Source organism: Mytilus trossulus, chromosome 8, assembly GCF_036588685.1.
Source record: "Mytilus trossulus isolate FHL-02 chromosome 8, PNRI_Mtr1.1.1.hap1, whole genome shotgun sequence".
In the NCBI taxonomy this organism is placed as follows: Eukaryota; Metazoa; Mollusca; class Bivalvia; order Mytilida; family Mytilidae; genus Mytilus; species Mytilus trossulus.
Window position 1 is genome coordinate 58,706,404 of NC_086380.1, and position 72,089 is coordinate 58,778,492.

General features: G+C 32.5%; 3 protein-coding genes and 3 long non-coding RNA genes across 6 annotated transcripts; 2 read left to right on the plus strand and 4 right to left on the minus strand.

Annotated features, from left to right (window-relative positions):
- Positions 1–15,707: 15,707 nt before the first annotated feature.
- LOC134727812 (uncharacterized) lies at positions 15,708–17,008 on the minus strand. Its single transcript, XM_063592203.1, has one exon. It carries the CDS (start codon positions 16,920–16,922, stop codon positions 15,708–15,710), a length of 1,215 nt encoding a protein of 404 aa, XP_063448273.1. The 5' UTR covers positions 16,923–17,008.
- Positions 17,009–21,019: 4,011 nt separating this feature from the next.
- Positions 21,020–30,327, plus strand: LOC134727813 (uncharacterized). The gene is made up of 6 exons (XM_063592204.1): positions 21,020–21,085; positions 24,243–24,518; positions 25,073–25,191; positions 26,772–26,887; positions 28,437–28,560; positions 30,169–30,327. The coding sequence occupies exons 1-5, from the start codon at positions 21,020–21,022 to the stop codon at positions 28,556–28,558; spliced, it is 699 nt and encodes a 232-aa protein (XP_063448274.1). The 3' UTR covers positions 28,559–28,560; positions 30,169–30,327.
- Positions 30,328–36,768: 6,441 nt separating this feature from the next.
- Positions 36,769–41,604, plus strand: LOC134682005 (uncharacterized). Its single transcript, XR_010100755.1, has 3 exons — positions 36,769–36,939; positions 38,034–38,142; positions 41,404–41,604. It is a non-coding gene; the product is annotated as an uncharacterized LOC134682005 (long non-coding RNA).
- On the minus strand, positions 40,405–41,564 carry LOC134682004 (uncharacterized). Its single transcript, XM_063541612.1, has 3 exons — positions 41,460–41,564; positions 41,041–41,267; positions 40,405–40,596 (listed from the first exon to the last, which is right to left on the minus strand). Exons 1-3 carry the CDS (start codon positions 41,546–41,548, stop codon positions 40,574–40,576), a joined length of 339 nt encoding a protein of 112 aa, XP_063397682.1. The 5' UTR covers positions 41,549–41,564; the 3' UTR covers positions 40,405–40,573.
- A 2,434-nt stretch (positions 41,605–44,038) lies between the features above and the next one.
- Positions 44,039–47,527, minus strand: LOC134681200 (uncharacterized). Its single transcript, XR_010100575.1, has 3 exons — positions 47,323–47,527; positions 46,618–46,695; positions 44,039–45,738 (listed from the first exon to the last, which is right to left on the minus strand). It is a non-coding gene; the product is annotated as an uncharacterized LOC134681200 (long non-coding RNA).
- Positions 47,528–68,469: 20,942 nt separating this feature from the next.
- On the minus strand, positions 68,470–71,714 carry LOC134682006 (uncharacterized). The gene is made up of 3 exons (XR_010100756.1): positions 71,595–71,714; positions 69,065–69,173; positions 68,470–68,572 (listed from the first exon to the last, which is right to left on the minus strand). It is a non-coding gene; the product is annotated as an uncharacterized LOC134682006 (long non-coding RNA).
- Between the last annotated feature and the right edge of the window lie 375 nt (positions 71,715–72,089).

Consider the following 72,089-nt stretch of genomic DNA (forward strand, 5'->3'; position numbering starts at 1 on the left):
AACTGAGAGGATAATGAAGATTATTATCCCATGAAAATATTGTCAACCGAGTCGGAGCCGAGGCAAAATACGTTCCTTAAAAGTTACATTATCGGAGTCATCTCTCCTTAAATGACAAAGTTGAAACAAATTTAATCAAACATGATATATTCTGTATATATAAAGAAACAGTCAATAAAAATGGTAAAACACATACTGTCCTCATTTAGATAAAAGAAATACAAATTAAATCATATTTTTTCTCTTCAGATTTGAATATTACATTATTAGATTTGGACCTATTGTTTTCTGCTATTTTACAATCCAATATGGCAAAAACACCGATCTTCTTAAAAGTTTATAGCTACTTCAGCAAATTATTTAAGTGTATTTACGGGGATGAAGTTCTCTTTGGTTGGGCTCTATTTTCATCCTAGTTGCTCCATATGCAGACGATATGGTATCCGTAATGACAAACTTCTGTCTGAGTCAACCAATAATCTTAGTTCATCTTTCAAGGCGACTTCTATAAATTGCTTTACTTGCCGTGTGGTGTATCCTTTTGATAACCTTCCTTGTATATAAAGGAAAGTATTAAACAATTCATTAAATTCAGTGTTCGTCCATTCAATATATATATAACCTTGATAATGTGTAATTCATTGTCATGAGAAAGAGTTTGATGTATTAATGACATGTGATAAGATAAAACTGAAAATATAAAACTATATCGATCTTTTCACATGCATGTAAGTTTAAATAGTTTCCTTAGATAACGTGGTGTTCGGTCTATTCGGCACGATTATAAATATACGTAAGTTCTTAATCGAATTTTGACATCAAATCTTGCAGAAAAATAAAGGGACGAATTCTTTTATTGCTTATTTCATCTAACAGAAACTTATTTGAATATACAATAATAAAATATATATAGGGTGTAAATATGACAAACCCACTAAACAATAACCAGAAGCAAGCTTCTGACAGATTCTTGTAACCGATGAAGTCAACAACCTAACAAAAAAAATAAGTTGGCTAGTCATAAATCAGCAATTTCAACATTGTATAAAATGAAAATTCTAGAGACCAATACGAAAATAAACTCATCATAGATACCAGGACTAAATTTTGTATTTACGCAGACGCGCGTCTCGTCTACAAAAGACTCATCAGTGGCGCTCGAATCCAAAAAAGTAAAAAAGGCCAAATAAAGTACGAAGTTGAAGGGCATTGAGAACCAAAATTCCTAAAAGTTTTGCCAAATACAGCTAAGGTAATCTATGCCTGAGGTAGAAAAACCTTAGTTTTTCAAAAAATTTCAAAATTTGTAAACAGTAAATTTATAAATATAACCATATCAATAACAATTCATGTCAGCACAATATATAGCTATTCTTAATGTGTAACATAATACTAATCATATACTGCAAGATCAAATGAAGGAGAGAACATTCTAGATGAACACTGTATCACAAAATATATTTTCTTTACAATGATCTATTCACATTTTGTATGTATCTTTCCCAAGTCAAAAGACCATACTTCAGTTGTTGTTTGTTGCTGTATATCATGTTTGTTTCACGTTCATCATTTTGTACAAATCTTTCTCGTTCTAATTGTTTATATTCGTCATACCAGAAGTTTAACTGACTATGCGGTTATGTTTTCTCATTGTTGAAGGCCGTACGGTGACTTATAAATGTAAATTTCTCTATCATTTGGTCTCTTGTGTAGAATTATCTCATTGACAATCCCACCACGTCTTCTTTGGTTTTATATAAATACTAGTATATAATTTAAAGGTTAAAGTACAACATTGAAGATTTTATTTTTTTAGATTATATGTTTATTGTTGTCTTTTTATATAGATAACATTATTTTATTATCGCCCAACTTTTGATGTCGTTATTTTTCAAAAGTCTGCATATAATTAAACAGCAAACTTGTAATACGTTGAACTTTTGAACTCGTGGTTTCTTTGTTTCTACGAAATCCACGGACACAATTGTATACACAACCAAAAGTCTTTTTTTCTATGTAGGTAGTGTTTTGTTGACTTATTTTTTCGTGTTTTACTTTCGCCATGGCGATCTCAGTTTCTCTTCAATGTATGAGTTTTGATTATTATTGTTCAAGGTCAGTTTGACAAAAGTCAAATAATAAAAATAAATCAAATCCGTGAAAACGATCCCATCGTTTGTTTATGTTTAATTTTGATTAATAAAAAATAGGAAATTCATGGGATTTTTTTTTGCATAATTTAAATCACAACTGAACGTTATGTTAGAAAGGCGTTACCATTTATTTAAAAGAAAACGAATAAAAAAGTAGACAACAATTGTAAAAAAAAAAACGGTACGGAAGGGAATTTTTCAGTCCATGTTGAAAACTCCAAATATTGGCAAAATACTTCCAGATTAAATCAGCGTCAGAAATTATATGGTCTTTAAATATTCATAGGAAATGATAATATTATTATAATGTGTCGGTAATTTAAGCGAATCAGAACCAAATTGAATGTTTGTAACATAAGACACCGTGTATTATCTATAATGGAAGGATATTATATAGCGAGATTTATTTCCGGATCTATTGATGGAATAATTGTGTTAAATGTTTGGAAGAAGTATTGCGTTTCCTACCAGTGTCCTTAAATAGTATTTGATAATTTCACAGTTATGTTTAATGTAGCTCGTTGTGTCAGTTCCTACAAACTAACTTGGATACTTAAAATAATCTTTTCTATTTTGTAAATAACACATAACTCAGAAGGCGATAGAGAAAAGTGTAACCCCGAGAACATATTGTCAACTGAGACGAAGTCAAGGTTGACAATTAATGTGTTTTAGAGTGATACCAATCAGCTATGTTATTTAATTAGGTATACTGTATGGCCTATATTTATTGTCTTTAATTGTCGCATTTTATTTTAAATATTGACTATAAAAAAGTGTTATGAGCCAGAACTTGAGCATTGTCTTTAATTATTTGATGTAAAGTATCGATATTTCATCGTTAATATCTCCCATTAAATGGCAAAAAAAGATAATATAATTATTCTGTCTTGAGTAAAACGGTTTAAATGAATTACATTAAATAAATATTGTCTTCATTTGAATAAAAAGTTTAAAAAAAAAAAGATTTACAATCTTTTATAAACTTGAATATTGCATTATAGATTAGGGTCAATTGTTGAGTGCTATTTTACAATCTTATATGGCGGAAGCATCCGATCTACTAAATAGCTACATCGGCAACTTATTGTAGTTTATTTCCGAAGAAGGGGTTTGATCTAGTTGGACTCTATTTTCATACCACGTGTGTCGCATCCACTCTGTATAGTATACGTTATGACAATCTTCTGTCGGAGTCAACCAATAATCTCATCTTCTCATTCAAGGTGACATACCAAACGCTATGTTATAAATTGCTTGACTTACCATGTGGTATCTACTTTTGATAACCTTCCTTGTATATAAAGGAAAGTATTAAACAATTCAATAAATTCAGTGTTCGTCCATTCAATATATATCACCTTGATAATGTGTAGTTTATTGTCGTGAGAAAGAGTTTTATGTATTAATGGCATGTAATAAGGAAAAGCTTTTTATAGAATTAAAACTATATATGATATTTTCAATTGTAAAAGTAAAATTTTGTTTCCTTCAATAACGTGATCTTTAATTTTTCTAGTCGGAACGATTGTAAATATACGTACGATATAAATCGAAAAAATCAATTCATGACATAAAATCTTACACTAAAATGAAAGAAAGAATTCTTTTAGAATGGAATAAAACTATTTCCCAACTTATTTGAATATATAAAAGACATACATATGTAAGGTGTTTTAATAAAATCAACGGTACCAATTTTGTTGCACCAGATGCGCATTTCGACAATACATGTCTCTTCAGTGATGCTCGTGGCCAGAATATTTGAAATCCAAAGCATATATAAAAGATGAGGAGCTATAATCCAAAAAGGTCCAAAAAGTATAGCCAAATTCGTGAAAGGAATCAGAGCTTTGCATGAGGGAGATACATTCCTTAATTTATAATAATTTCTAATATTTTGTAACAGCAAATTTTAATAACACAAAAATCCGTATTTTCATGCCAGTACCGAAGTACTGGCTACTAGGCTGGTGATATGCTCGGGGACTAATAGTCCACCAGCAGAGGCATCGACCCAGTGGTAGTAATAAAATCAACGGTACCAATTTTGTTGCACCAGATGCGCATTTCGACAATACATGTCTCTTCAGTGATGCTCGTGGCCAAAATATTTGAAATCCAAAGCATATATAAAAGATGAGGAGCTATAATCCAAAAAGGTCCAAAAAGTATAGCCAAATTCGTGAAAGGAATCAGAGCTTTGCATGAGGGAGATACATTCCTTAATTTATAATAATTTCTAATATTTTGTAACAGCAAATTTTAATAACACAAAAAATCCGTATTTTCATGCCAGTACCGAAGTACTGGCTACTGGGCTGGTGATACCCTCGGGGACTAATAGTCCACCAGCAGAGGCATCGACCCAGTGGTAGTAATAAAATCAACGGTACCAATTTTGTTGCACCAGATGCGCATTTCGACAATACATGTCTCTTCAGTGATGCTCGTGGCCAAAATATTTGAAATCCAAAGCATATATAAAAGATGAGGAGCTATAATCCAAAAAGGTCCAAAAAGTATAGCCAAATTCGTGAAAGGAATCAGAGCTTTGCATGAGGGAGATACATTCCTTAATTTATAATAATTTCTAATATTTTGTAACAGCAAATTTTAATAACACAAAAAATCCGTATTTTCATGCCAGTACCGAAGTACTGGCTACTGGGCTGGTGATACCCTCGGGGACTAATAGTCCACCAGCAGAGGCATCGACCCAGTGGTAGTAATAAAATCAACGGTACCAATTTTGTTGCACCAGATGCGCATTTCGACAATACATGTCTCTTCAGTGATGCTCGTGGCCAAAATATTTGAAATCCAAAGCATATATAAAAGATGAGGAGCTATAATCCAAAAAGGTCCAAAAAGTATAGCCAAATTCGTGAAAGGAATCAGAGCTTTGCATGAGGGAGATACATTCCTTAATTTATAATAATTTCTAATATTTTGTAACAGCAAATTTTAATAACACAAAAAATCCGTATTTTCATGCCAGTACCGAAGTACTGGCTACTGGGCTGGTGATACCCTCGGGGACTAATAGTCCACCAGCAGAGGCATCGACCCAGTGGTAGTAATAAAATCAACGGTACCAATTTTGTTGCACCAGATGCGCATTTCGACAATACATGTCTCTTCAGTGATGCTCGTGGCCAAAATATTTGAAATCCAAAGCATATATAAAAGATGAGGAGCTATAATCCAAAAAGGTCCAAAAAGTATAGCCAAATTCGTGAAAGGAATCAGAGCTTTGCATGAGGGAGATACATTCCTTAATTTATAATAATTTCTAATATTTTGTAACAGCAAATTTTAATAACACAAAAAATCCGTATTTTCATGCCAGTATCGAAGTACTGGCTACTGGGCTGGTGATACCCTCGGGGACTAATAGTCCACCAGCAGAGGCATCGACCCAGTGGTAGTAATAAAATCAACGGTACCAATTTTGTTGCACCAGATATTTATTCGAACCAGGCAGAATTAAAACAAAATGATTCATCCAATATACCCAGGATAGAAGGGCAGCATCTTAGCAAAATGACATAAAAAGTCGTAAAAGAGGGACGAAAGATACCAGAGGGAGAGTCAAATTCATAGATAGAAAATAAACTGACAACGCCATGGCTTAACATAAAAAAGATCAACAGACAAACAATAGTACAAAAGACACAACATAGAAAACTAAAGACTAAGCAACACGAACCCCACCAAAAACTGGGGGTGATCTCAGGTGCTCCGGAAGGGTAGGCAGATCGTAAGGTTGTAAGTCATTGACGTAGATGGAATAAGCTCGTAAACTTGAACTGCTGCAAATCAAATATTGCTCATGGCAATTTTTTTTGTTATAAATCATTGTTCATATGTCATTTGATAAGGTACATCTTATTTTTCATGTTATATTTGTTATTCTCGTGGTGTTTTGTCTGATGCTTGGTCCGTTTCTGTGTGTGTTATGTTTCGGTGTTATGTCTTTGTTCTCCTCTTATATTTAATGCGTTTCCCTCGGTTTTAGTTTGTTACCCCGATTTTGTTTTTTGTCCATGGATTTATGAGTTTTGAACAGCGGTATACTACTGTTGCCTTTATTTATATACTCTATGTTTATTTTGTGTTTAAAAAAAAAACTTATGCCTAGCTAATCAATGATATTTGGTATGTAGTTGATTTTGATGAAGGGCAAACATATTCAGTAATGGATCATTGACTTTCAACGTTTTCATTTGCGACAACAGAAAGTAAGAATGTCTTATTGTATTTTTTAAGAAATGGGCTTTGTTCTGGTTGGGCTATCTTTCCTTCTAGTTGTGTTATACCTTATAATATGACAAAATTCTATCAGAATCAACCAATAATCAGTAACTCATCATTCAAGGTTACATACCAAACATGCTATTATAAATTGCTTGACTTAGGGACAACATAAAAATCGAAGAAGGATAAATAAACTTAGTTCAAATAGTTTAGGTTGGGGGTCAAATTGCTGCAATTGTTGCAGCAATTGATGTCGATTATATATATATATATATAGCCTAATTGGTCATAGAGTTTTTCCCAAATTAATTAAATAAAGGGGGTAGGGGGTCAATGAAAACAACTACTAGTATATGAATTAAGTTTTGTTTATCCTACATTGAACTTTTGATGTCTTCCCTTACAATTTAGACATTAAAATAATTTGCCAATCTGTAGTTACTGTTTGAATGTGATAGCATGTTGTGCGCATGTTCAAACTTTTAAAAGAAAGTGATCAGGAAAATTATCTTGCCAATATAAATGCTTGCAGAAAAAAACATCTTAAATTTTGTTTTACAATCTCGATATGAAGTAGTGAAAATCAAGTTTTTAATTGGAAATTATTTAAGTTATCTAAGTAAATTACCAGTTTTCATTTGCCTTTAATTGTATGTACTCCGCAGTCAATGTTTCATGCCTACACATACATCATGCTAATTTTCCATTCGACTGTTTTTTTAATTCAAATTATTCGGTTCTCATACATCAAAGGGATTTCAAATATTCTGCTTTGAGTGTTCCTGATGAAGTCTAATTCAGAAAAACGCTACGAATGCATGAAATTTATAACGTGTTGTTTTCATTATTCACGAATTTGAAATATTTTCAAGTTGCGAGTATGGTGCAAGACATATTTTACATATATTGTTTTAAGATTTGTATGTTATCATGCATTGGTAATACACGTATACTTGTGGTTAAACTTATTTGTTCGATCAGTGAAACAAGAGCGACAACTCTATAGTTCAAATACAATGATAAAAAAAAAGTACTCAATTAATTTTTAGAAGATTAATCTTTCTCACTGTATTATCGACGACTTACCCTAATCTATAATGTCCGGATAAAAAGGGTTTTTTCCTTTGTTTGCAAAACTTGCGGTAAAAATAGTAACCACAAGATATTTCTGTTGATCCAGAGAAATGTTGATTTAAGTCATTACAAAAAAATGTAATATCACAAAAATACCGAAGTCTGATCAAAAATCAAAACGAAAAGTCCCAAATCAAACGGAAAAAATCAAAAGCCCCAAAACACATCAAGGAAATGCATAACAACAGTCTATTCCTGACTTGGTACATGCATTTTTATATGTAGAAAATGGTGGATGAAATCTGGTTTAATAGCTATGTAAAAAGTTCACATTTGAATTTCTACTCGCAGAGCTCTAAACGGTCAGATTACAAACACGAAAATTTAGAGCAATGTACCAAAAAGCTATAAACCAGAGATGGAAGAAAAAAGTATATTAAAACTCATAAGTCATAATCTGGTGGTTTCGAAGTCACAATTACAACAATATGAACATATCCGTTGTAATCTGCATGTGAAACAGATATTTTTCAAAATGATTTCGACCGTCGACCTATTTGAATCCTTGACTAAATATCTGTCTTGTAAGCAACTCTATCAAGATAATTAAGATAGAAAACAAAAGCTTCTGAATGTCGCGACTAACATATGCATGCGTTGTTGGAATGTTGCTACATAGAAATGAAAAATATTTTAAATAAAAACTGAAATCTTCTCTTTTGTCGTAATGTTTTGTAGACATACATTTAGTTAATTTTAGAATGTTAGTCAAAATATGAAGCAGACTTCCATGCATCTGTGATATATTTTATGCCTAGTTGGGTGTGTGAGCTATAGATGAGTTCAACAGACTAAGCAGTCACCAAACATTGAATCATTAAGTGTTTTATATAGCGGAACAGTTTTAGTACAACAGCAAACATCTTTGTTATTTGGTCTCTTTTAAAAATAATAGTTTTCTCATTTGCATTTAAAAAAAGGAGAGGTGATGTGATCGTTTAGATATTTCTACTGGCCATCGTGATACTTTATTTTACACTAAGCATCTAATTGTTTAGATATTTCTACTTGCCAAACACACCATCAACCAATATATCATTATTAGAAGACTTAATATCACCTGACTCAGGTGACTTACCAATCTTTTATTGCTTACAGAAATGAGACAATCCAACACAATGGATAATAATACTCTGGCGCACTAGTGATGTCCCGTTTTATGTATCAGAAACGTGTGAAAGAATTCGTGTTTACGGTTTGCTTCCTTGTGTGGTCAAGAAGTAGATAACTTCTGTAGTGGAAGTTTCATCATGTGGCCGGCTATCTCAAATGTCCGTAAAACGGAATAGGTGCTTATAATTTTACGGATCAGAGGTACAGAGACAAAATTCTCCAACCTCGCCTTATGTATGTTATAGACCGACATAAAGAGTTATTCCAGCAAGAATATGCTCGGCCTCACACAGCACGATTAGCAATGGTTTACCTTGAGCAGAATAACATCAATGTTCTACCTTGGCCTACCAAATCACTGGACTTCAATCCTAAGGAGCATCCATGGGTTTCAACTGGATAAACTGTTCCAGCTCCGACAAATGCCACAGAAATAAAAACAACAAAAAACAACAAAAAAACAACAACAACAAAAAAATAATAGTCTTCAATTTTAAATCATGCCATAAGATAATGAGAGAGTACATTTGCAATTCAGACAGGATAAACTATGATCATTTTGTAATTTGAATTTGTTTTGAATTAGTTTTCCTTTTCTAGAAAGTTATAAATCGACCACAGGTTTAAATTCGGAATTAATACGTTTTATCTATAAAATCTAAAAACAATGTAAATATGATAGACCACCTAATTTTCGTTCTCAACTTAAAAGTCTTACACACGAATAACATGCAGTAAACATGCACTTGAAAGATTAATTTGCCATAAGTAAACATTTTTTATCACAAATATGCATGTTGTTATGTTTCTTATCTTCTAAATAATCTTATGTTTCTAATTTTTTTTATTGCAGAAAAAGATGTTCAGTAAAATTATTTTCTTGTTACTTCCATTGGCTTTTGAAACTACTCGTGTACCTCAAAGACCTTTGGGATTTATATATGGAGAACGAAGTTCTTATATTGCACTAGTCGAGTTCGATGTCTACATGGGACCTCTTTGTCCAGACAGCAAAGCTGCTTTTCTAACCATGGTAAAACTTGCAGACCATTACGGACCAGATAAGTTGAGATTTCGCATGCATCTGTTTCCTTTATTGTATCATAGAAATGCTTTCCTAGTCGCTATGGTAAGTTTTGATTCTTTAGGTAAATTAAGAACGTCCGCGTCGTAATTTCATAAGTTGTTTCTTAGGAGAAAACGTTCAATGCTACGACTTTTACTTACAGTTTTGAAAATATATCGTTCCAAAAAGAAAGGTTGACAGTTACGAGAAAGACACTTGTGAAGAAAAAATTTCCGGATTTACTTCATGAAATAAACTAAAATCAAAATATTTAAAGGCAAATGAAAGGTACTTTTTTTTTATCGAACTCTAATGAAAATTTAAAGAGGAAAGTTCCTTATCGAGTGGCAAAATAAAATGCCAAAACATATCACACGAAAGAAAAACAACAGTCATGTTCCTGACTTGGTACATTGGGTAGAAAATGTACAGAACACGTGAAACAATTACCAAAAGGGATGTTATATTCAAAGGATATCATCTTTACCTGAAAAAATTTTTTTTTTCTTTTCAATCATAATACGCCTTTAAACAAACAGTTAATGCTCATTTCGTGAAATCGTTTATCCACTCTTATATAAAAGTAATAGATATGCTTAAAAGTACATATAATGGCCTCCTCTATGCGTTCAAGTTTGTTCGTCTTTTCGGCACACCGGTACGGTTGTTGCCAATCATTCGGGGTCCAATCCAAGGCGCTCACTAAAACGCCCAATCGGTAGTGGTGACGGGCGGTGTGTACAAAAGACAGGGGCTAATCAAAACAACATAGTATACGCTCATATTTAAAATTATAGAACTTATTTTGGCGACACTTTTTATGTCTCAAATTTAGCATGTTTATATACAATATATAAACATTATTTATTTTACAGGGAACAAAAAGCAAACAAAAACTAAGCAACAAACTTCTAGTGACCTGGCGATCAGCGGTCTTGCGTTCACGTGTTGCATTTCTTTCTTAAAGAAAGCTATTTTTTACACGTTGTCTAGTCAGTTTCATAATAACATGCTTTTTATAACACTAGTATATATTGATAGGGGATTAATTAAGGAACCGAAAGAGTTAGAGCAAAAATAAAATATAGGTTAATGTGCTTGTTTTCGAGATATTCAAATGGATAAAATCAGAGGATTCCAAAACTCTGAAAAAAATCCAAAACATGACAAGCGAACTTCCTTAATAAGACACATTCAAAATTCCAGACCATTTTGTTCAGGTTTCTCTCGACACATACAACGACATGATAAATACTAGTGAGTACATGTATCAATGAATCATTTATGGTATGTCTTGGAATAAAAAAAATAACAATTTTAATATGATAGTGTACACTTAGTTAGCTTGCATCTGTCAATCTGCTCTTATACTATTCTAACAATTAAATCGATTCTGTGAAACAAGGATAAGGAAAATTATATACAGTTCTATTGTTTTATGTTTTGTTTCCCTGAGATTTCATAATCATCTGTGACATTGTTCTTTATCTAAAGGAAAATGATAGAGCTAGCAAAGAGCATGGGATTGCCGGAAGTCGAATTCAAGCAGCTGGCAACAAATAGTCGAATCAATCACGAGTGTCGAGTCGAATGGATACACGGGTGTTCGAGTAAGCATTTTATTTTCCTCCTTATAAATAATAAATATAAGACAGTAGATAATAATTCAACTTATTGAATCTACAACAACCGTATCATAGTACTGATGATCATTGTCCCAGTCATTATGTATCTATACTATTAAACGAGAAGACCTCATTTTGTGTGTCGCTTCTCTTCCTCCTACAATAAATAGATCATCATGTCTCTTTGTCCTAAAGGTACCATACTTAGTCGAATTTGTCATTCATTCTTATGACTATTCAGATTGGGTTCTTTTTGGAGAAAAACGAAAATAAAGGTGTCCGAATATTGTTTCCGTTATCAAACAGACTTTTATTTCAGACATAACTTCCGGATTTCAATCAGAACCAATCGTATTATAGATAACAAAAATGAAAACTAACAAGCCAATCAGAGCGTCGTCCATTGTAAGAACCACTACTATTGTACCTCGGTTTAAACTTACACAGAATTTTCATAAGTACTGGGACTGGGACAGGACAACTATTTTCGCGTTTATTTGCATGTATACTTCGATGAATATACTACTATAATATATAGATACTCTCTATATAATATAGCAGTGGTATATTTCGCTTTTAAGTCAACCAGGACTTCCGGTTTTAAATTTGCACATATATTTCATTAGAGTACTCGGGAACAGGACAATGATAATTGCGTTGATAGAAACTCTCCAAATAATATAGCAGCGATCGTCTAGGAGAATAAATTGATAGTTAATAGCAAAGACACTTTACGTATAGTATACGTATGTTCATAGTATACAAAAACGCGAAAATAATAGCATTTAACAGAAAATAATAGCAGACTTTGGAAACAAGGGAGAGGGCTTAAACTGTTTCAAAGTACCTATCAATTATTATATCTTTTCTAACAATTCTCCCGATATGAAATCTTTTGCTAAAATTCTCCAGACACAAAAGTTAACAAGCTTTTAAATTACATGCCCACGATTTCAGAGGTGTGTTATACTAGTCATTCTAATATGACATCCTTATCCCTATAACAAAGCCGTGTTCTGATTAGCACAACATGTGTTTGACACCTGCGCACAAACTGTTATTCTCGGGCTTTTTTCCCTTTATCCTTGTAAATTATTTACTAAATTAAACGATACTTACCTTGGTTAAAGTTAAAGTTTAATTTGAATTCTATGTAGTCATAGAATCACTGAAGTGATCAGATGAGAAGCACTGCGCAACCGCAACCTCAGTCGTTAAAGATACAAATGTTTTGATGATAAAAGCCAAGTGGTACTCTACCAACAGCATATATATATAAGCCATATCAACTACACAGCTGTAGGGAGGGTGGTGGCATCTGATCACTTCAGTGATTCTATGACTACATAGAATTCAAATTAATAATCAACTTTAACCAAGGTAAGTATCGTTTAATTTAGTAATTCTATTACGTCATATCACTTCCGCCATCAGATGAGATTTTAAAGCACTTTCAAAAAATTTTCAATAGTAACTTTTATATATATAAATGTAAACAAATCAGTTATTCAACACATTTACATCAAAACTATTAGAATTTATAATTCTCTTGTTATAGAAAGTTGCAAAAGTATTCACATTTGTCCAACCCGCTTTACTCATTATATCAGCTAAAGAAACATTGTACAGTTTAGCTTTAGACGTAGCTGCAGATCTCACTGAATGAGCACTAAATTGTCGAGTGTCTATACCCGATTTTTGCAAAACTACTTTAATCCAACGGGAAATAGTGCTGCAAGTAACTGCTTTATGCGGCTTAATGTAACTGATAAGCAACTGCTAAGTGTGAACACGCAAAATTTTAGTACGTTTAATATATTCTTTCAAAACAGTATATACACACAACCTCCTATCTGGAGGAAAAGCTCTCAGTTTGACATCTGGATTCTTATATCCTGGTCTAGACTGTTTTAATAAAACATCTAAATGAAAAACAAATTCATCCCTCAATTTTTCCATACAGTCAACACTTAAAAACTTCAGTGTTTGTACACGAGTAGCATTTGTTAATGCTATCAACATAACGAGCTTCAACGTTACTTCTTGTAAAGTTAACATATTTACAGGTGAAAGCTTTCTCAAGTAGTTCAAAACTAATGATACATCCCATACACAAATGTTTTTAGATTTTGTAGGTCTAAGATTATAAACTCCTTTCATGAATCTGACTACTAAAGGATGTGCTCCTACAAGGACATTATCTATCACTAAACCTAGTGCAGAAAGAGCAGATCTTGCTGTATTTATGGAACTGTAGCCAATACCATTTTCATATAAAATAGTCAAATAATCAAGCACGATATTTATAGAAATTTGAACTTCACTAATTTTCCTTTCACGACAGTAACAAAACCACTTTTTGACAAATACTTTGTACTGTTTTTTAGTGCTTTTTCTCCAAGAGCATAACATGATGCTGGCAGTTTTTGTCGAAATGCCTCTGTCAATAAACTGATACATGACATATCATTAGATTCAATGTTTTGTTCAATGGATGGACAGTGTCTTTGTAAGGAAGAGTCAGTAGATCTTTCCTTGCTATAACCAGTATGGATGTATCGATTAACATCTGCATCACCAGAGTAAACCATGCTTGAGTCGGCCATAACGGCGCTACTAAAATAACTGTTGTCTTGTCTTTCAAGATCTTCAATAGCATTTAAAGTCACTCCAGTCTATAGACAAAGCATCTATAAAACTAGCATCAGGGTCAGGTTTCCATGAACAAAACCTTTTCAATTGTGAGTTTAGGCGAGATGCAAATAAATCAATTTGGGGTTCACCCCACAGTTCACATATATCACAAAAAATGTCTTTGTTTAACTGCCATTCAACTTGATCATTGAACTTTCTAGATTCGGCATCAGCAATAGTATTTTCAGTTCCAGCAATGTGGCTAGCAGTGAGCCACACATTGTGTTTCTTTGACCAAAACCAAATAGATTTTGCAATAGTGTTACAACATATTGACTTAATTCCACCAATTTTTATTGACATAGCTTACTGCTGTAGTATTGTCAGTTAATATTTTCACATGTGTAAAACATTTTAATTGAGATTCAAATGATTTCAAACCATACAAAACTGCTAGTAATTCTAAATAATTTATATGATATTTTTGTTCATCAGGGGTCCATCTACCTCCTGTTTTGTTGTCAATAAGTACTGCTCCCCAGCCGGAGAGTGAAGCATCAGTTTGTAAAATAATTTGTGGATTAACTCTGTCCAAACCTCTGGACTGTGTATAAATATTACATGACCACCAAATAATTTCTTTCTTCATTTTATCAGTTATTTCCATATTGACATCAAAATTGCCTTTAGCCATCTTTAAGGCATGTATTTTTTCTGTTTCAATATCTCTATAATACAGTTGACCATAATCAACAGCAGAAAAACTTGAGATTATCAAGCCTATATAACTAGCAACTTCTCTTATTTTAGAGTTTTGTTTTGAAAGTAATTTTTGACTTTCTTCATGTATCATTTCTTTTTTGTCTAGTGTTAAAGTGACAATCATTTTTTCAGAGTCTATCAAAAACCCTAAAAATTGAATTTTCTTTGTAGGTATAAGAACAGATTTTTTCTCATGTACTATGAATCCCAAATCAGATACCAATTTCACAGTATCTTGGATATTTAGACTACACTCTGCAATTGTATCGCCTATCAATAAAGAATCATCAATATAACCTATATTGATATGACCTGATCTGCGGAGTGTAGCATATACCACTTTCATAAGTTTTGTGCATAAACGTGGTGCACTTGCCAACCCATTTGGTAAGCAAGTATATTGATAAATTGAACCTTTCCAAATAAATCTCAAATATTTTTGATATTGCTCATCAATGGGCACTGAATAATAAGCATGGCGCAGATCGACACTAGCCATGTAACAGTTTTGTTTTATCAAATGCAATGCCATTTCAAAAGTGTCCATTTTAAAATGGTGATACTCTACATGTTCATTTAACTTTTTTAAATTTAGTATCATCCGATATTCACCATTCTTTTTTGGTGTCACAAATATTGGTGAAATATATTCTCCTTCAATAGATTTTACCTTTTTAATTACTTTATTATTCAGTAAATTTTGAATTTCTGCATCTATTATTCTAGTATTATTATCATTTGCTACTATATTTCTAATACCGGTAGTTGCTTGATTTTGAATAGGATGTATGCCATCAATAAACTCAATGGGACATTTATGAGCAATATCTAAAATATTACTGTCTGAAGTTATTTCTTCCCATTTATTTATAAAAAATTTCAATCTACCTGCTACAAAATTTATACTCACAACATCAGGTTTTAATATCTGTATTTGTTGTGAGTCCACCTGGAGTTTTTTTATTCTCCAGTCTTATCTGAGCCTGCACGAGATGCTCTATCACGGCCGATACCTCTACCACGGCCTGTGCCTCTACCAGAGATCCTAAAATACCAAGGTCTACGACCGCCTCTATTAAAGCCACTGTTGAAACCACCCCTTCCTCGGATTTTATTTGATATTCTACTACACTTGCCAATATCATCAACAGTTTTGACCACATCATCACCAAATATGTTTTTATCATAAGGGACTGTAGCATTCAGCAAATGTCCATATTCACCAATAATATCATACTTCATGAGAGTTCTTCTCATCAAACATACTAATCTGTTAGCATGCCCCATCAGAGCGAGTGAATCCATACAGTCGTCTAACATATTACTATGCTCAGTACACTCCTCTTTCTCTAACATTAAATCTAGTTTATTAATAACTTTAGCCATGACAGTAGCTGTCTTCACAACTACAGACTGAATAGTTTTCATTTTGTTATCGACTGTTTTAGTCTCGGGACTTAAAATATCCCAAATAACCTGGTCAGTTTGAACAGTAACGAGACCGTCACAATTTTGTGGTCTCTGAAGTTTCTCATCTTTCATGAGATCTGAAAATCTCTCAGAAGAAATCCCATTTCTAAAAATATCAGTTATATTATTAGCCAACTGTTCATTAATAGATGGTGCATACTTTTCACCAGACCTAAATTTTTTGCTCATGCTAGCAAATCTTGTCTCTTCACAAGAGTCAGATTTTTGTTTCTTACTAGGGGGTTCATCCCTTTTTTCATTATCTGCTTGGACCTCGTCAGAAGCGTCATCATAACAATCAGACTCGTTTTGATTTTCATCATCATATTGATATTCATCATCATAAAGAGCGTCTATTCTCTTGTGCATGTTATCAACCCTACTGTTGGTTTTCACTTGTTCAGATCTTATCTGCTTCAATATATCTAGCATTTCATTGTTATTATTAGCGTCACCACTGACACTACTAGTACTAGACTTTGCTTTAGAAGTGGACGGCGTACTCGAGGAAGGGGGCTTCCCCTGAGAAGCAGACTTGGACGAAGCCTTAGAAGTTTTCGACCTTGTTTTAGCCTCCTTTGGTTTATCAAAGAGTAAAGCATCTTCATCCTCTAATCTTAAATAGTCATCGTCTACACTTGATGCCGTCTTATCAGGCGTTTTCTCTGATTTCTTATCACGAGACTGTATCATGGCGTCCGCCATATTTGTTTACAGAATAGTAATCTCAAACCCACACGAGAATGAAATTAAATTCTATAAAAAATTATAAACCAGATTTAATCACATTAAATCTTCAATAAATTTATTAATTGACTTCCTCGAAGTCATATAATTAAATAACAAATCAATTTTCAAGGTTGCAATACGATGTTACTAACACACGTCAGTCCTCAACGAAAGTTGACAGTACACTGAGGTTGCGGTTGCGCAGTGCTTCTCATCTGATTGCGGAAGTGATATGACGTAATAGAAATATATTTCAGTAACTTACATAAAAGTTTATTATTAAATTTGAATCTTAAAATGCTTACTAACCTGATTTTATTTTAGGAGGAATAACTTCAACTCCTACATTTATGATAAATGACGTAGTAGTGGCTGAAGATGACCAAGCCAACAGGTCAAAAGCTGACTGGATTAAAATAATCGATCTTATAGTGAACCAAGTATAAAAGGTAATAATAAAATTGAGAATGGAAATGGAGGAATGTTTTAAAGAGACAACAACCCCTACAAACAGCAAAAATCACCCGAAGGCTACCAATTGGTCTTAAACACTGCGAGAAAATCTGGCATCCAAAGGCATGTTTCAGCCGGCCCCTAAACATAAATGTGTACTAGTTCAGTGATAATGGAGGCCATATCAAATAAAAAAAATACATAAATGAACTAAAATGAAAAAGCTTTTATACTGCTGTCTTTTATCTTGCATAATTTGGTGTAAATGAATTTGACGGTTCAAAATAAAGTTAGTTCTTTAGTTCATAAATCTGAAATGTTCAAATACGATCATCAACTAAATATCTGAATTTGATATCACATATAAAATGTATAATGCAATGCATTCTATAATGACAGGATGTATGTTTCAGCATGCTAAATGTTCAGCTTTGAAGAAGGAAAAAACATTTGTTGTTTGCTTCACGTTAATTTGCAAATATTTCAAAAACTTTTTGCAAAGTGGTTCGAACATGATCAGAATATTACCGTTTGGGAATAAAGGTTAAAATATAAGAGTGACAGAAAATTTGCTTTGAAACAGGCTACCTACAGACTTCCAAGAGAGCAGTAAGGAATTCTTGAACTAATCAGAAAGTATACTAATCTGAGACTTTGTATCACATTCGATGCCTTCATTCCCACAGGAATAGAATGCGTAGTTATAAATCCCGCAAATTGATAATACATTGAAGTACAGATTGATATAATTTATTTTTTGAATTGATTTATTGATTGATTGATTGATCTGTAAAAGTGTATTAATGAATTTGTTTTTTTCATTTTAGGTGCAGTTGAAAAATTGCGATAGCGAATAACAAAATCTTAATGCATTGATGAACTAATATCTACATGTATTAAACAGTTAAAAATATATCGACGTGACCTTTGTAAAGTTCATTTGGTAAAAACTAAATTGTCATAAAGTTATTTATATTGCTGAGTTTATTTGTTCTGACAGCTGTTTTCCATGTGAGTGTCTTTTAAAAAAAACGGCGCAATTTGGGTGGAAAGTTTACTATTTTCTGATGATGCAGTAATGTTTAGAAAGCATTGAACAGTTAACTTTCCATCAAAATTGTACCGAATAAAATCTTGAATTTACGTAGTGACCAGTTGCAAAAAAAAAAAAATCCGGAGTCAAAAGTCTGCAATATGAAAATTGTCTAATAACTTACGCAAGATAGTTTTTTTTGCACTGAATTGTATGTACTCCGCAGTAAATTGTTCATGCTTAAAACATACATCATGTTAATTTCCCATACATGTACGACTGTTTCTTAAGTAAAATTATTCGGTTCTAATACATCATAGACTTTCAAATATTCTGATTTGAGTGTTCCTGCTGAAGGTAAATTCAGAAAAGCGCTACGGATGCATGAAATTTGTAACGTGTTGTTTTCATTTATTCACGAATCTGAAATATGTTAAAGTTGCGAGTAACCAGCTCCTCAGATGCAAGACATATCTAACAAATATCGGTTAAAGATTTTGATGTAATCAGGTATTGGTTATACAAAAAGTCTTGTGGTTATTAAATATAATTGTTCGATCAGTGAAAAAAGAGCGACAACATTATAGTTCAAATACAATTGAAACTAGAGGCTCTAAAGAGCCTATGTCGCTCACCTTGGTAAATGTGAATTAAACAAAGGAAGCAGACAGTTCATGACAAAATTGTGTTTAGGTGATTGTGATGTGTTTGTACATCTTACTTTACTGGACATTCTTGCTGCTTACAATTATCTCTATCTATAATGAACTTGTCCGTGTAGTTTCAGTGGAAAATGTTAGAAAAATTTACAAATTTTATGAAAATTGTTAAAAATTGATTATAAAGGACAATAACTTCTTCGGGGGTCAATTGACCATTTTGGTCATTTTGACTTATTTTTTAGTCTTAAATTGCTGTACATTATTGCTGTTTACAGTTTATCTCCATCTATAATAATATTCAAGATAATAACCAAAAACAGTAAAATTTCCTTAAAATTACCAATTTAGGTGCAGCAACCCAACAATGGGTTGTCCGATTCATCTAAATTTTCAGGGCAGATATATCTTGACCAGATAAATAATTTCTCACCCCTTGTCAGATTTGCTCTAAATGCTTTGTTTTTGAGTTATAAGCCAAAAACTGCATTTTACCCCTATTTTCTATTTTTAGCCGAAGCGGCCATCTTGGTTGGTTTGCCCGGTCACAAAACACAATTTTTAAACTAGATAGCCTAATAATGATTCTGGCTATGTTTGGTAAAATTTGGCCTAGTAGTTTCAGAGAGGAAGATTTTTGTAAAAGTTAACTAAAATTTACAAAAAATGGTAAAAAATTTACTATAAAGGGCAATAACTCCTAAAGGGGTCAACTTACCATTTTAGTTCTGTTGACTCATTTGTAAATCTTACTTTGCTGAACATTTTTGCTGTTTACAGTTTATCTCTATCCATAAGAATATTCAAGATAATATCCAAAAACTGCAAAATTTCCTTAAAATTACCAATTCAGGGTCAGCAACCCAACAACGAGTTATCCAGATCATCTTAAATTTTAGGGCAGATAGATTTTGACCTGATAAACAATTTTACCACATGTCAGATTTGCTCTAAATGCTTTGGTTTTTGAGTTATAAGCCAACAACTGCATTTTACCCCTATGTTCTATTTTTAGCCATGGCGGCCATCTTGGTTGGTTGGCCGGGTCAAAAAACACACTTTTTATACTATATACATAAATGATGATTGTGGCCAAGTTTGGATTAATTTGGCCCCCTAGTTTCAGAGGAGAAGATTTTTGTAAAAGATCATGGAGATTTACGAAAAATGGTTAAAAATTGACTATAAAGGGCAATAACTCCTAAAGCGGTCACTTATTTGTAAATCTTATTTTGCTGAACATTATTGCTGTTTACAGTTTATCTCCATCTATAATAATATTCAAGATAATAACCAAAAACAGTAAAATTTCCTTAAAATTACCAATTTAGGTGCAGCAACCCAACAATGGGTTGTCTGATTCATCTGAAAATTTCAGGGCAGATAGTTCTTGACCTGATAGACAATTTTATCCCACGTCAGATTTGCTCTAAATGCTTTGGTTTTTGAGTTATAAGCCAAAAACTGCATTTTACCCCTATGTTCTATTTTTAGCCATGGCGGCCATCTTGGTTGGTTGGCCGGATACAAAAACACACTTTTTAAACTAGATACATCAATGATGATTGTGGCAAAGTTTGGTTAAATTTGGCCAAGTAATTTCAGAGGAGAAGATTTTTGTAAAAGTAAACGCCGGACGACGGACGACGACGGACGCCGGACGCAAAGTGATGGGAAAAGCTCACTTGGCCTTTTAGGCCAGGTGAGTTAAAAAAAAGTACGTCAAGTAAATTTTAGAAAGACTATTCTTTCTCACTGTCTAATCGACGATTTATCCTCATCTATAATGTCCGGATATAACGTTGTTTTCTCCCTACAGGATATTTCTGTTGATCCGGAGAAATGTCGTTTAAAGCTATTAAAAAAAATGTAATATCACAAAAATACCGAACTCCAAGGAAAATTTAAAACAAAATGTCCATAATAAAATGGCCAAAATTCAAAAGCTCAAATACATCAAACAAATGGATAACAACAGTCATAATCGTGACTTGGTACGTGCATTTTCATGCTTACTTGTATGACAGTCGTATCAAATCCATTAAATTGACAACGATGTGTGAACAAAACAAACACACATCTTGTGGAGAGTTGTCTCATAGGCAATTATAACACATCTTCTTTTTTATTTATAATAGGTAAAAGTTCACATTTGAATGTCTACTTGCAGAGCTCTAAACGGTCCGATTACAAACACGAAAAAAAGCAATGTACCAAAAAACTATCAAGGAGAGGCGGAAGAAAAATGGATAGTATTAAAACTCATAAGTCATAATTCGGTGGTTTCAAAGTAACAAGTACAACAAAAGGAACATATCCGTTGTAATCTGCATGTGAAACAGATATTTTTCATAACAAACTCGAGCTTGTGTTAACCTAATTTGGTAGGAATGGTTTCGACTTTACCTATTTGAATCCTTAACTAAACATATGTCTTGTAAGCAACTCTATCATGAGAGGAAACACAAACTTCTGAATGTCGCAACAACAAAAAGCTGTATACTCCATATAAATGCCCTGCTGGAATGTTGCTACACAGAAATTGAAATTATAAAAAAAAGCTGAAATAGTCTTTTCATCGAAAAGTTTTGTAGTCATCATTGTCATAGTCACATTTGAGATTTGAGTCAATTGTTATCAAAGGTACCAAGGTTATAATTAAATGCGCGAGACGCGCGTTGCGTCTACATGATACTCATCAGTGACGCTCAGATCAAAATAGTTATAAAACCAAACAAGTACAAAGTTGAAGAGCATTGGGGACCATTCCAAAATGTTGTGCCAAATATGGACGAAGCAGATCTATATAAAATTGAGAATTGAAATGGGGGATGTGTCAAAGGGACAACAACCCAACCATTAAGCAGATAACAGCATAAGGCATCCAATGGGTCTTCAATGCAGCGAGAAAATCCCGCACCCGGTGCGTTTTTCAGCTAGCCCCTACAAAAATATGTACAATAGCTCAGTGATAATGGACGTCATACTATAAATGCATCCTGTGATATCATTTATCCCTAGTTCGATGTGTGAGCTATAGTTGAGGTCAACATACTAAGCAGTCACCTAACTTTGAATGGTTTAGTGATAATTCATCATTACATATAAACAACTGCGTCATTTTAGTCTCTTTATGGTTTTCTTGTTCATACCATAACACCTTTCGAATTGATGAATGTGTAATATTATTACTAGAACACTAAAACTCCGTCTGACAATGATCTTTGTCATAAAAACTCCTAACAGTAGCTGACGATGTGGGAAGAGGGTGAGCGGAAAGGGGGAGGGTGTGACGATCTTAAATAGCTATAAAGCTATCGCAAGGTCAGAATTAAGGTTACATGGGTGTCTTCCACCATCTTAGATTTTGAAATGGCATACAACAATCAGCCTAGATATTTAATGAAGTGTTTTAATTTCTAGAGTAGTATGTAATTCATGTGCAAGACTTAGATGTTAAGATAGAAAATTATGTGGTTTTCTTTTTCTTTCTGTGCTCCATAACCTGTACTAAGATTTGAGACTTACAATGACGCAAGTTCAAAAAAAGAAAGTTACTCATTTGTAAAAAAAAAAAAAAAAAAAAGCATTTTGTTATACATTGACATTTTTTTCTATTCTACTTTTTATAGGGGCATTTTTTTATCAAAATGCAGATGTTCGTAATTCGCATGCTTGTATACGTTGGTTGAAAAAGTCACATTCGAAATCCTGAAAAAGTTTAACTATATATACGCATCAGTGGTAGCATGGTTATATCTCATATGAAGATAAAGAATCTACAGAGATCTACATTTTTAAACAACTTGTTTTGCAGATTGACTTTTTATTCTATTTTTTTCGATGCAGGTTTTTTCTCTTTTTTGCCAGTATATCCATTTTCGAAATCCTCCCAAGAAAATCAAACGAACGTTCACTTGTGAGATTTGTTTTCCTAAACGTTATTGATTTTAAACGTTTATACATAAATTGCTTGACTTATCTTGCTATTGATTATTTGGAACAGATTTTTATTTCAGATGTTACTTAGTTTTACACTGATGAACATTAATAAAAAACTAATCAATATTGTTAGAAATACATTTTATATATAAGTACTATTGTTATCTTCTCGTACAGGGACATAACAGTAAATTCAGCAGGTACATTTTGATTCAACTGGAACAATCTGCTTGACCACATCGAGTTGAGTATTCAAATACGCCTATTACACATTCTATATAAATGTATGTTAATAATATGATACACATGTAACAATAATAAATAATTTCTTACTTACTTTCTCACTAACTTACTTACGCAGTATTTAGCGATTAAATGCAGCATATTTAGTCAACACGTTCAAATTCTGGAATAACGTTACCACAGATTTGTATCCATGTATGATTTTCATGAAAAAGAAAACATTGATTTAAAACAAAGGCAAATTACAAAATTATCATATTTTAACCTGTCTGAATTTCAAAATCATATTTCAAATCTAATGGCATGATTTAAAAACGAAGACTATTGTTTCTGTGAATTTTTTGTTTTTATATCTGTATTATATGTCGAAGCTGATAAGGAGTCTTAGGCGGGGGTTGACGCTGGTGCACACGTTTTTCCAGTTGATCCCATGGCTGATCATTAGGATTCCAAAAAGTCCGGTGATTTGGAAGGCCAAGATAGCACATTGATGATATTCTGCAAGTCCAAACATAGCGATTTTCAGACAAAAAAGTTGTCTGAAACCGATTTAAGATATCTTGCTGCTATATCATTTTGTTTCTTGCATTCATACCACATTCTCTCAATGTAATTTTAGTATTAGAGATTTGCAAATAAAAACAAAATGGCTATGCACTTTTAAAATGATAAAACTTGATTCAGATTCGGTACAAAAAGAACATTTTTATATAACCCAGCAATCTAATTAAAAACCAATCTCTCATCGCTCCAGTTTTCTGATATGTCTTGGGCTCCCACGCGACGTATCAGAAAGTGGGAGCGATGAGAGATTGTTTTTTAATTAGATTGATAACCCAGTTAAATATAGACTCAAGATAAATTTGTCATAATCAAACAATTGTATTGCAAGTACATGTATATTATCTGTGGTTCTGTTTCTTATCTTTTAAATTATTTTATGTTTCTAATATTTTTTATTTGTAGATAAAGATGTTCGGTAAATTAATTTTAGTAATACTTCCATTGGCTATCGAAACTACTCCTGTTCCTCCAAGACCTTTGGGATTTATATATGGAGACCAAAGTACAAATGTTGCGCCAGTCGAGTTCGATGTCTACATGGGACCTCTTTGTCCAGACAGCCAAGATGCCTTACCAACTTTAGTCAAACTTGCAGACCATTACGGACCGGAAAAGTTAAGACTACGCATGCATCTGTTTCCTCTACCGTATCATAGAAATTCATTCCTGGTTGCTATGGTAATTTCTAATTGTCTTGTTAATTAAGAGAGTCTACGTAATAATTTTTGTACGGAATGATAATGGTTGTGTCGTTGAAACATAAACGTTCAATACTCCGACTTTTACTTGAAATTAAGAAAATACAAATATATCGTTCAAATGAGAAAGATTAAAAATCATGAAAAATACACTAAAAAGTTTCCTTTGACTGAGTCATTTTTTCTGGTTTTTACTTCATCAGGAACGCTAAAATCCAAATATTTTGGAGTAAACCACTCCAAGAGGGAGGTATGGTTTTTTTTATCAGAGTCAAATTGTTTCCCCGTGCAAAGCGCGAACATTTCTTTTTTATTTACAACGCTCACCATTTAACACTATATGGTTTGGGGGGAAATCAAGATTCAGAATATTTTGTTTGTCATCTGCTTAACCACAATACTTTTTTCATTAAATTGGGGATCACCCTAACCTAGTGTCATGGAAATAACCTCCAATCAGCTCCAATATTTGAAATTTCGATCTAACAGCATGCACAGTTGTTCCCTTTTAAACAGATATTATGTATTTAACAGGGAACCCATTCAGTGGACAAGATGACCAACGGAAACATGACATTTGTCTGGGCACAAAATGTATACAGCCATCTCGATATATTTTATGATAAGACTCTCACCGAGGACCAAGTTATATTGTATGTACCTTATTTATTCAATTCATATTCAATAATTTATGGTCAATAAATAACGATGTAATCACATTTTTATAAACTTTTATTTATACCTTGCAATCTAAAATGATTGATTGATTGATGATTGATTGATTGATTAATTGATTGGTTGGTTGATTGATTGATTGATTGATTGATTGATTGATTGATTGATTGATTGATTGATTGATTAATTGATTGGTTGGTAGGTTGGTTGGTTGATTGATTAATTGATTTGTTGGTTGATTGATTAATTTATCGATGGTTATAGATACTTTCAGCAGTATGTTCCTATTTCATGTCCGTCCCTTTATATTGGTAGAGAAAGCCGGAATGCTCAGAGAGAATCAACGATCTTCGGCAGGTAAACTGACAATCCTAAATACGGAATTCGAACTCGTAACCGTAGTTTTGAAAAGCTACTGATGCATTAGTTGGACTACTAAGTCGACCTGCATCTTCAGTTAATTTGCGCATATATACTATTATTATCATTAAATCAATTCTGAGAAACATGCACGGAGAAGGAAAATTATATTCAGTTTTATTGCTTTATTTTTGTTCTTAGCTTCTATCTGTGATATATTAAGAATATTAATCTATTGCAATAAAAAATCATAATATCTAATAAAATTTGTAGATTTAGCTAACTAAGTCCTTATATTTGTATAAAGTAACATTTGTTCAAAGCGGAAAATAGTTTTAACGTTCATTCAGCTACAATGAAATATTGCTTGCCGGTCCCTCTCTGTGATTTGAATTAGATAACGCTGGTTCATTTCCCAATCTATCTATCATCAAAAGAAGATAATTAATTCGATTTACATTCATAGTCTCTTTCAAAAATGATGAACGGTTCTTTATATTGGTATGTAATCATTTTAAACGTTTCAAATTTTTGAAATTATATTCGTACATCAATGTTTTTGATACACTAATAACAAAAACTGAAATATATTGAATTGATACACTTTGTAATTATTCAAAATTATATCAGAAACTTAAACTTAATTATAAAATAATTAACCTGTTAAGGGGAGAGAATACTCGCATAACTTTTTCGAATTGACACATAATACAACGAAATGTCACTCTTGCATACGAATGGCACATCAATAGATTATTTTAACTGCGCAATCGTCCGACACCTTCAATGATGATTTTAAATTATAATTATAACCAAAAGTTTTAATCTATAGATAGTGAAGACTAATGAAAGCTAACCAACTGTAAAAATATTTTTTTGCAATTTTTTAAAACTTCCTCAGAAAAATGATCCAGCCACTTGACTTTCAAAGCTGAAAATTAACGTTTTTACACAATATTTGAATAAAGTAGTTAAAGATTATTCGCTTCTCAAAGTGTAAGACGCAATAAAAATCGTATGCGTGCACCTTCCGACAGAAATACGGATTTAATTAAGTCCTGAACATTTCGACATTTCTTCGTATATTTATAAACAAAACCGGTTTAACCAAATCACAAGTACGTGTTAAGATCCGACTAAATACCTATTTCCCGATATGGTCAGGTAAAATTGCTAATATGTTGTTCTTTATCTAAAGAAAAATGGTAGAGCTAGCAAAAAGCATGGGATTACCGGAAGTTGAATTCAAACAGCTGACAACAAATAGTGGAATCAATGACGAGTGTCGAGTCGAATGGAAACATGGTTGTTCGAGTAAGCATTGTTTTTGCCTCCTTATAAATGTTTAAATATAAAAACTATATATAATAATTCAACTTATGGTATATTCACAACTGTCTGCTGATTATCATTAGCCCAGTCATTATCTAAAATTCTAAAATGACGTCCTTATTTCGCAAAATGTTTTACAAAGCCGTGAATAGACAACTTTCGAGTTCGTTTGTTTCCGTCAAAAACTTTGGTTTTAGTGAACATCATTTGTGCGTTTAGAGGAGTCGTCACTTCCGTTCCTATTTTGAGCGAGTGATTGAATTTTTTTTTTTTTTGGCTAAATGGCACGGATCATTCGTGCTAATTAAATTCAGCACTGCTGTCATTAGGGCATATGATTAAATACTTAACGAAAAAATATGATTTAAGGAATGACTGTAATATTTTATCTGTCAATGAAGAAATAACATCAAAAATGTGGTGTTCACTGAATAACTCGTGTAGCGGTTTTTTTAAGTGTGCACCACATTTTTGCTGTTATTTCGAATAGACAGAAAAATATAACAGTGATGTCATTCCTTATATTGTAATGCTTAGCCGCGGTAAATCATGAAAAAATGTTGTTGAAGTCACTGTCACATGATAAAATTATGTTTATGAGCTGATAGACAAACCACTGTCAGTCAATCAGAAGACGTGTAAACTCGGAAATTTAATTATTTCTAGTTAACCTGCATTATGACGATCACAAAAACGTTTGAAGAACTTAAATAGAGCAAGGATACGATATTTTCGTACTCTTCTACCTAGAGAAATACAGTATATGTCCTATAAGAATCGAAATAGTTCCTTAATGTCATGCTCTATGCTAATTTTAACATGGGTATACATTAAGTTTGACCATATTTTTTTTTCGCTTCCGCTCAGTGTAAATTATCGACATGGGAAGTATCTTTTGTATTATTCCTTTTATCTCCGATTTTAAAAAAAATACTAGTAGTGTTTTTCCTTGAATCGTATCAATGAATCAATATACGATATATGCATGTATGGTGTTGTGTCGCAGATAAAATAACAACCCCGAAAAATAATGTCAAGGGGAGATAAAAGTTGACGCCTTATACATGTTATATAAACATGTTTTTGACTTAACAATGTGATTAAAATGAAAGACCAATTTGAAAACAAATGATTTTGTTTTTCAATTTCATTTTGTGATACATACATATTGATAAAAACTAAGTTATAAAGTTACAAAGTTACAAAGTATTAAAAATTATTATAAATTAAGGAATGTATCTCCCTCATGCAAAGCTCTGATTCCTTTCACGAATTTGGCTATACTTTTTGGACCTATTGGATTATAGCTCTTCATCTTTTATATAAGCTTTGGACTTCAAATATTTGGCCACGAGCATTACTGAAGAGACATGTTTTGTCGAAATGCGCATCTGGTGCAACAAAATTGGTACCGTTGATTTTATTATAACTTATATGTATACGTTACGCAAGTATTTACAAAGCTCGCTATCTTACAATGCTTGTTGAGTTCCCCTGTCTTACAATTTAATAAGCAAAGATATTTTATTAGGAGGAATAACTTCAACTCCTACGTTTATGATAAATGACGTAGTAGTAGCAGACGATGACCAAGCCAACAGGTCAGAAGCTGACTGGATTAAAATTATCGACCCGATACTGAACCAAGAATAAAGGTAATAATAAAATTGAGAACGGAAATGGTGGTATGTGTCAAAGAGACAACAACCCCTACAAACAGCAAAATCCACCCGAAGGGTCTTCAACACTTGAAGAAAATCTGGCACCCGAAGGCATGTTTCAGCCGGCCCCTAAACAGAAATGTGTACTAGTCCAGTGATAATGGAGGCCATACCAAATTACATGTACAAAATATATAAATGAACTAAGATTAAAAAACTTTTATAATGCTTTTTTTTTATCTTACATAATTTTGTGCAAATGGATTTGACGGTTCAAAATAATGTTCGTTCTTTAGTTCATGAATCTGAAATCTTTAAAAACGATCATCTGAACTAAATATCTGAATTTAATATCACATAAATGTATAATGCAGTGCATTCTATAATGACAGGATGTACGTTTCAGCAAGCTAAATGTTCAACTTTGAAGAAGAAAAAAACATTTGTTGTTTGCTTAACGTTATTTGCTTCTTCTTCCATTAATACCCATATATCAGAACCTCATATTATTCTCATAATAATAATTACAAGAAATAGTAATGTGCAAAGCCGATGGCTGGTTTAATAACAATTTAATAATATATTTCATATACAAAATACTAAACATTTATATATAAATATGTAAATAGTTCAATGAACACACACACGTATGTAAAGCAAACCAATCTCTTAATGCATGATACAAAATCTTAGATAACAGTAGTATTTAAAACATTAACGTGACCGATCGAGTGGACCCTGTCGTGCCGAATGATTTAACCGCCAAAGCAGATAAAACACATGACATTAAAACGCCACCTATGGGCAGACAATTCAGAAGAAAATAATAGACCACTTTCGAGTTCATCCGTCACCGGCAAAAACTCGTCAATTATACACGCATTTATGACGTCATTTACCAGATAGAGGGGCTCGCCTGTATCACTGCACTATTTACGTTCATCAAGCGTCTTAGTGATCGTCTTTGTGCAGGATAAACTAGAAATAATGGTTGATCTGTAGGTACTTACTGACATTTCCCTAATGACAGCAGTGTTGATTGTCAATTTTGAAAATTCAATTTGCCGAATAATTCGTACAATATAGAATTATAGTTTTCCAACCACTCGCTCAACATTGGAAGGAAGTGACGACACCCCTAAACTCACAAATGACGATGATAAAGGCGCGTATAATTGACCAGTTTTTTCCGGTGACGGATGAACTCGAAAGTGGTCTATTGCATTCTAATTCTTTAAATCAAACGATTGAAATTAAATAAATATTTCAAAACCTTTTGAAAAGTGGTTCGAACATGATCAGTGCGAGAAATTGAGATTACCAATGGGAATTAAGGTTAAAATATGAGAGTGACAGAAAATTTGCTTTGAAACAGGCTACCTACGGACTTCTCAGAGAACAGTAAGGAATCCTTGTACTAAACAGAAAGTATACTAATCTGAGACTTTGTATCATATTCAATGTCCTTAATCACACAGGAGTAGAATGCGTATTTATAATAGGACATTGAAGTATAGATTGACATTTTATTTTTGTGATTGATTTATTGATTGATTGACTTACCTGTAAAAGCGTATTATTGAATTTCATTTTTCATTTTAGGAACAGTTGAACAATTGCGATAGCGAATAACAACATCTTCTTCGTGCATTGGTGAACAAATATCTACATCTATTAAACATTTAGAAATCTTACAAGGTGACTTTTGTAAAATTCATTTGGTAAAAACTAAATTGTCATAAAGTTATTGATATTGCTGAGTTTAATTGTTCTGATAGCGGTTGTCCTTCTTGAAAGTTTCTTTGATGTTGATGAATACATGTAGCTCACACAGGTAGCGTACACAGGTAGCGTTATATATTTTAGTTTCTTGTGTACAATTTGGAAATTAGTATGGCGTTCATTATCACTGAACTAGTGTATAGTTGTTTAGGGGCCAGCTGAAGGACACCTCCGGGTGCGGGAATTTCTTGCTACATTGAAGATCTGTTGGTGACCTTCTGCTGTTGTTTTTTCTGTGGTCGGGTTGTTGTCTCTTTGACACATTCCCCATTTCCATTTTCAATTTTACATATACATGTACATCATGTTCATTTTCCTTTCCGACTGTTCATAAATTCATATTATTACTTAGATAGTAGGGGGATAATTCAGATAGTAGGTGAGATAACTCAGTTAAGAAAAAAATACAAAAGAAAGTATTTACCTTTTTTAATGTGTAGCAAGAAAACAAGTCCGGTGACCCAATGTTTTCCATTTTCTTATTTAAAGGCGTGTTATAAGAGTAATCTTCTCACATTATATCTTAACATTTTATGGTGTAGTTTTCTTTTCATCACACAAAATTTGGTTTTCCGTGCATAACCTATACAAAATCTGACAATTGTGCACAACCTGTAGCGTTGAAAAAAGTTCTGTAACCCATACTTTTATTGTATTTTAAAAAGAAAAGCATGATAAAAACTTTATTTTGACAAATTAATGAAAAAAAAATCTATGGATTTCAACTAAGACGCCGCGCCACAGCTACATACATTATTGCTTATTTGTTTGATGTAAATACATTCAAGATTTTACTACTTTTCTTAGAAATCAAGTACCGCAACTTCTTACAGAGAGATTTATTTTCATCCGTCTATCATGTCTAGGCTTTGCAACGTTTTTTATTCTTAAATTTTATAGGCCTTCTAGTTATTTAACAATCTGTAGTTTGAATGCGATAGCATTTTGTGAATACATACAAATACTTTTAAACGAAAGTGATTGGGAAAATTGTCTTGCCAATATAAATGCATACAGGAAAAAAAACATCTGTAATTTTCTTTTGCTATTTCGATTTGAAATTTTTGAAGTATTTAATAATCCATTTTCATATTACCGGCTTTGAGTTCTATATTTTTCGACAGATTGCCTATTCTGTGGTAAGACATCCTAGTACTCGGTCTAAAACGAGCAACCAAAAGAAGTAAAATCAAATATATAAACGGTGTTATTTGGCTGGGAAGTTTACTTCTTTCTGATAATTTAGTCATGTTTAGAAAGCATTACAAAGTAAACTTTCCATCTAAATTGTACCGAATAAAATCTTGAATTTACGTATTTAAGTTGTCATTGATTGACCGAGTACCAGGATATCCAACCAGAGAGAAGGTGGCCAGTAGAAAAAAAAAATATAATATCCGGATTCAAAGGTCTTTCATATGAAAATGGTCTAATAACTAATTCAAGATAGCAAAGTAAACAGTTTTCTGTTATCTTGAATTGTATGTATTCCGCAGTAAATTGTTCATGCTTACATAATTATGCATCATGTTTATTTCCCTTTCCGACTGTTCCTTGATAATGAATGCAATTAGTGTCTCTTCCATGCCCGTCTCGAACATTGAGATCACCCCTAGTTTTTGGTGGGGTTCGTGTTGTTTATTCTTTAGTTTTCTATGTTGTGTCATGTGTACTATTGTTTTTCTGTTTGTCTTTTTCATTTTTAGCCATGGCGTTGTCAGTTTGTTTTAGATTTACGAGTTTGACTGTCCCTTTGGTGTCTTTCGTCCCTCTTTTAAAAACTAAATAAAAATAAACAATACTCCTAATGCTCAGGTTGGTTGTCATTGTGCAACACAGTTTATAATATGGAACCCTATGGAAAAGACAGAACTCTTTTTGTCATATAAAACACTGTCAAACAATCAAACATACTATCCACACTGATCTGTGTCCACACTTGTTCAAATACAATAAAAACAAAAGTCCAAGTAATTTTCAGAAGTCTATTCTTCCTCACTGTCTTATCGACGATTTACCCTAATCTATAATGTCCGGATATAAAGGTGTTTTTTTTTCCTTTGCTTGCTAGTATATAAACAAAACTTGCGGTAAAAAAATGGTAACCACAGGATATTTCTGTTGATCCGTTGAAATGTTGTTTTAAGCCATTACAAAAAAAGTAAAACCACAAAAATACCGAATTCCGATAAAAATTCAAAACGAAAAGTCCCTAATCAAATGATAAAAATGAAAAGCTCAAACACATCAAACAATTGGATTCTGTCATATTCCTGACTTGGTACATGCATTATACATATGTAGAAAATGTTGGATTAAATCTGGTTTTATAGCTTGCTAAACTCACTTGTATCACAGTCGCATTAAATTCCATTATATTGACAACGATGTGTGAACAAAAAAAAACAGACGTCTTGTGGAGAGTTGTCTCATAGGCAATTATTACAAATCTGCTTTTTTTTATATACATGTATAATAGGTAAAAAGTTCACATTTGAATGTCTACTCGAAAAGCTCTAAATGGTCCGATTACAAACAAGAAAATTTAAAGCAATGTACAAATAAAGCTATAAAGGAGAGGCGGAAGAAAAAAGGTTATTCAAACTCATAAGTCATAATTCGGTGCAAACTCCGGACAGTGGTCGTTTCCGTTCCGGAACTATTTTCCTTTACTCCATTAATTGCACAAGGATAATAGTTACGCTGAACGGTGCCCACTGGTCACCCTATAAATAGTACTCTTCTGTGTAGTAATATTGTAGTTCTAAAAATAGAAAACCAAAAATAGCCAATTCTTCTTTCTATTTAGCAATACACCATAGATCTAAAGCCTATCACCGTCTGTATTATCTGTAAGTAAAATTAACGTACTGAGCAATTGAATACAATGAATAACACAAACTTCAGTTTAATGAAGTTATTCAAAGCAAAATATTTGTTTCATCCATTTTGCATGATTTGTCATTTGTGATGACACGTTTTTTTAAATGTTCGAATCACAGACTAGAAGGAAATCTTCTTTTTTCAGAAGTCCGCGGAAAATGTAGATAAGAGTGGTATCTATGCATTTAATGTATTGTATGAAAACATTTAATATGATGGCAACGTACACTATGTTTATATAAAGCTGCAACTATCAATCTTTTTGAACTTAAAACTTGCAATCGTTTCTGGTAAAATGGCTACTTAGGCTTGATTGAACGAATCATTTTTTGTTTCATAATTACCTTACACAAATATTTAATTAGATTACATGTGGTCATCTTAACCAGAAATAGGATTTGTTAACCTCTGTTGGCCTTAATATGCTAGAATGGGGTAACTTCTGGTCACCTTATTCATATACAGGATTTGGTGACCTCTGGTCACCTTCTGTAAATATTGGATTTGGTGACCTCTGGTCACCTTATGTAAATATTAGATTTGGTGATCTCTGGGATCTTATGTTAATATTGGATTTGGTTCCGTCTGGTCATCTTATGCAGATTTCAGATTTGGTTATCTCTGGTAATTAACATTTTTATACAACTAGTTGATGTTTTTCATATCATTTGTAAAAAGTTTGAGACAATCAAAGAAAAAGAGAAAAGAAGAAGAACAGGTTTGATATACATTATAGGTCAACAAGAATATAGAATATTATTTTATTAAGTTTGATATATCGATTAAACTTTATACAATGAACATTATCTTTCACGATCATCTACAAACAAATCTAAGAAAAATCCTTGATCTTTCAAACATTGCCAAGGACATGGACAGTTGATAATTTAGTCAATTTCTTTTTATCCTCATCAGACACTTTTGGATACATAAAATTGAATTTACTAATACAATTATCATATGTAGATGAGAGTGGTATGTATGCATTTAATTTATTGTAATAAACATTTAATATGACGGAAACACACAGAATGTTTATATAATGCTGCAACTATTCAACTATTATTCTTTTTGAACTTAATAATTGCAATCGTTTCTGGTAAAATGGCCACTCAGGCTTGATTGAACAAATCATTTTTTGTTTATTGATTACCTTACATTTATTTTGATTACATGTGGTCATCGTAACCAGAAATGGGATTTGATAACCTCTAGTGGCCTTAGCATGCTAGAATGGGGAAACTTCTGGTCCCCTTATTCATATAATGGAATTGGTGACCTCTGGTCACCTTTTGATAATATTGGCTTTGGTGACCTCTGGTCACCTTGTGTTAATATTGTATTTGGTAACCTCTGGTCACCTTATTCATATATTAGATTTGGTTACCTCTGGTCACCTTATTCATAGTTTAGATTTGGTTACCTCTGGTCACCTTATTCATATTTTAGATTTGGTTACCTCTGGTCACCTTATTCATATTTTAGATTTGGTGACCTCTGATCACCTTATGCATAGTTTAGAATTGGTTACCTCTGGTCACCTTATTCATATTTTAGATTTGGTTACCTCTGGTCACCTTATTCATATTTTAGATTTGGTGACCTCTGGTCACCTTATGTTAATATTGGATTTGGTTATCTCTGGTCACCTTATGTTAATATTGGATTTGGTTATCTCTGGTCTCCTTATGTTTATATTGGATTTGTCTATCTCTGGTCACCTTATGTTAATATTGGATTTGGTTATCTCTGGTCTCCTTATGTTTATATTGGATTTGGTTACCTCTGGTCACCTTATGTTAATTCTAGCTTTGGTTACCTCTGGTCACTTTATGTTAATATTAGATTTGGTGACCTTTGGTCGTCACCTTATTTTAATAATGGATTATGTTACTTCTTGTCACCTCATTCATATATTAGATTTGGTGACCTCTGGTCACTTATGTTAATATTGGATTTGGTAATCTCTGGTCACCTTATGTTTATATTGGATTTGGTTATCTCTGGTCCCCTTATGTTTATATTGGATTTGGTGTACCTCTGGTTACCTTATGTTAATTCTAGCTTTGGTTACCTCTGGTCACCTTATTTAAATATTAGATTTGGTGACCTCTGGTCACTTTAGGTTAATATTGGATTGGGTTATCTCTGGTCATCTTATGTTATAGAATATTATTACATGAAGTTTAATATGCCTATAAAACTTAACACAATAGACAGTATCTTTCATGATCATCTACAAACAAATATAAGAAAAATCCTTGACCTTGCAAACATTGCCAAGATCATTGGCAGTTGATAATTAAGTAAAATAATACTGATCCTCAAAAGATAATTGAATTTACTAATACATTTATCATATATTTATATTCTTTTTTCAGAAGTCCTCAGAAAATGTAGATGAGAATGGTATGTATGCATCTAATTTATTGTGTCAAACCTTTAATATAATGAAAACATACACTATGCTTATATAATGCTGCAAATATAATTCTTTTTGAACTTAAATCTTGCAATTGTTTCTGGTAAAATGGCCACTTAGGCTTGATTGAACAAATCATTTTTTTTGTTTCTTGATTACCTTACATAAATATTTAATATTGATTACATCTAAACAAGAAATGGGATTTGTTAACCTGTGGTGGCCTTAACATGCTAGAATGGGGTAACTTCTGGTCACCTCATTCATATATTGGATTTTGTGACATCTGGTCACCTTGTGTTATTAGATTTGGTGACTTCTGTCCACCTTTTGTTAATATTGGATTTGGTAACCTCTGGTCACCTTATGTTATTAGATTGGGTGACCTCTGGTGACCTCTGGTCACCTTATGTTAATATTTGATTTGGTTACCTCTGGTCACCTAATGCTGATTTCAGATTTGGTTACCTCTGGTCATCAAAACATAAGTCATGTTATGTTTTTTTTATCATTTGTAGGAATTGTAAGACAATCAAAGAAAAAGAAAAAAAGAACAAGAACAGGTTTGATATGCATTACTGGTTCAGCAAGACTATATTTTATTGTATATTAGTAAATACACTTGATTCTCAAAGAAAACAGTTTTTGCTGGTTAAATTACATATATTGGTGATCTCGTGGTTTTGTTTAAAGCATTCATAGAGTAGTTACATGGTAGGTAAGGAATTGTGAATGGGTCGAAAGGAACATTCAAACTAAAATTTGGAGAACAAACTGACAAAGCTGGACCAAAAAATTAAAAAAGATTGAAATTCAAATTGCAATCATTATAATTCAATATAGAAAAAATAAAACTGAGCATCATAAACCCCACCAAAAACCAGGGTGGTCTCATGTTATCTAGAATGGTTAGCAAATCCAGCTCATTATGCGGTGCCCATGATATTGTTCATGCTTGAGTTTAGGATCCCTTGGTATATTACTGTATCATTAGAAATCATATGTCTACTGTGAATCATATACATGTCACTTTGCCAATCTGTAAGACATCTTTTAAGTTGTAAGAAATTTCATAACGGTGCCTAATATGTCTTATTCCATATATTTTTCAGCATAACTGCAAGAAAAGATCACAACTGTATCTCACTTCAGTTCCAGGTGATGTTGACTATCAAGTTAAATGCTTTAACCGAGGCTCCTGTCGATAACGAATCAACCAAAAAGGCTGTTTTCCGAAAAATGAAAGGGACATCTGCCCCAAAAAAGGATGACAATGAAAAAACTAAGTAAGTGTTTGAGGGGAATTCAATTGTTCAGATTTTACGAACATTGGATCTATAATGGCTACAAAAGCAATCGTCTTCTTGACATCCTTATTACATACTAAGAGTATGGAATAAAATACACAATAGAAAATGCAAACAACTAGATTAACATGAAATATATAAAACATACATTTTCCAAATACCATGATCATTATGTATTCATCTTCTTAACAATCAATTATACACTGAGTATTCTCATCTATTTTTCAATAATTATTCTAGACTAAATTTGAAACAAAATTCAGTTCATAAATTCATAATCAAGTCTATAATGCAATCTATCTTTTTGCACTCGAGGTCTACAAATGTATTATATAGAAAATTAACAATTGTGTTAATTGCGAATGGAAATGATTCAAACACAAACATACTACCAGCTGTTCAAAAATAGATTTTGTTAGAATATAACTCTATGGACACGGGTAATATGCCAAAGAGAAAACAACCCGACCAAAACGTAAAAACAACTCAAGGTTGTGCAAGTTTCATATTTCTCTGTGTACTAAATAATAAACTTATCAAAGCAAACTGACATGCAATCAATCATTTTAAAATTAATCGCATCGTTAGAATACGAACTATAAAATCATATACAATCTACTTCTTACAGGTCATAAACGTAAAACAATCCACACTACATTTTTATCGGAAAGCTAGGTAGAACAATTGATGTACAAATTACTATTTGATTTGGCCTTACAATTCGACTTGGTCCTATGTTTTATTGTAGATATGTATAACATTGCTATTCTCATTTATTTTCAAACGGTTTAACATGCTCTGTTTTATTGTAGCTAGGAAACATTTGAAATTATTGAATAAAATATTTCTTATTAATGACATAAATTAAGCATTATAGTACCAACATACTAAAACATTTTAAAAAGAATATTTAAGTCAATTAAATACATTTTTGTAAAGTATTTTTTTTGTTCAGATTAAATTAGTCTTATTAAAACTAGAAGTCAGAATTAAAATAGTGTCATTATATAAAATAATGTAGGTAAAGAAATGTCCTGTAATAATAAAACTGCTGTCTTAACTTATATTTGCAGAGAATTTATTGGCCATGTTATAGGCGAACTAAATAAAACAAATGTTAACAAGGCAATTCATGGGAAAGTTTTGAGGCGTTTTGGAAGACAATAGAGACAATGCTGCCAGGTAATGATTTATTAGACGCATCACACGTATTATCTTAACTTCAAACATATTTGATCATTTGCTTAAAACATATTACCTACTTGAGACAGCAAACAGACAGGAAACTTCACACTAAAATTTACGACAAAAGAGACGAATTTTCATTTCCTATTGTTAATTTTCCCTTTTTAGACGGCGATGTGCCTTTGGCTCCATCATACGGTGTTTATATATCGCAACTCGTTCGGTTTGCCCGTGTGTGTTCTGATGTTATAGATTTTAACGAACGTAATCAATGCATCACTGGTAAATTGTTGTGTCAGGGATTTCGATACCATAAATTACTTAAAACTTTTACTAAATTCTTTCATAGATACAAAGATTTGATTAGTAAATTTGGCTATACCTGTAGAAAGCTTATTAAAAATGGTATTTCTCATCCTAAATTTTATGGTAATATTGTACTTAAAGCGAGGAAATCACTATGTGATCCTTGTAAACTGATCGAACCTTTAAACAAACTTATAAGTAAGGGTTATCGTACCAATATTGTAATTAGATCTCTGAATATAGTTCACATTGGCACTAATATTGATTTTGTCATTAGCAAATTAAAACATAACTAAATTTCATTATCTTTTGAGGCGAGATGTATAGGGGACACAGCCACGTTTACTTTTATTTCTATAGAAGTCGCTCTTCACTATACTACTACCTGTCGATACATTTATTTTTGGCATTGCACAAGTCATGTCTTCTTTGACTATTAATGACGTTAAAATACTAAATCCCTGTGATGTGTTTTAGTCGATTTTAGTCTCTGATGCATGATTTTTTACTATTAATTGGTTTTGGCTTTTAACTAGCTGTCAGTAACTGCGAGTACTCTCAAATCGTATTTTCTTGTTAATTCGACCTGTTGATACTGTTTATAATGCTTTTTTGTCATTTTTTATTTAAATGGATCTTTGCTGTATACCAGCTTTGATTATTTGTAATATCTTCAATTTTTCACTTATTCTTACAACATTTGTATAAACTTCAAGATTATAAAAAAACGGTTTTTTTCTAAAGTGAACATTGATTGGTTTAATATTTCTCAGTGTGTTTGAATTTGTTTGTTAGCCTTTTGGTCATGAATGTTTGTCTCTAATATCTAATTAACTGTGCATTTGTATTCAGATATCGCAGATCAAATTTATTCGTTCATTGTGTAATCATACGTTTTTTGATTGAGTTAAGTCTGCCAATTGATATTTTATCGTATGTTTTTATATGTTGTGATGTTATGCTATTGTTTCAGAAAAAGGGAGAAGGTTTGGGCCCATTAAAACGTTTAATCCCGCTGCAAATGTTTGCACCTTTCCTAAGTCAGGAATCTGATGTACAGTAGTTGTCGTTTGTTTATGTAATATATACGTGTTTCTCGTTTCTCGTTTTGTTTATATAGATTAGACCGTTGGTTTTCCCGTTTGAATGGTTTTACACTAGTTATTTTGGGGCCCTTTATAGCTTGTTGTTCGGTGTGAGCCAAGGCTCCGTGTTGAAGGCCGTACTTTAACCTATAGTGGTTTAATTTTTGAATTGTTGTTTGGATGGAGAGTTGTCTCATTGGCACTCACACCACATCTTCCTATATCTAGTCAAATGTATATATTTAGCCAATTTATCTGTTTGACAAAATCTTCATTAGGGATAGGTATTAGTTATATTAAATTATATACATTTGGTAACATCAGTATCTTTGCAAAACATATCAAGAGCTAACTGTATATGTCCTACTTTTAAAGCCTTTATTCACCAATGTAACATATACATTTTTTGAATGAATATCAAGAAAAAGCAGTTTTTCTAAATCAGTATAATATTTCATTGATTTGGTCATTGAAATAGTTTACGAATGGATTCTTTCTTTCTGTGGGTCGATTTGAAACTGCCATCATCATTAACTTTACGCCCCTGTTTTTTACAACACATTTTCGGCTTACTGAAGAGTCATGATCAGTTTTTGAACTTTTGGATTTTCTGCTTGGAAACAGCGGATGTTGCTTTCGCTTTCTTGTTGTTTTTGGAAAAGTTGGTTGTCTTACAAATATGTAATGCCGTTGTGATTGCTTGTAAAATAGTCTTTTTTTTTCTTGTCAATTGTCAGGAAGTTATCATGGTTTACATATATACTCAATTTTTCTTTTAATAGCCTGTTCGGTTGTTTCTTTGTCTTCCTTTAATTGTTGTCTTGTTTCATCAATTGGGGTAGACTCTATGTCAGGTGATAAAAATACCATTTTTTGCTACCATCACACAAATACAATGTATACCATGGCTATTGGCAAAACATGTACATTTAAATGAGGTCAAATAAACAACTGATACATTTCCCAATCTGGACAAAACCTCTAGATCTGCGCCCTACAGTGAGGTCGATGTTCCTTTTAGACGCAATAAATTCAGCTTAATGAACATGCTTACACATCCCTAAAAAACAGGAGAGAATGGAACATAAATAATGCATTATACCTTTATGGTTTACTTTTAATTGTACAACCTTCAAACAAAACCACTAATGAACATTCAGTAAAGATTAACTTAAATTAAATCGCATTGTTTTAGAAAAATTGATGAGTCAAATGATTATTTGCACTTGTATAACCTGATGACGCCTTGTTGGAAGACAAAAACAATCAAAATCGAGGAGACTCTTAACCCAAAAGACATTCACAACAGTAAAAAAATAAAATAATAAACAACGCGAATTCCACTAAAAACCTGAAGTAGAATTAGATACTCCAGAAGGCTAAGCATTTGTGGGACCATATACGGCACCCGCGAAATTAATAATCTTGATTTCAACAATTCTTACTTGATGGTGTACTTTTAAACATTGTTGAACTGACTTAAGATAATAAAAAAAAAACATACCTCTTGTTGTTGCAGCTGGACAATTGCACACTACATTGACAATGTCTACATTATAAATCGTCCCAAATGCTGTCTGTGATGGAACAGTGCATTCTGTGGATGAAGTCCATTGCACCATTTGTTCAAGTTCTGCCTTGAGCATATTCTCTGCTGTCAATTTACTTTTGTCTTCCCTTTGTCCTCTCATATTTTTCAAGCGACTAATCTTTGCGAGTTCATCTAGATTGCTAAAATTACGATGTTTTTTTATTTGAAAACATAATTCAAAGATCTATTAATAAATTATTTCTTAAAAAATTGAATTCACAGTATTTAATATTCAATGTAATTGCATCTTAATTGAAATCATCTTTCTAATTTCAGACGATTCAAGTGAACGATAAGAAGAACAGGATTGTGACAAAATTAAACTTACTTACTCATAAAACATAGTTACATTTACATGGAGTAAGATTATTAAGTCCTCTACTCTGCTATTGGCATACCCACCAAGGAAATGGTATTTCATGCCCAGGAAAAACCTGAAAATGACAAAATGTTATTGAGTTTGAATTTATGATTTATGTTTGAAGGAACAAATAGAAAGTACATAAAATTTTAATTTGTATACATTTGAATGTTATAAGTAGCATTATATTTTTTGTTTTCATGTTTTCATACACATCAGGTTTTGCTAGACTACATTTTTCATTTGTCTGCTTTTATGTAATTATCGACTTGCATTGACGATTATGATTTTTGTATTAAATTTGCATAACCCTATCATGAAAGAACGGCAATAATCTCTCCGTATAGTTAAACAATTGTATAGTTTATATCATTTTAAGTCTTTGGTTACCCACGAAGAAGTAGGATATAGACAAAGTGTAACACTTTTTATACTTCAGGTCATAAAAACAGAGACAGTTCAGTTTATCCCCAAAATAAAATATAATTAGTTACTATTATCAAATAGATAATGATTAGAAGATGCTTAAAATTTCGATTTTGTAATATATAAGGTGTATAGTAATAAAATGTATTAATAACCTTTCAACTAAGTTATTTGTATCTTGATCTTAATGAAAAAATATGTCTTCCATAGTTGGTCCATCGATATCCCAACTTGTCAGTACACCAGTTGTCTAACACGTAGTCTGTTATTTGTTTGGAAGGCATCTTCTCTTGCAACATTTGAACTTTTTGAAAAGTATATTTGTTGATGAAAAATTATATTGACACATTTCTTTTGAGTATATGAACAGAATCTTAAGATTAAACACGCATGTACTCATAAGCATGGTACATTTATAGGTAAGATCTTCAAATCTCATCAAGCAACTCTTTTTACTTTTAAATTATTTTACTGATATAATTCAATAGAGATTCATTGCTATATGTTTTAGTGGGTTCTTTTTATCTTTTATCAACCAAAATTTATGTTTTTTGTAAGTGTCACTAGTTCATGAGATAAATATTATTATGTAAAATTATTTATCTAATATTCTTTGCCAAAATTCAACTGAAATTTGTGTTGACGTTAATTGTATTAAATTTGATATGCAGGAAAAGATGTTTCTTTAGATGAATCTTTCTTAGCATTGTCTATTGGTCAATTGTTAAATAACTATCACTGCACGAATATGTGAATAATGTCATTAACCTGTAATTTTCACTGCACGAAATGATGCATTTAATATAAAATTAAATGTATATATTATGCATATTAAATTTCAAATTAAAAAAAATATTATGGATTTACTTTGCTGGAAAATTTCTAATTTAATATAGATTTAAACTAAATTTAATATTGCAAATAAATTCCCAAATTTCAACCTAGTTTAAAGGTATTTTTAAATCTAAATAAATTTCAAATTTCAAGAATTTAAATATAGACTAAATTTGAATAAATTTCTAATTTAAAGATTTTTTTATATCAATTAAATTTGATTAAATTTCAGATTTAAAGAATTTTTAATATAAATTAAATTTCAATAAATTTCAAATTTAAAGAAGTTTGAATATAATTTAAATTTGAATAAATTTCAGATTTAAAGATCATTGAATGTAAATTAAATTTGAATAAATTTATAATTTAAATATAAATTAAATTTGAATAATTATGTAATTTTATTACATGTAAATGCAAATAAATTTCTTGTTTATGACTTATTTAAATTAGAACTTACATCCCATTTAATGAAAGTTTAAGTCAATGTAAATCCTGTATAACTGATGTACTTACAAAACAATAGTGCAAATGAAGAATAAAGAAAAGGCAGAATTTTTCCCTCTGCTTTTTTTTGGGGGAAAAAGGATGTTGTGGATTTATTTTTACTTTAACCCAAATATCTGGTTTAGACACATCTAATTAAATACAACACAAAAATTAGAAAAAGCAGGAAGTTTCAATGATTATAACTTTGTAGCTTCTGATCAAATCAAATTGATTCTCTAACCATTCTGATCCATATTTACAAAGTATAAATTTGAAAGGCATGGATTGCTGCTCTGTTTATTTAAAGAAGAATAATATTTGTGGTTTCAAATGGCAATGTGCAAATATATAATTTGTCAGTTACATTGAAGACATTATTTTTGAGATGAAACTTAAACTATAATCCAAAGAATACATGTCATTCATTTGCAAAGCTCAATACCATTTTATAAGTATGCTTTACCTATATGTAAAGAATGGCACTCCATCTGAATTTGTATAAGAACTTGAAGGGTTAGAATCTAAGACATACAAAAAACACAAACACCAGGTAAAAACTATAGGACAAGGCAATCTCTATGTGTGATTTGGATTTTGACAATTGCAGCAATAAATAATACAGGAGATAACAAAAACTTTTGGACAAAACATATAAACAACAATTTCCAGCATTGTCTAATTGTCATCCTGTCTTCATGGTCTTGGGCAAAGTTATATTTACTTCTAATCAGGTCAGAAGAATAAAAAACAATTTTGTATTATCTCCCTTTGTATATACTTCAATAAATGAAACAAAGTATCTAACAAATTAATTTTATTCAGATACTGACAAAATAGTGTTGCTTTGGTGAGAAATTAAAATACAATGTCAAAATGTTTTTTATACAATTTTATTATCAAACAAATAAAAAAAAAACTTTTTGTTTCAATCAGTCCAGTTATCAAAGAATCTCATCAAATTCAAACTAATCAATAAAATAATGGTAAGTGACAAATCAACATGCTTAGATGGTTTAAGAATCATAACAATAGGGTTATAACAAATAGCAAACAAAGCCACCTTAAAATTTCAAGTTTGGCATCATAAAAATATTAATAATCTCCCTTGCTAGCATTATTTGTCAATTATAAAAACTTCAAAAAGCAAAACACTAAAAACTTAACGTTATTTACATGATTAACATAATTGCTAAATTCAAAAAACAATCCTGCTTATCGAACATTAATTAAAATGTTATGGGATTTCATTCCAAATGCTGTATTCAAAAATAAAAATAATAAGGTGTAATGTACAGATGTAATGTTTAAAATATGTACAATTGAATAAAATAGCACACAAATAAACTTCTATCAACAAAATTATGTAATGTCAAGCAAAAAATTATCAATATTGAATGTACTTGGGACAATTGAAGAAAATAATAAGTTTATAGGTTTAAAAATATCTTTGGTGTTTATTGTCTCCTGATTAGTTAAAAGTTTCAGCTTTATTTTCAATGTTTACAAATTTTATGGCGAACCGCACACTCTGGCAGTGTGTATTAATATGTCAACATGTGTGTACATTGTTATTGTTAATATAAGTAATATAAAAAGTTCTTTGAGCCTTATTTTTGATAGAAATTTATTTATAATGAATGGCAGTAACTAATTTTTCAACTATTCACATTTAACATAATCCTCTCCACAGATTTTTTAATGTGAAGATACAAAAAGTTATCTCCCTTTGACCAAGCGATTATAAATAATATGGTGAAATCTTACAGCTAAAATAGACACTGAAATGACCCACACTCAAATTATTATTCAGCATTTTATTAATTTGTAAAGGCAACAGAAAGTTTAAGTAAAAAGAAATATGTAGCTTAACCAAACACAATAACATAATTTGATGTCATCGATATGCTGCACTTGTAAATAATTTTAATAGTAAAATGCAAATGTTGAAATTCAATAGCGATAATTCATCTGTTTTACTTTAAAAAAATAATCAAATTCAATAAACCAAACCCCTCCATTTGACTTATTTTCTGAGGTTCCCCTTAAACTGAAAACTGTCAACTATAATTCAAATGTAATCATATAGGTATTTTTGTTCTTGCAAATTCCAAAAGTGTACCTTTGAATTGGTCCTTATCAAAATTCAAAGAAATTTTCATTGACATCTCTCAATATTTTGTCTTATGCTCTTAAACAAAAACCATGCAAGTTCTGTACATTTCTTGGGACAAGGCCTCTCTGATTTACTTGGACCTCAGCTTTTTGCCTTGTGCATTCAGCTGTCTCTGGTATTTACAGTCTAGTAAATGACTTAAGTCTACCCATGTAAGATTTAAAATCTTGTGACAGTCAAATCCAAGGTCTTGTGATCAGGTGAGTTTATCTACAGAATCACTGTCCCAACTTGACATTATATCAGTTTTCATGGCCTGTCTTAGTTTGTCCTCTTCTGACACTGGCAGTTTCTTGGCTTATAGGACCTTAGCTCTATTGTGTAGCTTCTGTAATAAAGTAATTAAAAACTGTTTAATTTTATTAAATTGACTAGTGATATCTATGTGACAAAAGCAATAATTTTCTGCATGCAATTATTCTATTTTAATGCAATTGTAATCAACTCATATATTTAAAAAATATTCTAATGAGTGACCCAAAAATATCTTGTGGAATATCTCTATTAAAAGAATAGCTAGAAGTAGTTATAAATTTTCTATTTTCTATTTTCAATGGACCATGAAATTAGGGTCAAAACCATTATTCTATCATTAGAAAGATCATAACATAAGGCACATGTGTATCTATTTTTAAGTTGATTGGTCATTAACAACTATCCTGACCAAAACATTTACCTAAACTTGAACCTGAAGCAGAACAGACGAAATGATGAACAATTGGAGCAATCAGCTATATACAATATAACAAACAAAAAATCTGAAAATGGATTACTGCCCTTTTAACTTATTAAACCTATTTCTATTTATTATTTGATATAAATTAATATTTAATCAATAGAAATGTGAAAAATTTCAAACAAGATTTAAGTCAGTCATTGCTTATTCTACTAAATACACAATTGTTTTGATTTTTTGTTGTTGGTTTTTTTTCCTGCAATTATTTTGTGACACTTTTGTAATATGAGTATGAATTCAATTACCCATGACTCTATTCATGTTATTTGTTACTTAGATGTCTCTACTCTCATTGGCAACCACAATTCATCTCCTTATAAATTTATTTTTGCAGGCCTCAACTAACAGTATTTTCCATAAAATATATATAAAACAATAAAAAGCTAGTACAATTATGACAATGAGTACTATTAATGTATCAAAAGACTTGGTCTAGTCATGTCAAATTGATGTAATTACTAAATAGCTTACTTCAAAATAGAACCAGCTGATGTTTTACATGTCCAGACTAGATTGTTTATGCCTATAAGCATCAGGAACAGCTGCTTACTGCAAAATAAAAAAATTCTAAACTAAATGTACATTGCCAGGAGATAATTAGTTGAATTTAAACATTTTCAAGCAAGTCTAGTATATATCATGAACATTGCATATCATATTTGTTAAACTTGGTCTAAGCAAAGGAAAGGGTGTACAGAATTCTGAATACTTAATATATATATTTTATAGATATAGGAAGATGTGGTGTGAGTGCCAATGAGACAACTCTCCATCCAAATAATAATTTATAAAAGTAAACAATTATAGGTCTTCAACACAGAGCCTTGGCTCACACCCAACAAAAAGCTATAAAGGGCCCCAAAAATTAATTACAATATTTGGCTATTTGAAACATTATGATCATGATGATTACATGTATATATATGTATATATTCTGACAGACCTTTCAACATACATGTCATATGAGGTATATTTATAGATTTTAACAAGGCTAAGCAAGTATATAAGCTGATAACACTAAAAAGGCATACATGTAACTCTATCTTTTATCAAAGACAATGGCATGTCATGATTTGAATTACATGTCAGACTTACAATGTACATTTATATCTTTTGAAAGATTTTTAAAAATCATAAATTCAGAACATGTAGACAATATATATATAAAATATTTACCTTTACATGTAAAGGAGCATGTATGGCTGTTGTATTCCCTTATCTTTGAGCACATGTTTCTGCTTGCAAATCGATTCTCTGTAACAATTGATGCAATTCTTCAACTTTTTCACCTTGATCAGTCATGAAGATTTCTGTTTGGGAATCCATCATCATCTGTATTAGCTAAGTGAAATAAAAACTCTTTGAGATAGTGTACATCATCATCTGTCAGTCAGGGGTACTACTTGTACAAGTGTATTTTATTTACTTGAAGAAGTAAAAAAAAATATACACATATAAGTAAATAAATAATGTTTGAATAATCTCCCCTTAATTTTCTAAAAAATTTACTTCTATAAGTAAATTTTCTTACAAACCCACAAAAATACTCAAGTTTTGAGATGTAAAATCTTGCCTTTAATGATTTTTCCAAGGTTTGCTCAAATTTTTTCATTAAAGTTCAATGTTTCATCTCATTAATTCATCAAAGAAACTGATTGAGCAAAGATCTTGTATATTTGCGCAAGGCCTTCAAAAATTGCTCCTTTGGGGCTTGTAAATGAGCAGTGTTATGAAGATAACAGACAAATGGGATTTTCATTGTCCATGAAATTACACTTAAATGATCAGTAAAGACATCTGTAAAGGGTACACAATATTAAATTCTATTAGAGCAAAGAAATCTTAAGAATTCAAGAAAAGAAGAAAGGATGATTTTTTTACTTATACAAGTAAAAAAATCTGAATGCCTAAGGGACATCACTAAGCCATTTTTTTTTACCTATACAAGTAAATAAAATTCACTTGTATAAGTATCCTACAAATTTACTCATATGTGTATATTTTTTTTCACTTCTTCAAGTAAATAAAATACACTTGTACAAGTAGTACCCCTGACTGTCTGTATTAGCTAAGTAAAATAAAAACTCTTTGAGATAGTGTAAATATTCATCATGATGTTCATACAAATATAATATTAAGTTTAAATTCTGTTATATCAATGCATTTTAAACTTCGAGTCGCTGAAATGTAGTAATATGTACATTTTTGTATATAAAAAGCAATAATTATAATATAAATGAAGGAAGTATGGTGACCTACATGTATGTATGATGTGTGGGGCTAGTAATTGCATTGACATCAGTTGGTCATTTGTGAATAGCTTATATTTTAGAAACATACATGTACAACATTGTTTACTTTAATCTTTTTAATCTTCATATACCATGTATAAAGCATAAATAATGTACATATCTTAGTTTTCTCATTTAAATTGTTTTACATTGTCATATCAGGACCTTTTAGCTGACTATGCGGTATGGGCTTTGCTCATTGTTGAAGGCCGTACGGTGACCTATAGTTGTTAATGTCTGTGTCATTTTGGTCTCTTGTGGACAGTTGTCTCATTGGACATTTTGGTCTCTTGTGGACAGTTGTCTCATTGACCCAAGAGACTAAAATGACACAGACATTTACAACTATAGGTCACCGTACAGACTTCAACAATGAGCAAAGCCCATAATGGCAATCATACCACATCTTCTTATTTATATATCACTAAGAATTTGAATGTATACTAATATCAAGGGTACAACTTGTATTGTCACCTGGTAAGTTAGGTACATGTACCTATAGAACAAGCAAACTATCCAATAATCTTTAAATAATAATTTGAATTTGCACGTCGACGCCCTGACCCTGTCACCTCCTTTTTATATAAACTTAAGGTTTTGGGAATAAAATATATTGCGCATGCATATCAGAATAATCATAAAAAGTAAATTGATTGTGTAGGGTTATGTATTGTGTAAATATCTATAAGTAATACGGTCACCAAATCGAAAATCGTGCTGTTCTTCTTTTCAGATTTGAAAATCCCGCAACATGACGAGTAAACATTAATTTGCAATATAGAAAACACTCGAGGCAACCGAAAGGTGCACGGTCGCACTAAATACCAGTAATATATTAGTAAGCCAAATAAAATAATGTATCCTAATTGATAGATTGAGATAATATACGCTATTATAAGTGTTTAAAGGATGTGAATTACAGAATACATGACAGAAATATGATCTTCAGAAATTAACTAGTACAGATAATAAAGTATTTTCCTGGTATACTTTTTGGTCTTAACTTACACTGTTATTTTAACAACATTACAAAAAACCGCGGGACATGACCAGATAATAAATATAATTTTTCATACATAAATCAAGTTGATCGAGTTACCTGGACTCATCATAATCACACATTTGTTTAACCCTTAATATATATTTTTTCAAATTATTGCTTTAATAGTGGGCATAGGTATTTGGGGTCAGGACATTTTTTTCCTACCCTTTTTTCCAAAATCTGTTATTTTTTCCGACGTTTTCTATTATTATTTTTTTTTCGCGTCTGTTTGTGTCATTAGAACATAAATACACTACAAAATAATTGGTTTTCTATTTACTATATATTCCTAGTTTACTATTCACAGCGTTCACGGATATATTACTAAAGAGAGACAAAATAATAACGGACATTGAAAAAAAGGGGGAAGGGCAAGAAATTGTCCTATCCCAAAGTTCCGATAATAGTAAGAGCCTTCTTACTATAAAAAAAAACCGTGATTCATGACAGTGATATGTGTATTATAAACTGTATACAGAAATCAGAATTATCCAAGATATTGACTCTAAATTATTTTAATGTTACCTCAGTTACTGACTCCATGTTGACGTACATTATTGTGTAATGTTGGTGTTAAATGAGATATGTGTTGAAATTCTTCGTCGAATAACTGAAATAAGCGTGTCGATATCTACTCGTCCTCCACTTGCCCCTGGCAAATCCAGCAGCGCTAATCGGGCATTCCTTTGCTTCTGACCGAGAAGACTGACTTAAATTTCAGAAGAACGTACTGTATAGATGAATCTTTAACTGTTATAGAACATTTATCAGAACTCGAGTCCTGCATGGAGATGGAAACTGATAGACTTATAAGAGACGACATCAAAAGTTCAATGATGGATGAAAACTTAATTCATATAGTTTTTTCACTGACCCCAACATCCTCCCCCACCCCTCTTAACTTAATTTGGGAAAAAATGATTGACCAATAAGAATATACATTGTATGTAAAATCGATGTCAATTTATACAAAACTTGCAGCAATTTGACCCCCACTTCCTAACTATTTGAATTAAGTTTTTTTTTATCCTTTATTGATTTTTTATGTCGTCTCTGAAGTACTGGTACATTATTGTATTAACAACTTTACTATGAGATATATCATCATCTTCAGAATTTGAGATTCAAGCAAATCCAACAGACGACATATCCAGACAGGCTTAGTAAATGATGCAAATAATATTCTTGTAAATTTGTAGCCAGACTGGTATATACATAAGCAGACTGGTGGACGTGTAGAACATGGAGACAAACTGCTAGTAGAAACGTAACCTGGCGGGAAAAACATGTAGATAGACTTGTAAACACGGAGATAGACTGACGGACACATATATAGAGACCGGTGAAAACGCAGAGACTTGTGGACGCATAGTCAGACTGTTGAGGATCATATAGACAGACAAGGGGTCCATGCCAAGAAATTGCATCCGTTGAAATTCTGCAAATATCACATAGAGCAAATTACATGGATGATTAATATTGACCATTTGGTATATGGTCGTGTTCTTAGCGAGACGTACATAAAGGTCATAAATTAATTTGATGAATGAAATTAAATCTGTATCTACTTATGGGTGCCGTAGGAGGTCCACCGGAATTTTTAGCTAGGATTTCTCGGCATGTAAGAGAGACTTGTGAAAGTAAAAAAAACCCAGACTAGTGGATGATTCAAAAACTGGTGAACATGTAGACAGACCTGAGCAAATGTAAATTGACAACAAAAAATGTCAGCCTAAACATCTGATTCCGTAACTCTATTAGGTTTGATTTTCAGACTTATATGAATATGCAATCTATATTCTTTGGGGGATGTATTATGTTGAAGGGCATGCAAGCTAGGGTAACAGTAATCAAAGGCCCCCTTTTTCAAATAATTGGCCAGAAGAAGGATTGAATAGGGGAATTATTCATTCCATTTGCACAACATAAACAACGCCTACTCCTCCTTAACGATTTTTTTTTATTTATCTTCATTTTGACGGAATGTGAATGTTCTATGATCTTATAATTTTAGAATAAATTAATGGACACTTTTTTACTTGGTTGTGCTATGGTGGTTTAGTAATCCCATTTGTTTTTTCAGTAAAAGAAAAAAAAATGGATTATTTAAGGTTTTCTCATTAAAATATTCAACATAATAATTCTATATTTGCAAAACAAACAAAAACAAAAAATATACATAATGAAAAATTGTAAACTTGGATTAAGTGTAATATTTCCAAAATCAATTCAAAATCATGTTAGCTTATCGGGTCAATTTAAATAGCCGGATATTTTTGCCTTTACCAATTATTCCACACCACATTTTACACTAGTTTAACAAATAAGTCATACTTTTTATACTGATTCAGAAGCGTTGCCAATGTGCACAACATGTGGTTTGTCTATTATAAAAGTTGTAGGTCACTGGGTCATTATCAAACACCACAGAAAATTAAACAATATATAAATTTGTCTTGGAAATACTAGTCTATTATACTATACTGGGTAAATTAAAATAAGTTCAGCAGCACATATTTTAATCATATATTTCAACAAATAAACAACACCTATCGTGTGTGTTAATAGAAGTATACAAGTGATCTAATTATTACACGAAAGAAAGTGAACCATAATGCGTGATACTTGAAAATGGAAAAACTGGACAGAAATTAAGATAAATTTGACTTGAATGTATCTGTTGCTTAACTTTTTTGTTAAGCAGTATATTTCGAATTTGTTAATGGTATAATGCGACGAAGGTAAAGATTTTTCTTTAAAAAATATTATCATTTCCAATTTTGATGAAGACACATATTGTGGTGAAGAAGATAGCGTTGAAAAACTAAAAAAAATTTTGCGCTTCGCCTTTTTTGAAGTTAAATGGTCAGTTTCATTTTACCTTATTCACACATTTTACTCGAGGATCATTGATGAGTCTTTTGTAAACGACATACCCGTCCGTCGTAAATGTAAAATTTCAATCCTAGTATTTATGATGAGTTTATTTACCCCATTTGCAAATGTAACAAGTTAACATATATATTATCTTTCTATTATAAAACATAAAAAGTTGGCGCTTTTAATCTTGGTGTTATTTAACATTTGCAGCTATTGAAAATAAGTTGTAAAAATGATTCTTAAAAGTTCAGCTTCGTTTTTAGAATGAATGGCAATATATTTTTTTTTAAAACAAATATATGACAGGGTATACATATATTCTGGTCTGGTGTGCACAATGAATGAAAAGGGAACGGTTCGTGAAGTCTTAGCGGCTTTCCCAAACATACAAGAAAAGAATTAAAGTGTTTCAAATTGTTGATGGACGATTCATGTATTTTGAATTTTAAACGGAAGAGTTATGATTTATAGTTTTGACAGTTAAAAATTTAGAGTATAATATCGGATAAGACAAAAAGTGGCGGATCCAGAACTTTTCAGGGGGGGACTGACCTTAAGTGGGGTGGGGGGTCTCTCCAGTCATGCTTTAGTGATTCCCTATATACTATATAATAAAAAAAAATTAAATCCCACGAAAGGTAGACCCCTCCCCCCTGGATTAATTCGCCTATGACAAAGCTTACTATATTCAGCGTCGGGTAAAAATTGAGACGAAAATAAAATAGAAAAACGAGAGTAACTTATCATGTTCCCAGTTCTGCTGAAATCTGGAATTCATAATTGAGAATGGAAATGGGGAATATGTAAAATTGACAACGACAATAGCCGAAGGAATCCAATAGGTCTTCGACGCGGCGAGAATTCCACGCAAAATACGGAAATAACAGAAAAGTTGTATAATTGCCGATCCGACACATGTATTGTAACTATTCATGCACCCGTCGAATTAATCAACGAGCTCGACGTACAACCTTCGACAATCAACCAACACATGCGAAGTGTACTAGTATATATATATACGTAATAATTTATAAAATGTCCCGATGTGACAAAATGTGAAACAATATCCTAGAATATGTGAAATCGAGAACAAAACAAAAAACCGAATTTGGCAGAAAGCAACAATCGGATCCCTGAAAAATTAACTTTCAATTCAGAGACTCAAATTTAGAACGGTTTAAGAAATCTAAAAAACTGAAGAGAAATGTTTAAACAAATTGATCACTATGAGGTTTTGATTTTTATGACCCCACTTTCATCGTAGGGTATATTAATTTATCGCCTACAGGTTCGTTCGTCTACCTGTTCGTTTGTTCGTCCAGCTATATATATAGATTGGTTTGTCTGACTATGCAATTTTGCGCCTGTCCCAAGTCAGGAGCCTCTGGCCTTTAATTGTTTGTCTTGTATGATTTTTGATTTTAGTTTCTTGTGTATAATTCGGAGTTTAGTATATATATATATATATATGACGTCTATTATCACTGTACTAGTATGCATATTTTTAGGGGTCAGCTGAAGGACATCTACGGGTGCGGGAATTCTCGCTACATTGAAGACCCATTGGTTGCCTTCGGCTGTTGTCTGCTCTATGCATGGTCGGGTGGTTGTCGCTTTGACACATTCACCATTTCCTTTCTCAATTTTATTATCACCTCGTAAAGTTTTTGAGTTGCAACTTAAACACTTTAAGTCAAATATCCTCAACATGCAAGGTAGTTGGATACATTTTATCATAAAATGCAGAGAGAGAGAGAGAGAGAGATCATGGTTTGTCTTGCTTCCTTTTCCGACTTTTGTTGAACTATACAGTTTTTATATTTCAGAGGTTGCCTGACCACACAATTGAGATGTTTATGCATGTATATACCTCGGCATTTTGATTTTTGTCAAATATACTTAAATGCCAGGAAGACCGAGTAGAACCTTAACAATTATGTATATTACAAGCATCTAGAGCTACTCCTACATTTTCTAAGCAACGACCTTGATATCTTGTAGGATGCAGAGGCGTATCAAGCGAATCCGGTGTCAGGTGGCCTGCTCCCCCTTTTGGGTATTTTTTTATTGTTGATTATAAAAGAAGCACCGAAACAAGACTGGAACAAGCCCCTGGCCTTTTCTTCAGTCACTGAGCCCCACTTATGAATATTTCTAGTTCCGCAACTAGGATGTTTATACGCATGATAGTGATGTGCAAGTCCATATTTCGTCTTAAATGATTAGTTGTTAGTGGCTTTGAACTATCTGTCAGTTAACTTCGAGTACTCTCAGATCTGTTCCTAGTGTCTTTTTTTTGTTAGGATGTACAAGTACCCGGCCACGTCCACATGCAGTTTTGTCATCTGATGAGTTAAGCCGTTTCAACTGATTATCTATATATATATAGTTCGTTCTTATTTTGTACTGTTATACCATTGTCCAAGGTTAGGGTGAGTGTTGGGATCCCGCTTACTTGTTTAACCCCGTCACCTAATATAAGTATGTTCCTATCCAAAGTCAGGAGCCTGTAATTCAGTGGTTGTCGTTTGTTGATGTGTTACATATTTGTTTTTCGTTAATTTTTTTTTTATATATATATAAATAAGGCCGTTAGTTTTCTCGTTTGAATTGTTTTACATTGTCATTTCGGGGCCTTTTATTGCTTACTAAGCGGTATTGGCTTCGCTCATTGCTGAAGGCCGTAGGGTAACCTATATTTGTTAATTTCTGTGTCATTTTGGTCTCTTGTTGAGAGTTGTCTCGTTGGCATTCATGCCACATCTTCTTTTATATATATATATATATACAGTATATAGGATTTTTTTTTCAAATATATATTCATATACATTACTAGTATTACTAATAATTGGACTTCAAATTAGAAATCAACTATATATAGCTTGGGTAATTAAACGTGTCTTATAGACACACATAATTTACGTTTTACTTTTGTATTGCTTTTTGCTAAATGAAATGTATGCAAACCTATGTTGTTTTATTCAGTGCATGGTGTCAGAAGGAGGCTGGGGAGGGATCTTCTGCATGCATATGTAGTTCCTAAAAAGGATGTTATAATTTTATACGTTATTCATTTAAATCTGAATTGCCATAGTCTTTCTTAATCATTCGTTGAACATCTTTTCATTTTTGCCAATTATTATTTCTTTCATTCGCCCACATTTTTAGAAACATGACGTTAACACATATAAGTTAAATAATAATAAAAAAAATCACTTCTTATGTTATTTGAACCCACCTTGTTCGCCATGGGACATGACTGTGTGATAATCATATATAGGCGGTATGCTATAACATTTATGTTTTTGTGAACGGGATGACGATCGGATTTCATTTTTGTAAACTTCGGAAATTAGTACATACATGTAAAAAAAAAGTTCTTATCAGTAATCGTGTCAATGATATCGCTCTTATATATATTTTGGCGAAAAGCTTGGCAGTCAGCACTGTTCTTCTTTATAATTCTTAAATGTATCACCCTACGCGACATGCGTTGCGGTGGACATATAACTTTTCTATGGGCGTCCGAACGTGTCCGTGTTTCTGTCTAGCCACCTGGTTTGTTAGCCCTTTCATGTAAAATTCTTGTCAATTGTGAATCAAACTTATATCAGAGATGAATCGTTAATAATGCCGTAATGGCTCAGACGGTAAAAGAAAAGGGACCAGTATTGAACTTAGAACTAGTACTAGACATTGCTCATATAATATAGACATTTAATATATTTTTTATAAATATCTGTCAAAATTGTCGTCATGAGAGCGCTTTGGTACCCAATGCTCTTCAACTTTGTACTTTATTTGGCCTTAACTTTTTTATTATTCGGATTGATGAGTCTTTTTTATACGAAACGCGCGTCTGGCATAAATTCTTGTATCTATGATGATTTTATTTACAATGCAATTTTTTTGTAAAATTTTTCCGTATTTCTGAAGCTTTAACACATTTTAAAAAAGCTGGTCGGACCAGATTTTCAAACTCGTCGGAACCATTGCTGATGATGGGCGTAAGACATTTTTTAAAATGTTCGATCTTTCTTTTGCGCCGTTTGTGTTCATGTAAATTTCTTGTGGATGTTATTTTTTTTAGTATTAGAATAAACCTCTTCTGCTCGCCATTTATATGCATATGTTATGAATTGTCATAATAATTGTTCTTCCCTGCAAATAGGCTGTTGTCGTTTTTATCTGGAGCAGAAATAACTGTTGTGTGTTATTGGTTTATGGGTATCGCAGTTTTTCGGTGACCATTCCTTCCCTCATGAAATCGAGGACTGGTTCACGTTTGACATTATGTCTGACGCTCAAATCCGTCTGATGACAATTTCATGCATTCTTAGATGTTGTACTTATATATGTTGAACTTCAAGTTAGCCGTCTCATAGCTTGTCAGCTGCACGCGTAGAAAACTGTAAAATAACGGTGCAAATTTTCATGGATGTAAACAGAGTGCTTTTATCTTTTACTAGTAATTTTTAAAATTGACTAAATTCGTTCTTAATTTGTACAGTTTTACCATTGTCCAAGGTTATGGCGAGGGTTGGGATCCCGCTAACATGTTTAACCCCACCACATTATTTATGTATGTGCCTGTCCCAAGCCAGGCGACTGTTATTCAGTGGTCGTCGTTTGTTTATGTGTTTCATATTTGTTTTTCGTTCATTTATTGTACACAAATTAAGCCGTTAGTTTTCTCGTTTAAATTGTTTTACATTGTCATATAGGGACCTTTTATAGCTAATTATGCTCATTGTTGAAGGCCGTACGGTGACCCATAGTTGTTAATTTCTGTGTAATTTTTGTCTTTTGTGGAGAGTTATTTCATTGGCAACCATACCACATCTTCCTTTTTATAATCCTGCTCGGAAGCCTACGTTCACCCCCTCTCCCCTTTGAGTATGTTACACCAGTTATATACATGTTATGATTGACAATTCAAAACTAATGTACTGGCTAACGGAAGATATTTATAATGATCAAAATGACCCTGTAATTTACACGTACACAAACAGCGCAAATGAAACACAAATTCGACGAAAATGTAATAAAAAAAATTCGATGCAATAGAAATGCAGTTTCTGTGAAAAATTGGTTGATTATCACTGAAGCATGACCAGAGCGGACCCCTCTTAGGCAGTCAGTGGGTCCCCACTTATATCATTTCTGGATCCGCTAGTTAAATTCCTTATTCTTATCATGGAACTTAATGCAATAAGTCTTTCAAGCTTCATTAAAATATGAAAAGGGTGGGAAATTTAAAACGGTCAGGGTTATTTCTAATTAAGTGTCTGATGCAATTATATATATTTATTGTGTTGCGGTTAAAACCACATTTGTAAATGTGTCAGATGTTTCCGGCAGTATTTTGAAATTTGCACCAATTTGACATCTTAGTAAATAGACTGTAGGAATTTGCAATTGTCGCTAAGCATGTTTTAAGAGGGAGTGGTAATGTACAGATAAATATATAGGTTTAGATCTCCATTTTGTTATATAAATATCTGGAAATATACATGGGTATATATCATGTTTAAATAAAAAATATTTGAAAAGGGACAGGTCAAAGGCGGATCCGAGGGGGAGGGGGCGGCCGGGACCCCCGTTTCCTGGAGAGAAAAAAAAGATGATTATATAGGAAATCACTGAAGCATGATTAGAGCCCCCCCTTGAGTCAGTCAGCACCCCAACCCCCTAATGAAAAATTATGGATCCGCCACTGTAGGTATATAGAGTCTCAATGGCTGACATCTTCCTCCAAAAAACGAACAAATTAAATTCAAAATTAAAGGTCCTTTTTGGGAAAACTTTTTTGAAATGTCTATTTATTTTGATATCTATATAATAAACATTAATATTTCAATAAAATCTTACTGGCAATAGGGATTCCTTGAAAATAAAGAGGAATTATAAAAAAGAAGATATGGTATGATTGCCAATGAGACAACTATCCACAAAAGACCAAAATGACACAGACATTAACAACTATATATATATATATATAAATTTACAGATCTAACATTTTTGGGTTGATGTTTAGACGAGTTGTATTATATATATAGGTCTTTCAAATGACAGCACGCAGATCGACAGAATTTGATCGAAACTGTACATGTATCTACATGTTTGTTTCTGTACTGCTTCGTTATCGATCCGTATCATACCACATCGTCGTAGTTATATGCATAAATTATGTTTGCATTTTAATAACCCGTCTGGGTATTATGTTTTGCAAAAAAGATAATCATTATAAAATATTTCTTTTACCTTTGTGGTTAATTAAAGTGACTATTAATTTGGGTTTCTTGGGCCGCTAATTTGGGCTTACATTTTATTTTAAAATTGCCGATTTGACTGCCAAAAAAGTTCATATAAAACAGAGCCCACCATCGAGTTCTTATCAATATTTAAGTCAAACATCGAATTAGAAAAGAGAAGTTAAATATTGAAGTATCGAGTTTAGTAACAAAGTAAGGTTCACATTGTCGATCAGACTCAATCAACACAGATCGATTAAGCTACCAGAAGACTTGATTTGACTCGTTTAACGAAAACGAACGTTCGAGTGTCTATCTTACATGGCACTGATTCAAATTTCTGTGCGATAACTGTTGAAAGGCAATACAATTCGAATAGGATCAAGAAGAAGAATTCATGCACTAGATACTCGTCGGGGAATGTTAGTACATACAGAGAGAGATCAAGATAGGTCATCATACAAATAAAGTTTAGGTAAACGGACAGAAAGTCACGGGACAAAAGTCACAAGACAGAAAGCATGCCCGTAGCCAGGAATGTTCAAAGGGGGATGTGTATTTGGTCCGAGTAAACATTTATCGTCCTTTGATTTTCGTTTGATTTTCGTTGTCTACGAATATAGTCCTTAGTGTGGACATTGTGTTACTTGCCAATTTTTGTTATACCCCTTCCAAATTTATTTCTCCATGCTTTATGCCTCATATATTAAGTTGGTGGGTGAAATGACACTGTAAAAAAATTTGGGTCATAAAAATTGATGTAAAGTAGTGATTAGGTCCAGCTGAAAAAAGGTAAAAAAATAGCACTTCGGAAGTTGTCAAAAGACTTCAAGACCCCCTTAACATAAAATTGACCATATTTTGAGTTAGAGCTGATGAAGTTTTCTATAATTTTGATATAATTTGTCCCAAAAGTAGTACAACACGCTGTAAAAATATTATTGAGAAAGCGCAGGTGGGATTTTTTAAATTTTCATTTATTGTCTAAAAGAAATGCACTACGAAATAACTGTGTATACTCGGACCATTTAGACTCACGATCTCGACTTTAACAGTCACAATTCGAACAGAACGTTGACTTTAACAGTGCTAATTTGGTTTCAAGGTGGGGGGAGGGGGGTCGTCCGAGCCCCCTGGCTACGGGTATGGAAAGTCATAAATTTGATAGAACAAACAGTCACACTTACAATCTGTCACGCCGTTACGGAGTAGGCATTTAATTTTAACCTTGTCCGATCGTACGCATACGTAAAAATGTACTAAATACGTCCGTACGTTCAAAAAAATTTATCCGTTCTTTAACTTTGGTTTGCCTTAAACAAATGTTTTGAAACTCATACACAATGCTTATTATTACATAAAATCATATCAAGTTTGAATTTTGGTATCATTAATTTCACCGTTCTAGAGTTGTGTCTTTTACACGCAAAATTGCTGAATTTTTCGTTTCCCTTCTCTAACTCGAGATTGCCTCAACCAAATGTTATGAAGTTTAAAAATGTTCAATGCCACAAAACTCACATCAGGAACACACTTGCTTCGGTAGAGTCACTTTTTATGTTCTTTATTTATGGGACTTTGTAACGTTTTATGCAAGCGGGGGCATTATCTGCATGTGGCCCATGGAAACATTCCCCATTTAGTTTTTTGAATAAGTGTTTTTTTTCAAAGAAAATTAATCTCAGAACTAAATAGTGACTATTTTGTCAAGTGACTTTTTGTCTGTGACATTTTTTAGTCTAGTGACTTTCTGTCCTACATATATTACTGGTCAGTACTCGATTAGCTTGATTTTTACTTGATAAATAATTATATACGATCGCTTGGAGCTCAGTGCCATTAATCTGTGTTTTATCTGTTTTCTAGATTTACTCGAACAATGCTTCTGGATCACTCACCGACTACTACCACTATTAATAAATCCAAACCTGATCTATATTAGAAACCTACCAAATTCGATCGCTTTTGATTCCTATACTTAACCATGCACATGCACGAGTACAAATGACTGCTACAAGACTTTACGAAAGGTTGTACGTGCGCAGATAAAATATTCACATATATAGGAAGATGTGGTATGAGTGACAATGAGACAACTCTCCATCCAAGTTACAATTTAATAAAGTAAACCATTATAGGTCAATGCAAGGTACGGTCCTTAACACGGAGCCTATGTTCACACCGAACACCAAGCTATAAAGGGATTACAAATTACTGGTGAAACAAACATCCAAACGGAAAAACCAACGGTACCGGTCTGATCTATATAAAACTGAAAAACGAGAAACACTTATGAACCACAAAAACAAACGACATACACTGTTCCGGGGAGAAAATTTCAGGGACTGAATTTTCGGCTCTCCATTGACACAATTTTTTGCGAGAGTGGTCTTAAGAAATGATGATAATTCTTCCGAAGGGGACGATAAATGGCTGACTTGTGTTAAGAGATAGTCATAATATTTATTTAATCATGAAAATAATCAGATATTGTTCAAGAAGCGTCCAAATTCAGCAGGTTCCATCCGAACTTATCCCAATTATATATATATATATATCCCGTTTTCAATCCGATTCTAATCGGTTTGCATCTTTCCCATGGTTACAAACAACCGAATTTATCCCGACAGCGCCCCTTTTCTGTCGAATGGTATCCGACGGACATCAGACAGTGACCCGTCAGACAGTGAACCGACGCTGACGGGAGATATCCTTTAAATTAAAAAGGCTGTCGCCATATTGTTTGTGTTCAGGTCTTGTCGGAACGCAATCCTAGCACAGTCTGCTGTACCACATTGCAACCGGTGTCCTATAGCCATTCTTCCCCCATGCCAAAATTTCCGGGGGGAAATACTGGATCGATCCAATATTTCCCCCCGGAAAAACTGGCATGATCCCACTTTTCCCCCTCAGCGTTATAAGGGGAAAACTAGGATCAGGCCAATTTTTCCCCCGTAAGTAGCATGATAAGCTGAATTTTCCGCTTTGTAATATAACGTCGGCGACGTCACGATAAGATTTTTTAAATGATAGTTACTTTTTTTTCAGCTTATATTTACCAAAGCTTCATCGTGTGAATATACTTTTGATATGTATTTATATGTGTTTTTCTATATTGTGATGTTATACTATTGTTTCAGAAAAACGGAAAAGGTTTTGTACCATTAAAACGTTTAACCCCGCTGCAAATGTTTGCACCTGTCCTAAGTCAGAAATCTTATGAACAGTAGTTGTCGTTTGTTTATGTAATTTAAACGCGTTTCTCGTTTTTCGTGGGTTTTTTTAATGTAACTTAGACAGTTGGTTTTTCCGTTTGAATGGTTTTACACTAGTAATTTTGGGGCCCTTTATAGCTTGTTGTTCGGTGTGAGCCAAGGCTCCGTGTTGAAGGTCTATTATGGTTTACTTTTATAAATTTTTATTTGGATGGAGAGTTGTCTCATTGTCACTCATATCACATCTTCCTATATCTATATACATGTTATATATTTATTCACACGAAGCACATTCTGATCACATCCATTCTCTTTCGTGGACCCTTGGTATCATTCAAATAAATACAATTACTTTAAGCTGGGGTCACACATTCACGATTTTTACTACCGTCCTCGACAGGACCATTCCCGATTAAAATTTATCAAAAGTCTGATCAAGATCCTGTGAATCGTGGATGGAAATTCAAACTTAAATCAAAATTTGTAAAAAAAATAATTTGATCACGACAACAATCAGATAGTGTTCAGGAAGCGACGATATTCAACCGTTTCTAAGCGAATTAGTCCCGATAATCCCGTTCTGAATCCGCTTCTAACCCGATCTGTATTTTTCGCCAGGTAAAATTCGACCGAGTATGTCACGACTTCGTCCGGTCCGACTCTATCGAACGTAATCCTACAGAGATCAGACAGTGAACCGACGCTGGACTCAATCGGCAGAAAAACAACTATGAAAAATTACTCCAGATCATTCCCGTTCCACAAGACACCGCCCAGAATACACAAGACATTGTTCGAAATTCGATCCGATACAGCAGAATCTGTCACGACATAGCCACGATTGTAATCCGACTAGACAAAATCGGCTGAGTTGTCCCGAATGTTACGGGACGCACCTAACTGTCGGGGTGCTTTGCCGAACTATTCGGACCCTTCCCGACCCGTAGGAATCTATTACGAACTAAAACGACTGCGTTCAGACAATGATAGGACATTCCAGATAATTGAGGATACTAATCCGACTTTTACACTTTTCGTGTCGTATTGCTGTCTGATCTCAAACGGGAGCAATAATCGGCAATGTGTGAACCCCGCATTAAGCACTTCTGGTCAGTCAGTAGTTTTTTCCTTGCATGCGGACATATAGACAGTCATTTAAAAATGTAAAAAGACTAGGGGACACATAGAAATACTGTTGAACAGAAAGATAGACTTGTTGACTCATAGACAGACTGATAAACCTGTAGACAGATGTGTGTAAATGTAAATGAACAACAAATTTGTATATTTATAAATAAATCTAATTCTAACACTGTTCGGTTTAATTTCCAGACTCTTTATAAACATAGTGAAATCTGTGATGGGGGAAAGATTGGCATGGGGGAAAAGTTACTATATGTATACGTATTGTCAACCTTCCGCAGGGGAAGAATCGCAATGATCCAAAATTTCCCCGGGGGAAAGATTGGCTCATGCCAGTCTTTCCCCCGGGGGAAAAACTGGCATGGGGGAAGAATGACTATATAACACCGGCTTTGTTTAAACTCAGTCGTATCGTGTTCAGTAATTGTCCGGTATTAATTACGGGACTGTTTCGAAACGGGTTCGTCAAAGACGGTTCGTAATCGGGATGCAATCTGGACTCAATCCGAAAAAGACCCAATGACAAATCTCTCCAGATCATGCCCGTTCCACAGGACATCGTCTTGAAAACACAGAACATTGTTCCGATTTTTATCCGATACAGCATAATCTGTCACGACATAATCACGATTGAAATCCGACTAGACAAAATCGAGTTTGCCCGAATGTTACGAGAAGTCACCTCATTTGGACCTCTCCGAGCCGTAGGAATATGTTACGAACGTATACTATAGATATCGGGCAATAATAGGACATTCCAGATCATTGAGGATGGTATTCCGACTTTTTTACTTTTCGTATCATAACGGTGTCTGGTCTCAAACGGGAGCAATAATCAGCGTTGTGCGAATCCCGCAACACAAAATTACCGGGAGTCCGGTTGTGTCCGTGTATATGTCCGGCCACCCAGTTTATAAGACTTAAGTATAAGGCTAAATAACCCAAATAAGTGTTACCCTTGAATTTGAAGGATATAGGAATTAGTCTAAGGGACCAAAAAGTTGTCAAAATAAGCATTTTTTTTTCCTGAAATATATTGGTAAATATATAAGGTCGATATATATAAGTGCCTACAAAATCAACCTTACTATGTTACAGTAGATCTGATCCGTGACTTCCTCGGATATAACTTCCTCCCCGCTGTACTTTTTATTTCTAACTTCTATGACAACACCGCCTTGCATTGCGCATATACTAGTATACGAAGTGTACATTTTATTCAGATTTTTTTGCTAATTTTGGGGGGAGAGGGGGAGGCAAAAATTGCTCTTTCTTTTTAAAAAGTTTTACCTATAAATTTCCCATTATGTAAAGAATCGAGCCATTGATTATTGGATTCAGTAGACATCTGCAGTGGAGATAACTTCAAACCTTTCACCAAAACTGTCAGAAGCTGTCAGGAGAACTGTTCTCGGATATTATATAGAGCTGTCATCCTGACACCTTTTCAACAGTTCTAGATCTAGCTAGAACAGTTCTAAGCTATAACAGATTTAGATAGTTCTACCTAGAACTGCTCTTGACAGTTCTATCCTAGAACAGTTTCAGATGTAGTTCTACGACTAGAACAGTTCTACGATTAGAAATGAGTTGGCTATATTTGATTTAGTCAGTTCTGTCTATAGAACAGTTTTAAGAACTCTTTGTCTTGAATATAAATAAGTCTAAAGAATAATATATATATATATATATATATAATATATAAATATTTATATATAATATATAAATATTTATATATAAATATATTTAATTACGACTTGTTTATTTATGAATATATATGTAGGTTTGAACATTTCTTTGAAATTTAGACTTGTATATAGATATCTCAGCTGATCTGTAACAATTCCATCTTCAAACCTTATATAGCATGTGCAGTATTAAGACGCCAGATTAAAACTGACGAAGAAAAGTAACACCTGGTCAACGGTCACGATATTTCAATAGCATGAGTTCGAATCCCGGCTAGGAACTAAAGAACAAAACAATTGCGAAAGCAAATTTACAGATCTATTATTGTTGTGGTGATGTTTAGAAAAAATTATATATATATGCCCGTAACTGCACTGGCCTCAGTTAGAACTGCTTTATACTATCCTGACAGGTTTGGACAGTTCTACAGCTAGAAAACTTTTAGACAGTTCTGTTGATAGTTCAGTAAGAACTGATTTAGTCACTTCTGCCGACATTTCCACGGTAAGAATTGATTTGGTCAGGTCTGATCACAGTTCTACGACTAACTGTTTAAGATAGTTCTATCCTAAGACTGATTCAGACAATTCTACCTAAAACTGATTGATTTTTTTTTAAATACTATGGTTTTTCTACCTCAGGCATAGATTACCTGAGCTGTATTTAGCAAAACTTTTAGGAATTTTGGTTCTGAATGCTCTTCAACTTCGTACTTTATTTGGCCTTTTTTGGATTCGAGCGTCACTGATGAGACGTACATGTAACGCGCGTCTGGCATATATACTAAATTTAGTCCTGGTATCTATGATGAGTTAATTGGTGTCCTCGGACAGATTATTTTGACAGTTCTATCGGGAGATTAGAAGTGATCTTCACTGTATGATTTCAAAAGAAGATCCTGAATTTATTGCAATTGTTACTTTGTTTTTTTCAAATCAGGTCGTCATGTTGCCATGACACGGGTTATGTTCTATTCATATATGTTATGATGGTATGATACTAAACCCCTAACGGGAAGGATTGTGCCTGATACTCATATGATGAAATCATAATCTTTCAATCAGTTTAATTGAAGTCTGGAGCTGGCATGTCAGTTAACTGCTAGGAGTCTGTTGTTATTCATGTATAATTGTCATTTTGTTTATTTTCTTTGGTTACATCTTTTGACATCAGACTCGGACTTCTCTTGAATTGAATTTTAAATGTACGTATTGTTATTTTCTACGTTGGCTAGAGGTATAGGGAGAGGGTTGAGAACTCATAAACATGTTTAACCCCGCCGCATTTCTGCGCCTGTCCCAAGTCAGGAGCCTCTGGTCTTTGTTAGTCTTGTATTATTTTGATTTTAGTTTCTTGTGTACAATTTGGAAATTAGTATGGCGTTCATTATCACTGAACTAGTATATATTTGTTTAGGGGCCAACTGAAGGACGCTTCCGGGTGCTGGAATTTCTCGTTACATTGAAGACCTGTTGGTAAACTTCTGCTGGGTTTTTTTTTCTGTGGTCGGATTGTTGTCACTTTGATACATTCCCCATTTCCATTCTCAATTTTATAATGCACGATTTGTTTAAAAATGTATAATCGTTTTTTAACTCATAGGAAATAAGAAAAAGAGGAAGGCACATATGACCTGTCCAAAACGTAAGATTGTGTTTACGAATGAAACAAATAGATAAAATGAATAATACATCCAATTTGAGGTCCTTATTGCAGTCTGCTTTTAAGTCTTCGATTTCTTTAAAAATAAATTTAAAAAAAATACAGAATTATGAAAAAAAATATGTAATTCAAAATTTGAACATGTTCAAGTTCAATACAACTACAGTCATTTTTAATGTGGATTATCTTAATTTACCTGTCACAGTGTTTCTGAAAAACTAATGCGCACAAACGTATGAAGATAATCAAACAATGCGCGCAAATTAAATGCGCCCGCGTAACTTTCACATACGGAAAAGCGAATTATGTTGTACAAACGGGTAACATTATTTGCGAAAGAGTAAGTTGCAAATTACGACAAGTTGGAAAAAAGAAAAGATCCCGTGTACTTCGTGAATATTTTGAAATTTGCGCTAAAACAGCTCTTACTTTTTCTTATTGTGCCCTTTTATACTAGTATGCGGCTTTTTTTTTTAACTTTTTTAAAGGATAATCCATCCATCCGTAAAACAGTGTTGAATATAAAAAAAAGAAGAAAAAGAAATGTTTTATAAAATGTTATCTTAATATTTACGCTTTTCAAATGTAATGGGAGATAACTTATTTTAAAAATGAATATTTTCCGCAGATATCATTGTTGACAAAAAGAGTTACATCCCATATAAATATTATTTAAAAAAATAATACGATCTTAAAGAAATATCTGACAAAGTGCACTGTATAGAAGTTCATTTCGTATAAATATGATAATGATAAATATTATCAAGTGGAAGAAGAAAGTCAAAATGCAAAATATATTTAGTCTATAATAAGGGGGATAATCAAGACTGCTTGTTTCTAAAAATATCTTCTATTTGCATGTGTTTATGTACTGCGATAAATACATGTTGTTTAAACTATTCATTACTTAATTATTCCTAATAAAACGATAAAAAAACAAACGATGAGATTTACATGTAGCCATTATTTATAGAGCTCTTGTTTTTTGTTGTGTTTTGTATTTTCTGTTATTGAGAAAGATAAAAAGATAACCAGAATGTCCATGGAAATCTGACGAAGACAGTCATATACTTTATTGACAATCTCTAAAGATTTGGAGATTTTCAAGATTTGAATAATTATTTACGTATTACAAGTTGTTAATATTTTTGCAACGAAAGTTTTTCTTTTTGGACAATTATGATAAGCCCGATCGTAAAGTTGTCTTTTTTTCTTTCTAATTTGTACACCATGTATTTATCTGACAGTATTGAAGCCTTAATTTGTTGACGAAGAAATAATCATTGATATAAAACAACATACATACACACGTTACGAAAACTGGCATTAAATTTCAAATTTACCGAAAGGAAAGTTAATTAGTTTAAACTTGTTATTTAATCCAAATTAAATTTCAGTAAAATTGTTTTATATTAGTAGTTTGTTAAAAAATAAACGTATGTTTAAACGACAAATTTAACGGTGATAAACTAGATTTAAATCTTTTAAATAACAAATTTAAACTGGTATTATTTTTCAAATAAATAACAAATTTAATAACCCATAAATCGAAATTAAACTTAAATAAATAGGAAATTTAACAAAATTATGAAACTTTAATAAACTACTAAAATAATTCTTCATAAATCAGACATTAAATTCAAAACTAGAAATTTAATATATGAATAAATTTTTTAAACGTATCATTTCATGCAGTGTTTTACAGACAAATATATTAAAAGATATAATTGAATGGCCTTTATTTATCTTTTATATCCATATCAGATTTGGTCTTGACTCCGAATGATGTAACTAACTGTAAACAAATAACATGACGAAAATGGAGTGTTAATAAGCAATGATATTGAATTTGAATTATTGTCAACTTTGATACCCACAAACCTTGGACATAAATCAAATCCATGATTTTCAGCCGTAGTCTTCAGAGATCTCACAACTATTTTGACAACCAGTATCATTTGACGAGATATATTACAAAATATGAGTGCCCCGGCCTTGCTGTTCATCTCTTGCAAAAAGAGCATAGAATGAATAACCATAGGCAGTTAAATAAAACATATGTTGTAAGTTTATTGTCACACAGTTAAACTTTTTTTAAACGTATCAATATTTTAAATTGAAATTTCCATGATTATATATAAGTATATACCTTTATATGTAACATCTAAAACCACCACATTTTTTCCTAGTTTCATTATTCTTTTTCTTTGTGCTTCATTCTGGTAAATAATTACTAATGGTTATACCCCCCTACAATGTAAATGTTACATATTTATAAATGCCCATAAGTATGAGTATGAATTACATATTTTATGTTAAAATCATGTTCATATAATGGAAGAGAAGACGACAAACTAGCTACATTGTACTCATATTAAATAACCTCAATTAAAACTGAAAAGACAAAAATGTAAACTCTATTGACAAAATATATGACGTGTGAACAAGTATAGCACTTAAAACAATCAAAGGGATAAAAAAACGAAAATACAAAACATCTATTATAAGAAGTCAGATATACGTTCAGTCTACAGAAAACTCGTCTGTACAGCTCTCATTGAATCATTTTACGGACAAAAACATATACGAAATTGAACAGACGAGTACTATAGAAAATATGTCATTTGAACATAAGGCAATCAAGTCATGTCTGAAGAACAAAACAGGGTATCGATCAGTAATTTCTGAATTACTCTTTATCAGCATTATGCTTATATCAGTCATTAAAATTTACAAAAGTACATTATTATATAAGAACAATTTCTCTTTCAATTCTTGGTAGAAAATTATCTCTTCCTTCAGTATTTGTCTGCATAGCTCTGGTTCAGCTACAGCTTCATTCTGGTGAATTCTAAAACAAAGGAAGAAAAATGAAATTTAACCAACTTTTATAGAAATATCATAGATCAATACCAGTACTGACATATACAGAACCAATGTCAACAGTACATCTGTATACTTTGACCAGAAAACACCAAAGTTCATTTACTGTGAAAAATGTTGCGGGAAGTGTTAACCAAATTTAACATCTGTATAGTGTGATACGAGATAACCGATTCCAATAAAAATTCATTGTGACCAGAGGTTACCAAAGCCAATATTTTTGAACGGTGACCGGAGGTTACTAACATTAATATCTGTGTATGCTGACCAAAGGTAACCCCATTCCACTAAAGGGTGACCAGTAGTTACTTAAGTTAATCTATGTATACGATGCCCGGAGGTAATTTCATTCAATAATATGAAAGGGTTTCCCAATTCGATAAATGTGTAGGGTGACCAGAGGTAACCACATTCAATATCTTTTAAGTTGACAAAAGATATTCATTATTAATGAATTGTAACCATAAGTAACATAAGCCAATCTATTGTAGGGTTGTTGTGTAGAATGACCAGAGGTTACCATAGCCAATATATATGTGGGTGACCAGAGGTTACCATGTTTGAAATATATGTAGGGTGACCAAAGGTAACCAACTTCAATATATGTTTAGGGTGACCAGAGGTAACCATATTCAATATCTTTAAAGGTGACCAAAAATAACCTTATTCAATATCTGTATAAGGTGACCATAGGTAACCTTATTCAATATCTGTGTAGGGTGACCAGAGGTAACCATATTCACAATTTTGGAAGGGTGACCAGAGGTCACCATAGTCAATATATGTGTAGGGTGACCAGAGGTAACCATATTCAATATATTTGTATGGTTACAAGAGCTAACCACATTCAACATCTTGGTAGTGTGACCAGAGATTACCAAATTAAACATATAAGTAGGGTTAATAAAGGTACCTAAATTCAATATTTATGCATGGTGTCTAAAGAAAAATATTTTTTATCTATGTATAGTGATCCGAGGTAACCACATTCCAAAAAAGCCAATTGCTATATATATTTGTTAAAAATGGCAAAATAATTAGATATATGTGTACAGCGACCAGAAGTTACTATATTAATTATAAAAGTAGCGCAAAAAGTGTGAATCGAGATATCCGATGCTAACCAAATTCATTTTTTGTGAATTGTTATAATAAGTAACATAAGTCAATTTATTGAATGTTGGCCAAAGGTTACCATTTTCAATATCTTTGTAGGATGACCAGAAGTAACCATAGCTTATATCTGTGTGGGTGACCAGAGGTAACCATTTTCAAAATATGTGTAAGGTGACCAGAGGTAACCTCATTCAATATCTGCATAGGGTGACCAGAGGTAACCATATTCAAAATTTTGGTAAGGTGACCAGAGGTCACCATATTCAATATATTTGTAGGGTGACCAGAGGTAACCATGTTCAATATCTTTGTAGGGTGACCATAGTCAATATATGTATAGGATGACCAGAGGTAAGCACATTCGATATCTGTAATGGTTAACCAGAGGTTACCTTTTTCAATATTTGTGTAGATTGATCAGAGGCTACAACGTTCAATATATGAGTAGAGTGAACGAAGTTTACAAAATTTAATATTTAAGTAGGCTAAATATAGGTAACCAAATTCAATATGTATGCACGGTGACTAGAGATAACCAAATTATATATTTGTGTATGATAAGAGGTATCCAAATTCAAAATATGTGAAGGGTGACCAGAGGTAACCCCATTCAGTTGATGTGTGGGGTCACTTGAGGGATTTAAAGTTCATATATGTATAGAGTGACCAGAGGTCACCACAATTAATTATGTTAAAGGTGACAAGATGTAACAAAATTCAATATCTGAGAAGGCTTGCGGGGGTGACCAGAAGTAACCAAATTCAATATCTTTTAATGTTTAAGAGAATTTAATGCATGTGTTGGGTGACCACAGGTAACCAATTTCAATATATGTGTAGGGTGACCAGAGGTCACCACAGTTAATATCTGAAATGTGACTGGATGTAACAAAATTCTATATCTGTTTAAGGTGGCAAGGTTGACCAGAGGTTACAAAATTCAGTATCTAATTAATTGTAGGTAAATTCAATATATGTAAAGGGTGATCAGAGGTTACCAAATTCAATATATGTGTAGGGTGACCAGAGGTCACCACAATTAATTATGTAAAGGGTGGCAAGATGTAACGAAATTCAATATCTCTGTAGGGGGCCATTCAATATATGTCATGAGAGTGCAAAATAGGACATTAGGTTTTTTTTTCTAAAAAAAAATAAGCCATGTCACTCGCTTTAAGATATAAATAGAGTAAAGGGTGAATCTTCTATGCATTTTCAATTGTTTCTTTTTAGTGAATTATTATGATTATTGATTATTTGGTATTTTCTTTACTTTTTGTATCTCTCTCAACAGTATCCTTTGAAATATGGTTATTCCGGAACTTTGCATTAAGCTAATATCCGTTTTATATAGCAGCAATTATAAACTGTGTATCCCCTTAGTAACGTACTTTCACTTTAAACCGGAAATCATGTACTATTTTTTGTCGCGTATAGAATCAATTTTAACCGTTTCTGTTCAGGTGACCAGTGGGCACCGTTCAGCGTAACTATTATCCTTGTGCCCATTAATTAGTATTCGGGCCCGTATGCGGATCGGAACTGGAACTGCCGGGGAGTTTGAATTCGGTGGTTTCGAAGTTACAATTACAACAAAAAGAACATATCCGTTGTAATCTGCATGCGAAACAGATATTTCATAACAATCAACAAACTCGAGATTCTGTTAACAAAATTTGTTAGGAAGGATTTCGACTTCGACCTATTTGAATCTTTAGCTAAATATCTGTCTTATAAGCAGCAACCCTCTATCAAGATAATCATGAGT

What these genes read in the sequence shown, in the direction of transcription:
- LOC134727812 (XM_063592203.1), bottom strand. Translation starts at nt 16,922, where the DNA reads ATGGCGGACGCCATGATACAGTCTCGTGATAAGAAATCAGAGAAAACG.
- LOC134727813 (XM_063592204.1), top strand. Translation starts at nt 21,020, where the DNA reads ATGGCCAAAATTCAAAAGCTCAAATACATCAAACAAATGGATAACAAC. An exon ending in ACAGTCATAATCGTGACTTG is followed by an intron (nt 21,086 to 24,242) that starts GTACGTGCATTT and finishes TTTTATTTGTAG; the next exon opens with ATAAAGATGTTCGGTAAATT. An exon ending in ATGGAAACATGGTTGTTCGA is followed by an intron (nt 26,888 to 28,436) that starts GTAAGCATTGTT and finishes ATATTTTATTAG; the next exon opens with GAGGAATAACTTCAACTCCT.
- LOC134682004 (XM_063541612.1), bottom strand. Translation starts at nt 41,548, where the DNA reads ATGAAATACCATTTCCTTGGTGGGTATGCCAATAGCAGAGTAGAGGAC. An exon ending in AATGTAACTATGTTTTATGA is followed by an intron (nt 41,268 to 41,459) that starts GTAAGTAAGTTT and finishes TCGTAATTTTAG; the next exon opens with CAATCTAGATGAACTCGCAA. An exon ending in TCCAGCTGCAACAACAAGAG is followed by an intron (nt 40,597 to 41,040) that starts GTATGTTTTTTT and finishes CCTGTTTTTTAG; the next exon opens with GGATGTGTAAGCATGTTCAT.